The sequence below is a fragment of the Eublepharis macularius genome, chromosome 7 (genome assembly GCF_028583425.1).
Source record: "Eublepharis macularius isolate TG4126 chromosome 7, MPM_Emac_v1.0, whole genome shotgun sequence".
Lineage (NCBI taxonomy): Eukaryota > Metazoa > Chordata > Lepidosauria > Squamata > Eublepharidae > Eublepharis > Eublepharis macularius.
Window position 1 is genome coordinate 74227966 of NC_072796.1, and position 72089 is coordinate 74300054.

The window sequence follows — 72089 nt, forward strand, 5'->3', positions numbered from 1 at the left end:
GGAGGGTGCAGCGGGCGGGGACCTGCCTCGGGGTCTGCGTCTCTCCGAAGTGAGCATGACAGAGACCGGCTCGATAACCCGGCCGGGCACGCAGCGATTTGAATGCCCCGTCCCTTTGCCGCCGAGTGTCCTATCAGTCGGTCCGCAGTTAAGATAAGAAAGGGCAGCGGCAGGCGGGGGCGCAGCGGGAGCCTGGCCGCGGAAGGGCCCGGGCTCTCCGGGAGGAGTCCTGGGGACCTTTCCCCGCCCTCTCCTCGCCGCCACCCCGAAGCGCCCGGGCATCTCCCGAGCTTTGCCGCTGCCCCTGCCGGGTGAGGGAAGAGAAGGTTCAAAAGGAACCGGCACCCCCAACGGGACGGGTAGTTTTTAATCTTCCCTCAGGACGCAGCGCTCTGGGAAGGGGCACTTCGCGAAAGGTCTCGGCGGGAAGAGCTCTTTCGCCTGGCGCGGCTGGACCCCTGAGGAGATTCAGCGCGAAGGGGCCAACGATGACTGATAACCGGGCCCGGCAAAGGGGCAGCGCAGCGCGCGCCCCCGGCCCTCCTCTCCTCAGCCCCGCCGGGCCGCCTCCGCCCTCCCCTCCCGGGCCGGGCCTGGGCCTCCCTTCTCCTCTCCTCCTCCCAGGGTGGGCCTGGCGCTGGTCTGGCACCCCCGCCGCGCGCTCGCCTGTTTGTTTAGGGCGCCCTGAATCCAATCAGGGCTGGCTGGCTGCACTTTTCCGGCCCGGCGGCCGGAGGCGCCTCCTCTCTCCTTCTTATACATCGGCCGCCTGCCGAGCCGCCGCGCAGCAAGTCGCCCGGCCGGATCGCACCGCCCGCGGGACCCCGAGCCAGCCAGCAACCCATGAGCTGCGGAGAGGTGCGGGGGTGGGCAAGGGCTGCGCGGGGGGGGGGGGCTTCTCCGGGGCGCTCGGCGGGGCTCCGCTCGCTCGCTCGCTCGCTCTCTACCGCCGGCTCTTATCGCGCGCTTATCTCCCTCCCGAAGGGAGACGGGTCTGGTGCCTGCGGCGCTGGAATTCGGGCGCCGGGAAGCTGCGGCGACGCGGCGGGGGGGGGGGGGGAGGGAGAGTCTGTTCTCCCTTGATTTCCGTGGCCGAGTTCGCGGCCGGGCTGTGTAGGGGGGTCTGGGCCCCTTTGCCCGGCTCTCGGGCAGCTTCTTCCCAGGTGGTGGCGGGAAGGGCGGCTGCTGGCTGCGTGATCTGACCCGGGCAGCGGAAAGCACAATCTGCGCCAGTGGTGGAGCTTTCTGTTGACTGGATCGGTGCCATTTCCAAGGTGTGCCGTGGCGCTGTGGGGGCCTGGAACCGGCTGGCCGGAGAGGGGAGGGAAGCAGAGGGAGGAAACGTGGTGCGGACTGGCACCGGCTCTCTCTTCCTCCTCCTCCTCCCCCCCGGGCCCTCGAAATGGGGGCCATCCACAGCCCCGACCGGACTGGAGGCCAAGACTCCGATTGCACCCCCGAAAGATTAAAAAAAAAAACCCTCCCGAGAATGGACTGTGGCTCTGCCACACCTCCCCCCCCCCCCAATTGCGTTACTAATTGTTTTCATTCTGGAACGCAACCCGATGACTCATTGGCTGAAAGCGAGCGGAGCAGGCAGGAGGGAGGGGGCCTGCCGAGGCCAGAGCCCACGCCCCCCCCCGCCGCCGCTTTTGTCACTCTCTCCGAGGAGGCAGGACGCCGTGCTGGCTGCGCGGGGCAGGAGGATCTGCGGGGACCCCAGCCTGCGGGGCCCAGAGGTGGGCGAGGGGGTTGCCTTTGGCGCACGGGCGTATTTAGTCGGGCGCTGGCCGCGATCCCCCCTCCCGTTTTACGATTTCCAAAAGGGTTGGAACCTGCCAGCTGCTTCCCGGAGTGAGGGTTTTTTTAAAGAGTTTTTGATCTAACCGACGCGGGGGGTCCCCATTTTTCGTTCGGGATGCAGAGGCTTGGGGGAGGCCCGTGGCGACCCAGTGAGCCTGTGGCAGGGCTGGGATCCGGATCCCCCGGAGATCTCTGTCCGGTGGACTTTGCTTTCCCCGCCCGGATCCGGAGCGCAGCTGCCGCCATTGCTTCGGGGTGCTAGGACTGGGGTTAGCTTCCGAAGGACGAGGCTGCCCTCTGCCCGGGCGGGTTGCGCTTCCCAGCGGCTCTCTGCACGCGCTCAGAGGTCCCGTGGCCTTGGGTCTGGCTGGCCGCGGGCCCTAACTGGCCTTTCTCTTTGTGTCTTCCTCTCAGGAGCCGACGGTGCCGAGGCGGAGCTGAGCGCCGCAGAGCTGGATGGCCCTGGCCGAGGGCGGCTGGTGCCTGCTGAAGCGCTGCGGCCCCGACGCTCCCCCAGGCCGGGAGCTGCCTTCGCCCTCCTCGTCGTCCGGCTGCTCCCCGCCGCGGACGGCCAAGCCCGAGGGCCTGGCCGAGAGCGGCAGGGCCCTGCGCGGCCCCTTCGTCTCGCTGGCGGCCGCGCCGACCAGCCTGCCCAGCTGGGAGGACCTGCTGCTCTTCGCCGACCTGGACCAGGCAAACAAGCTGCTGTGGTCGAGCCGCGCCGCGGCCAAGCTGAGCCCGGAGCCCGGCCCGCCGCCGCCGCCCGAGGACATGTACCACCCTCACCAGAGCCTGCCCGGCGGCGCCTACGAGAGCCCCGCGCCCGGCGGCTTCGCGCCCGCCGCCGCCACCGGCTCGCCAGTCTACGTGCCCACCACGCGCGTGGGCTCCATGCTGCCCTACCTGCAGAGCCCTCCCGGCGCCGGCCAAGGCGGGCCGCCCCCCGCCTGGCCGCCGCCCGCCCCCGAGAGCCCCTCGTCCGCCTACGGCGGCGGCTGCGCCTCGGGCCGTTTCGCCTACCCGGGCGGGAGCCCGCCAGCCCCCGGCAGCGCTTCCCGAGACCCCGCCGCAGCTTACAGCCCCCGCGAGCAGTTCCGGCCCCTGAACGGATCCTACTACGGGCCCTACGTCGGAGCACAGCTCGGGCCCCCCAGCTGGCCCGCCGGCCCCTTCGACAACTCGGTGCTGCACTGCCTGCCCAGCCGGCCGCCCCTCGTGCGCCCCTCCAACGCAGGTAAGAGCCGGCCGGGATCCGATGGGGGGGGAGGGGGCGCTGCGGTGCCAGCGGGGCTGGGGGGCTCAGCGGGACGTCTTAGAGGCGCTCCTTGGCCTTGTTATTCTCATTGTACTGCCCACGAAGGCCGCCTTACACTGCTAGACCTTGCAGTGGGACAAGGTCAACGTAGCAGGCAGTTGAAGATAGGCAGAGAAAGTGATTCACTTAGAGGTGAGAATCTGCTTGGCCCGGCTGGAAACTTCTGCTATCGGTGGCTTTCAGTCGGGAAAAAGCTTTCCATGAGGCTTCCCACTCATAGATCCAGAGGAGTTAGCCCTGTTAGTCTGAAGTTGCAAAATAGTAAAGAGTTCAGTAGCACCTTTAAGACTAACCGACTTATTTGTAGTATAAGCTTTCGAGAACCACAGTTCTCTTCGTCAGATGCTCTTTGCCAGCTCTCATCTGATGAAGAGACCTGTGGTTCTCGAAAGCTTATGCTACAAATAGGATGGTTAGTCTCAAAGGTGCTACTGGACTCTTTACTATTTTGCTTCCCACTCCTCTCCCAATGAACTAGTTGGCAACCAGGCTGTGGCCTGCAATCACAAGAGGGGAGCTCTGACTCTCCCACCATCTCCTTTGTGCAGAGGGATTGCGCAACTTCCTCCTGCCCCCTCCCTCCCCATCCTCTGCTGGATAGTTAGATTGTTCTTGGTTGGGCCTCTGCCAGCCTTTTCCTAGGAAGAGAACAGGACTTCTGCTTTGCTGGGAAGCCACCGCATTCACACCGGCAACCCTACAGTTCTTGTTCAATGGACCCAATAATGTCTGCTGAAAAAGTATATTGATTTCATAAAAGAAATAGTTTCAGGTGGGCAGTCCTGTTGGTCTGTACTAGAAGGGCAAGATTTGGGTCCAGTAGCATCTTTAAAACCAACTAGATTTCCAGGGTGTGCGCTTTCAAGAATCAGAACTGATAGAGAAGGGAGCTCTAACTCTGGAAGGCTCATACGAGGGAAATCTAGTTGTCTTTAATGTGCTTCTGGATCCAAATGTTGCTCCTGAAAAAGACAGGCAGAGCAGTTCTGAAGAAGACAGAAGACCAGTAGATTTCAGCAGGACTTGCTGAAGTGTGCTTAAGATTGCAGCCTTAAGCATTTCGCTGAAACGACAAAGTGGTTCGATGTGGCTGGGTCGTGTCCCTGGTTCTCTGAAGAGTGCAGAGGTTCAAGTCCCTTTCAGTGACTGGTGATAGGAATGGAATACAAGTTTTATAGTCATTCTAGATGTATTCATTCGGAAGAAATAGGTAGGTAGGTAAACGATCCCTCTTGGCAGTATCAAAACGAGTAGCTTCGAAGCTGAAAGGCCAAGGGCTGCTTTTTGGCCACTCCCCTTTCCCCTTCATAGGACCTGTGGTAATAGAGAGATGCCCCTTTAGAATCCCCCCCCCTCCAATGTGGAGTGCAGAAGTGTCAGGCAGGGAAAGGGTTAAGTGGAGAGTTGCCAACAGCCTGGAGGAAGACATTTCCTATCCCTTTAAAAGAAGTTTGTAGAAGTCATTTACCTCCAGGCCCTGTAAATGTTCAGCTGCCCATTTGCACGCTTTCTGTTTAAAACACAGGACATTTTTCGCCAGGCCTATTGGCAACCCTATTTAGCCGTCTTTTCTTTCCCCCTCCGATCTTCCCTGCCCCTACCCCCGTGCAAACTCGTGCTTGGGGCCTGGGGTGAGAAATGGAGAAGGGCAGCGGAGCAAGGTATGCTTGGTGACATCAGTTTGGGCGCGCCGCTGTGACGGCGGCAGGAAAAGGTGTGGAACTTCTCACCCGGCAGTCCCGAGCTAGAGCTGAGATCTCGGGTGGCTCTGGAAATGTGGACTCCCTCTTTTAGGCTGCGGGGAGATAGTCTTTCAATCCCCCGCCCCCAACCCCATCAGCCCTTTATAGCATGGGTGCAGGTCGGGGTTTGGCTTCCGGCAGAAGAGGCCATTCTGGGCTTTCAAGGAGACATCCCACTAGCCCTGGAAAAATCTGTTCTATATAGCAGGCTTTTTCTTTAAAAACCTTGGAGGCTAATCGGGGAATGTATGTTTCTTCAGCGTTGGAAAGAGATCCAGGATGTTTCAGACAAACCTGGCTATGAGGCTAAGGTGAATGATTCTTGAGGTGTAACTTTAGAGTCTGTTTTCCACGTTTGATATTTACATCTGAAAACCAGACATCTGGAAGCACAGGTAACCTGTCTGAATAAGAGGCAGGATTTATTCAGAGAGATGCAAGAAGAATCAAAGATTTAGAATGCATACACTTGAGAATGAGTTCTATTGAACACAATGGGTCTTACTTCTGAGTAGACACGCACAGGATTGTGCAGAAAATCTCTCTTTCAATTTCTTTCATTTTGGAGAGAATTGGGTTTCTCCTTTCCCCAGGTCCTTGGCTGAAAACAATCAGATAAGATGCTAAGATTTAAGACTTTAAAAACTAATAAGACTTTAAAAATTGAATTAGTTTAAAATGCTTGGGGGGGGGGTTCACAGGACTCTGAATTTTTCAAACAATTCAGTTCTGCCAGTGGCCTTTTTAGGGAGGTTGACTGAAATTCTTTGCAGAACTTAATTAATTTTTGCTTTAAAAACAAGTTTCAGAAGCCTATCTAGTCCAGTGGGGTCATTTCGCACTACATAATATGAAGCCAAGGCCTTAAAATCTTTCTTTCCACTTGAACAATAAAAGCCACCTCTCCTTGCAGGGTTCTCCAGAGAAACGAAATTAGTACAACACCTCGATCTTGACGTAAATCAAGTAATTAGATCAAGTATTTCAATAGGATTTACTTTTAGCAGATACATTTAAGGCATGTAAGGAGATTCATTTCTCAAATAAAAGGAGAAAATTAGTAGGAAAATGCCTGCACATCACAGAAGTTAACTTTAATGCAAAGCAAAACTAGAAGATTATTGAATACCACGAACTAAAACTGTGCCTAAAAACGCTTTTTAGAATGCATTTATAGGACAATCCTAAACAGAACCACAACCTTCTATGCCCATTAAAGTCAAGGACCTAAATTTGTTTAGGATTGCAGTATTAGCACCGAAAAGCCATTGTAAAACACACTTGCTTGGAAGCAAGTCTCTTGCATGTCAGTTACAACGATCGCTAAGTCCTGCTTTTGGATTATATGGAAAATCTTCTTGTCCCTTTCTGCCGGATCTGTAAACCCCTTTTTCAGATACAGCTTGATTTTTTGTGTGTGTTTATTTAGGTGATGTATATTCTACCTTTCTCCCCAATGGGGACTCAAATTGACTTTCATTCTCCTCGCTTCCATTTTATTTCTCTTGCCCATTTATTTTTATTTTCCTCTTTACCCAGGATTTTTTTCTTTTATTTTCTTTGTACAAGGATGGATAGACACCTTTTTTGGTTGGTTGTTTTCAGTAGGCACACAAAATGTTTATATAACACAATCTATATAACACAATCTATAGCCAACAAGAAAAAGGCAAATTGCTAAATATCCAACAGTATTTTAAAAGTTTTTTTATTTGGCCGTTGTTCCAAAAATAAGAGTACATTTTTAAAAGATTAATATAATAATATATAACATAGTTATTGGCTGATGGCAATTTTGTTTGAAATAGGGGGAGCTGAGATAGGGATAGCTGTGACGGGAAAAGGACACTCTTGCTAGCGCAGACTCCCCGAAGCAAGAGGAGCCCAGAAGGCCGCCTGGGGAGGAGGAAGAGATTTCCGGGGCCATTTAAAGCCCCTCTCTTGGACAGAATGAAGAAATAGTTCGTGAAAACCAAGCTAGACTGAGAGCATTTCTTGTGAGACTCACTGTGGCAAAATGATCCCCACAGTGGACAAAGGATTCGGGCCTTTGGCTCGGGTCCCTCGGAACAAAAACTGCCAGCGCCACAGGCGGCTTGGCCTCTTCCGAACCACTGGGCAGTCCCAGGCCCATTTTTCTTTTTGCCCGGCACCCCGTTTTCAGGCTTATGCGTTTGGAAGCAAACGGCCCTTACGCGTAAAGGAACGTAGGGGATAGGGTCGCAACGCTGTAAGGGCTGTTGGCTCGGCAGTCTTTGGGGTCCAAGGTTGGGGGGCGGGAGAGAGAGAGAGACGGAAAGGTCAGAAGCGCCTCCGCCTCCCCCCCAGAAAACAGTGCGCATTTGCTCCGCAGAGGCCGCCGTTTGGAGAAGTCCTGAATTATCTCCCCCGGCTCGCCTCGCCCACCTCTTTCCAACATTGCCCCTTCCACAGCAGCAATAGCGCCCTCAGCAACGTTGCTCAAACGCTTGGCTTTCAGAAGGGGGGGTGGGAATCGAAATCAGCTGCAGGGATTGACGCTTAGAAGTGTTTTGTTCCGAGTATACTCCATTTCCCACGCCCGGCCTTATTGTCTTCACTATCAGAAAGAAAAGAAAGAAAGAAAGAAAGAAAGAAAGAAAGAAAGAAAGAAAGAAAGAAAGAAAGAAAGAAAGAAAGAAAGAAAGAAAGAAAGAAAGAAAGCTACAGTTTATGGTCTTAAGTATTTCTTTGATTATTAGGCACCTCAAACGCTACCTTTACAAAAGCCGAGGGTTTTTTTACCTTTACAAAAGCCGAGGGCTGCAATCCTGTGCCCATTTACTTGGAAGTAGGACTCATGAAACGTAATGGGCTTTGCTTTTGAGTAGACTTCCGTAGGCTGTTGGGTGGATAAGCTTAATGAATTGAACACATTCCTTGGAGTCCATTGATCGACTTTTAAAAGAACAAACATTACAGCTTCTCAGGCTCCTTTTTACAACTTTTTTTCAAGGTAAATTTCCAAAACAAATTATACCTTTGAGGGATCTGGAATTGGATTGTATTTACATTTCTTTCCACTAAATCAAGATGGAAAGAATATTATTTTTGCAATTTAGCCAAATCTCACTGGACGAATTAATTTAATAATATATAATTATTAACTTAAGACGTTTTCTTAAAAATAGAGAAATGGGGATAGCGCTGACTAGAAAGAAGCATTTTGTTGCGGTTATCATGAACAGCCCCTATCCCAACTTACAAAAAATGTGGGTCCCTGAACTCTCAAACCCTGATAAGAATCTTTCTTTCTTTCTTTCTTTCTTTCTTTCTTTCTTTCTTTCTTTCTTTCTTTCTTTCTTTCTTTCTTTCTTTCTTTCTTTCTTTCTTTCTTTCTTTCTTTCTTTCTTTCTTTCTTTCTTTCTTACCTTACCTTACCTTACCTTACCTTACCTTACCTTACCTTACCTTTCTCACACTCGAAAGAAATTTCTAGGTGCCACATTCAAGGTAGTCTGTTGCCTCATATGTGCCATCATAAATTTATCCCCCCTCTTTTCCTTCTACCATTTGATTTGGCAATGCAAATTCAGAGGGATTTATGGTAATACAATTCATTCAGGTTCAGTATGTATATGACTAGTGATTCCAGAGGTGACCTTTTTTCTGTATTAAAACTCCACAATGCTGTCACTCCAGTTTTAAGTATATAACTTGGAAGTAAATCTATTTAAACCAATGGGAATTTGATTGCAAAAATCAGGAGTTTAGGATCTGGGTGCGAGTTGTAGGGCCTTGCTATCAGGACACTGGACTGCATTATCAGTGTAATTGTTACAATAGTGAGGATGACATTTATGGCTGGTATCTCCAAACTTCATATGGTACTCATAGCTTTGCATGATAAAGTCCAGAGATACTTCAGCCATTTCTACAATAGACAGTTTGAAGAATTAGGCAGTTGCCAGCTGAGCTCTGGCTGTAGAGAAAAAGCCTTTTTTGTTGCTGGTTGTCTGTCTGCAGGTGCTGCAACTTTCAACTGTGACCGAATGGGGTGTAGGGTGGGGAGATAGCTGCTGTCTCTCAGTGGGAGATTCCATTCCCTGTGCAAGATGAAGTACTAATAGTGGCTACCCAAAAGACTTGCTATGAGGGTCCCCTGGGCTCTTAGAGAAAGTGCTGTATAACTGATGGATATGGGTGATAAAATAGCCCCCACGCTGCCCTACCCTTGGGGATGAAGGGACAACTTAATAAGCAGCCTCTAGAATGCACAGAAAGGAGTCCCAGGAGGCAGCCATAAATATGTTCATGAACAAAAGCTGCTCTGTGGAATTACATATAAGATCCTGATGTCTTGGGCATGTTGAATGTAAATTAATAATATTCAGGATAATGTTTAATATTTTATTGTACTTGTGCAAGTTTCTTCACAGTGTTGATGGACTTCTAAATGGGCAGTGCAACTACGTCTCTCCTGGGGGTGATGTCATCGCACCACCCCGAAGCATTCCCGTGCTTCGCAGCGAGCTGATTTGGGCCCCCAGTGGGTTGAATCAGTCCCATTTGGGGCTCCAGTCAGCCTACTGTGAAGCGTGCGGACCCTCCCAAGCCTGCTCGATGATGTCACTTCCCAGAAGTGATGTCATTGCGGAGGCACAGGAGAACGTGCATGTGAGGAGCACTCTTGACCAATGCGAAAGTGAGTGCTGGGTCCCCCCTCTCCCACTGGGAGGGTAGGGGGACCAGGAAACCCTTGTTCCAACCCTGGAACGGCCACAGGTGGAGGAACAGGTACGGCTAAATGTGGTGCCTTCCATATTTCAATATTTGAAATAAAGATTTTTAAATTTTGTTTTCTTGCTAAGAAATTAACATGGCTCCTTTTTGGAATCTGTCTTTAATAAATATATATACTTGAGATGGAGTGAAAAATGAAAATAAAATGGAACTCAGCTAGTTCTGATCCGCTTCTCATGTTGCATGTTACAGCTATTGGGCCACAAACTGAGATGCACTTCCTTGTAAAAAGACATAGCCAGCCAGTTGATTAGGAACAGAATTACTTTGCTGCACACCGGAAATTATTGTTGTTATTGCCTTTATTACTGAGATTCGAGGTGGATTACAACAGTGCGAGAGAAAATATATTATAATGGAAAGCCAGGACATCATTGAGCAAGTATAACAATGAACGAGTCAGGATATTCAGGGAAATAGATACAATAGGGAACTGCAGCAGAAAAATTTTAAACAAGCATAAAATTTACCACAGAGATGAAATCGATCTGAAACAAAGCATAACTAATTTCCATGGTATGTTTAGCAGTAGGTGCAGTAGGAAACTCACTAGTAGGTGCGTATCTACAACAGCAGACAGTACCCAATACCATAGTATCTCTCTGAGCTATTTCTTATGACATAGTCCTGTAATTTGGGTTGAAAACCCTCCTGAATAATTCAGTTTTGCATAATTTGCAGAAAGCCAGGAGAGAGCGGGGGCTTTCCTGACTACTTCAGGCACACCATTCCATAAGGTAGGGGCTACCACCAAGAAAACCAGTGGGTGGGCTTGGACATTAATATAGTCTCTGTGCTTCTCCACATCTGCTGGATCAAATTGAGCTTGCAGATCAATGTAGATCCTTACCACAGTTTTGTATTTGTTCTGTTCCTTTCTGGTGAAAATTCTAATTATATAGAGAGAGTTTTAAAAAAATAGCTTTACAGATAACCTAAGCATTTGGAATATAATTTTGTCTCTTCGTTAATTTCATAATTGTGTATATATATTCTTGCAAGAAAACTGATAATTGGATAGAAAAGAAACTGGAACTATTTGCCAAGGTACATTCTGAAAAAATAGATTGAAATAGCTTAATAGCTGTGACTGTCAGCTACATTTGTTTTTGGCTGTATTTCTCTGCTTTTGAAATCAGTGGTACTCGCTGCCTTATAAATTTCTTTTGATTTGGACAGTACTCCTTTTACTGCCTTTTTGTCGTCTATTAAGCAAACAGTTTGCAACAAAGCAAAATGTTGCATTTTCATTAATGTTCTGTTTTAGGGATGTTGGTATCAAGTACAATCAACAGGTGTGCATGAAACTGTAAACGCAGGCAGGCTACAAAATGGGTTGCTGATTAAAATCCACCGATCTGCATGAATGGCCTTGGTACTAAATCACAGAGGACAGATAGTTGTCTCCTGAAAACCAGAATTCTGTGTTACATTTTAGAGAGACGTGTATTAAGAGTTTTGTTTAAAGTTTTCCGAAGTTAATGAATGGATAAACTCTTTTTTCCTCCTAAGGAAAATATAAGAGAATTAATTCTGCTGTTTTCAGATAAAACGTTACGTTTGTTTGCTGCTGTTGCTGGGTTAGATCCCACCCCAATCATATCCCTCCACTGAGCTAAGTATTTATTTATTAAATTATTTATACCCTCCCTTTTCTTTTGGTTCAGAGCTGATGAAGCCTTCCTCCAAAGTAAGTGGCTCTTCCGTTGGAGGAAGAGCCAGTTAAGTTGAAGGAAGGAGGCGGCTTGGAGGATGACTGGATCCAGCCCATCTCTTTGGAAGCACTGGTTTGAATGGATAAGGTTGGGCCACTAAAACGGAAAGTCCGAAGAGTCCAGAAGGGGGGCCCGAGGGCGCCCGCTGGGACCCACCTTTACCGGAGCGTAGAAGGGGGGCGGCGGCGGCCTCCCTTGCAGAGTTGTCGTCTAGTCAGCCAGCGCAAGAGTACCAGCGCGGGCGCGCGCCGTTGCCATCCGTTGTGGGGAATGTTTCCAAAGTGCGGCTGGGCTGGGGTGGGGGGAGAGAGAGAGGGCAGCCTCTTGTCCCCCCGGAAATCCCTTTGCGGCCGCCTGGAGTCCTCTTGCGAACGCCTGGGCGCCCTGGAGCCCTTGCCCGTGGAGCCCTGGAGCCCTCGTCCCCTTTCGGGCGGCCGTTCTCTGCGGGCGCCTCCCGCTCCCCGCCCGCCCGCCCTCCCGAGCTCTTTGGGGAAGGGGAAGCGAGGCTGGAGGCGCGGGGGACGCCCGGTCGATCGGTCGTTAACCCAGCACTGCCGCGGCTCGCTTGGCATTTACGAGCTTCCTTTCGCTTTCTGCCGCGCCAAGTTCGTCGGGGCGGCGTAAGAGGCGGCGGTGATGGAGGCGATGGAGACGGGAGCTCGACCCGCTCGGCGGCTCGTGCGGGCCCAGCCCAAGCCCGGGGCCTCGCCAGACCGGCCCCGTGGGAGGTACGCCCAAGCAGGCGATCGCGGGATCGCAGCCCTCTCCTCGGCCCCGCCAGCAAGCATTTTGTCCAGCTTTTTTGGGGGGGGGAGGGGCGAATGGGTTGCCTCGAGGTCTTTTGCATTGACCTGCTCGAGAGCCATTGATTCCTGTTATGGTAACGGTGGTGAGAAGTGTGGGGCGGGGAAGAGTGCTCATGCACCGCGGGGCCTCTAAACGGAGTTACAGCCTTCAGTGGGCTGAGGAGGGCAGTGATAGTCTCTGACCAACTTTATAGACTTGGGCTGATCAGAACCCTGCGAGAAAGTTCGGCTATGAGTCCGAATGGGCACATCTCTCTCACTGGGCTTTATTATCAACCCGTTGAGTGCAGAATCAGGTTATGTTTCACATACAGTGCGGCGTGTCCCAGTGAATTCAAGCCATTGCTCTTGATCGCCCTCCTCCTGAGGAGTGGGGTGTTATTTGGTTTTGTTCAAAGCTGGGGAACTTCTCTGCACCTTTGGGCACCTTAAAGAGTGGTTTGGAAGTAAATCCTAAAATGCAAGACCCACCGCTTGCCCTTTGCTTGTAGCCAGAGCCTTTTGCAGTTCCAATTCAAAATACATTCATTGGGGAAAAAGGCTCCTTGATTTCAGCTGAAAAGAAAGTTGCAGTCCACTTAAGTACATGGATCCGGAAATATCTCACTGAGATCAATCTAGAAGGCAGAAACGACCCCAGATTTGCAACCCTAAACCCTAAACACCTTGTAAGAGTTACATCTCATAGGTTTCAGAGTAATCTCGAAATAGACACATTAGGCGCTCTGGAATATAAACCCCACTGGGTTCGAGGGGACAATTCCCAAGAACGTAGCCCGAGGCAGCATCTTATGCTCCTTTACTACTTTGACTCAGTAGGTTGTACTTCTTGAAGAAACGTGCAGGGCATCGGAATGCACGTGAATAGTTCCCTTAATTTCATTGCATTCATAAGTAGAGAAATGTTTGAGCGTTGCGGCTGGAGGGACCGAAATCTGCAAAACCCGAAGAAAAGTTTTTCTTCCCGTCGTTTTTTGCTCTTCCCTCGCTGTACTGGGAACTGTACTATAAATGATCCGCAACGGCGCGATCTTCCGCATCTGCTTGCCAAAGATCAGTTGGATTTCCAGCCGAGGTGTCCTTCATTGTGACCTTCACTTAGAGCAATCAAATAATTTTCGAAGCCGCGCAATTCATTACATCTCATGGGTTGCTTTGCTTAGTGTGCCACCCTTACTCAGAAGGCATCTTTGAAATCAGTGGAACTTATATCTTACTATCTGTTTTATCTGAGTGGTGCATCTAAATATGCGACCTTAAGATTGTGGTGTAGCCTGGAGGAAGAATCGCAGTTTTTAAAATTGGAGTTATTTTTTTACTAGCTGTTCAGTTCTTTGTATATCTTGAACAATCTCCTCTGCTGCATCATACAAAAACCGGTCTTATATAGCAGCCATAAACGTTAATGAAAAGAGTTGCTTGCACTAGTTCAGCAAAGATAATGGAAAGAGGCAGCCAGTTCTCCCTCCTGGGCTGATAAAGAGTAAATTGAAAATGATGGTGGGACATGGTAGAAAAAGGTGAGATGGAGCCGTGGGTGGGTGGGAGGGTTAGGGTACAATCATTTTTCATCTACAGCTGCTTAGAAAAGAATCACCCTCCTAGGAAATTGTTAAGTCTGACTCTGTTGCTACTCAGCATCTTGTGGTGAGAGTTTGAACTTGAAGATTTAAAAGCAAATTAGGTTCTGTTGAAATAATAATGATAATAATAATAATAATAATAATAATTTAAATATATGCATGTGTTAGCTAGGTCTTGTTTGAAGGGATTTATCAGGTAGTCAGTTCTTAAATTTAGTGTGTGCCTGTGTGTGAATTTTTGAACCAGAATATATGAAGGGAATATTAAAATAGTAAAAGATTTAAGCCTACAAGCAATTTGCTCTGATGGGAAATAGAATTCGATGAGATTCCAGGACATGCATTAGGAACCTCCCAGCCTTCAACAGAGTTAGTGGTGTTAGGAACTAATAGTCCGCCTGGCCACGTTACTAAGAAACAAAGCCCACTGAATCCAGTGGAACTTGCTTCCAGGAAGATAGAAGGGTCTGGATCTTACCTGGCACCTTCTATTGTTTTCAATAGAGTTTACTTCCAATTAAGTGAGGCTCAGTCTAGTGCCTTCAAGGTATCTAATTGGGCATAGCATGGCTCTTCAGCCTGTAATCTTTTGCACATTTACTTGGGAGTAAGTCCTACTGAAGTCAGTGTCTTTTACTTCCAAGTCAACATAGACAGGCTGAGGCTGTACTGCACTGACTGGGAATAAATCCTCATATAAAACAGCAGCTTTGATTTCCTAGCAGAAGTTTCAGATGTGATGAGGATCAAATGGATTTGCATCCCAGCTGGGTCAGAGTAGAGGTCCTTCTGTGTGGGACTGACCATGAGATTGGGGCCAGCCACTTTTCTTGGGGGAAGGGAAGGGGCAGCATCCAAAGAATTGTGTGTGTGTGTGTGTGTGTGTGTGTGTGTGTGTGTAAAGAGTCAGACAATTCAGAATGCCTCAAGGGCGTTCCCCAGATGTCCTGTGCTAACCCAGCCTTCTGCCCTCCTCCTTTGCAGACCTCCTGGATGATCTGTCCGAGAGCCGGGAATGTGTCAATTGTGGCTCCATCCAGACCCCCTTGTGGAGAAGAGACGGCACTGGCAACTATCTATGCAATGCCTGTGGGCTGTACACGAAGATGAATGGCCTCAGCAGGCCCCTTATCAAGCCCCAGAAGAGAGTGGTGAGTAGTTAGAAATCCACAGGACATCATCCTACCTCTGCCCTACTGCCATTATCAGAGAATCCATACATCCTTTCTGATCCTGTTTTAAAATGGTGTTGTTTAATACACGTTTTTATGATCTCATGGAGGATCAGTCAGGGGTACACTATATTGCATTGAAATGTGGGATTGGTTTTGGTTAAACACAGATAGGCTGAAAGTGCAGAGTGCTTTATTTTAGATGGATCAGTCAAATGTGTTTACTTCCAAGTGTGTGTGTGTTTAATGGCTTCATAGGAGTCTCATTGATTCTATGTCCTTCCTTCCCATTGATAGCAATGGGAGGAGAAGGTTTTTAATTTTGTTAGGTCATGGCCATTACTATATATGATTGCTAGGAAGATGAAAATGTTTATGAAAGGATATACTGTACCAAGTTTTATTTCTACTGGTTGATGTGAAGAGTCTGACAGTTAACTCCTAGAAAGAGGCACTGGCATTGAGTCATGGATAATAAGACATTTTACAAAATGTTGAGAACAGCCAGTTGATTTTTTTTGTAAGTAATTAAGCAGTCTCCAGTAATAATCTTAATATTGGGATTTGTATTTACACTACATTGGCTGTTGCCCTATAGGTACTTATGTAAACTGACTTAAGTCATGTGTGAAATAAAAGCAGTCAATTTAAAGGTGCTTATTTAACTACTTGTATTTTTCACAATATAGTGCTTGAGGCAGTTTATAACATGAGTTTAAAGAATAATTCCATAAAATATAATAAACAACTACTATGAAAAATCAGATAAGCAACAGCCACAAAGAAGCTGCAAGAGTTACAGCATAACCACAGAATGCCAGCAGTCATAAAATATCGCCCTAAAAGCAATAAAGCAACTGTAAAGACAAAAAAAAACTATAAGAAAATTGCAAACAAGAAAGAATAAAACATAAGCAGAAAGATTAAAATTGAATGAAAAGAGTCAGGAAATGCAGATAAAATTGTATGAAAGCAGTAAAGTGACAAATAACTCAATAAAAGGAATAATAACACATTCAGATGAAGGGAACAACTAACAAAGTCTTAGAAGAATACAAATCTCTGCCTGGCACCTAAAAGATCATAAATTTGATGCCAGACCTTCCTCCGTGGGTAGATAATTCCAAGGGAATTTAATCATCTAAATTCTGGATACTTCTCTTTAAAAATATTTGCCCCTTTTTCCAGAAGCCTGGTTTTGAACCCTATTCCTCCCTTTTCAGACTCTTAAAAAATTACAGTATGAATGTTATGTTTGCTGACAGCCAATGGAACAAGGTATTCAGACTGGTACCCAATTGGCCTACTGTTATGATTGAAAGAGAAGGGCTTCAATCCTGTGTGTGCTTTTGGAGGACCAAGCAATCATGCTAGGGTGTAATTAAGAATTCATTAAACCATATATAAATTACTGGAATCAGACAAATACACTAACCAATATATAACAAAAGGTTTTACAACGTATTTCACAGACTATAGCAATATATATGTGTGTTTTGTTATAAGTGGCATTTTTTTGGTTTGTAAATGTATTAAGTTTACAGTTTTTTAAAAAACTGATTGGATTAGGTGGCACCGTCACAAACCATGTACTCATTGGTCAGGATTCAAAGAGTGGTGAAACTGGTTCTGCAAGATGGGAAGCTTTAGACTTCTTAGCCAGTAGCTCCCAATGTGATATGGAAAAAGGCTTTTGAAACAGATGAGTGTTTCAAAAGAAAGAGAGTCAGTTGTTTAGTGAAAAAAATGGTGTTTAGAAATGTATTTTAAATGTTCCATGACAAGTTTCCAAAGAAACTCAGTAACACTTTGGATCCAGGCTAGTAAGTTTAGGATTGGGTTGAAACTACAGGGAATTGAATTCATAAGCACATCAATTTGGAAACAAATTGTATCTGTATTGTTCGTATCTGATGAAGTAAGCATTGACTCCTGCAAGTTTATACCCTGGAAAATGATGTAGGTTGGACTACTGGATTTGAATTTTGTTAATACAGCTGCTCACCTGAAACAATTTGGAAATGGGTGGGCCTAAGTGATTCCCATGTTGGCTCCTCATGTAAATATTTAGGGTGGGGATAAGCCTGTCTGTACTTTGGTATAGACAATGGTTGTCTGCTTCCAGCGAAAGGACATGACTGTAGTTATGTTGACAAACATTCTTTCCCAGATCTTAAGGCCTATGAGAAGCGCGAATTGCCTAGACTAGCCTGAGCTAAGCTATTAGAGCTTAGAAGGTAAGCAGGGTCAGCCATGGTAGTACTTGGATGGGAGACCACCAAGGAAGATCAGGGTCACTATGCAGAGGCAGGCAAAACAACCTCCCTCATCTCATGGTGAAAACACCATTATTATTATTTAAGGACTACAGACATGCTCTTTTAAATAAAAAGACAATTAAGACTCTCAGCCCTTTCAACTATGCCATGAGATTTTAGGCCTGGATTTTCAGGAATTCAAAGTATGTTAGTGTACAGAAAGTTTAGAAACTACCAATTCCCTAGAATGAAGCAATTTCTGAAAAACAGCTCCGACATTCCTGATCATTTCTATTCTGGAACAATTTTTATTTGTTTACCCAGGAAGCAAGTAAATCCCATATACTGCCTGTTATAACCCGTGATCCACGCCTTTCTCTTGTTATCTTCTTTTATACCACTTTACCAATTAGAAGTCCCTCAGGCCGGAGAGTTGTGAACTCCTTCCCCTTCCACATCCTCCTTTTATTTGGCTATACCAGGTCCACTGTCTAGCTTAGCTATGTGAGGCACAATTGATTTCTCTTATTTAGTATGTCTTCTTTTACGCAGACAGGATTCCCTAATCCTGTATCAGAGAGCAGAGCAGCTACAACTCCAGTCCCTTTTTTGCTGGATCGTACAGAGTGTATATGAGTTGAGGATATATGAGCTGAAGATATAACAAGTCACATATAACAAAACACGTATGCTCATTTCATTGGCAGTCGTGGTCTGTAATGCCTTCTCACTCTAATATGAAAGCTGACACAGTTACCAGAGCGGAGAGGTGTGTTATGCTTAATGGTTACAATGTTTGTTCTTTCAGCATTTCAGACTTTATTGTTTTTATTGTGGAACAGCATCAAATTTTACACAATAGTATCTCCCTGCCTATCCCTTCTCTCTCTAAAATTCCAGCTCCTCATTTTGTCTGTTGGTTGTTGACAATTAAACTCCTCAGGTTTACCCCCACCCCCAGCATTCCATTCAGGCTTTCAAATCCAACTGGTCCACACTGAACAGGGATAAAATAAGGTGGAATCTTCTCCTGTCTATCACATTCATTTGTCCATCCATTCTTTGTTGAGGGATTAAAGCAAAGAAAAAATTAAACGGTGATTTGTAAAAAGCCACGTACGCTGAAGTGATGTGCTTGCTCAATTATAATTTGTGTTCCCTAGAAGAACTTCCTAAAAAAAGTGTGTCCCATATTACTTTTCAGTAGTATAGAGAGAAATTCTACTACTATATTACATTTTAATTGTTTTATTGATGTTGGCTGTTTTATAATTAGTAACATGCTATTAGAGAAAGGCAGATTAAAAATAAAATAAAATTAATGTGAACCTGTGTAGAAATTCAGATGATCAGGAGGTGGGAGAAGGAAAGGGGGAAAGGATACTCTAGTCTTTTAACTCCTCCTTCCTTGACTGATTCTTTGACTGAAGGGAGAGACAAAGAACGGGCAAAATAATTTTTTTTAAAGTTCTTTGACCTCTTGCAGGATTCTACCCTTTTCAATCTAGAGGTGACATATGTGGGGGACTTTAGCTCACAGAAGGCCTACTTCGCTTTCAGCCTCATTGTCCCTCAACATAGCTGTCAAGGGGAGTGATTTGCAGTTCCTTGTGTTGGCTGTACAATCATCTAGCCAATCCTTGTTTACAATGAAGTGTGCTTCATGATCTACTCTCACTCTTCATACATATTTCCTGATGGCAGAGAGATGTACGCAAGGGAAACACATGGCCAGAACTACTTTTTGCAGAAAGATAAAAATTTTCCCCTAAAAGGGTCCAAGGCAGCTGACAAAGACTAAAAACGTAACATATTACTCTATAGTACCAACTTTATTATACGTTAAGATCACACTAATAGATTAGTGCTGCAATGTGGCTTTCTCTCCTCTTAGGTCTCCAGTATCTGTATAGTGGCCTTCTATTTTGCTGTTGCATACAGTTATAATACCTTGTGTACTTATCTCTTTATGAAACCTGTGACTTAGCTTTCCAGTTAAAACAGTTCTCAGTGAAACATGCATAGTAACCCTAAAACAAGTTTTTAAAATCCTAATTAAAAGAGCACACATACATAACAGAACACACAGAACACACAGAAGCAGCAGCATAAACTTAATCAGTCAATCAACTGATTTTCTCCACCTCAGTTAATGATTTGGTGTCAGAAGGCTGCTCATAAACGTTACATCCCAAACTGATAGAAATAGGTAAAAAACTGAGGGTACTTATAATATAGTTAATTTTTATTTTTAAAAATCATGCACTATTCTTCATTAATCTTATTTCATTTATGCAGTAATACATGCTTATTTATCTAGCCTGTGTCATTTTCTCTAGTCTGTACAAGGACAAGCACTCAAACAAATCTCTCAAGGTATACAATGCTACTTTTAAAACCACACTTTCCTCATCAGATCAGTGACACAGTCTCAATCCAAACAGCTTCCCAAAGTTAATCACTGTTGGGATTTTGCAACTGATTATCTACCTGATTTCATTAAGTAAGGTGTAATCTCATTAGGAGGAATAAAATTAACTAACTGCTCCCCCACCAGCTCTCTCCCTGCCCCACTCCTTCCTGCTTATCTTGTAGAGGTTGCAAGAAAATCTGATTTCCTATGGAAGCAAATGATTTTATGGTGCTCCATAAAAATATGTCTCTATATTCAAATAAGAAGATGAAGTATATTATTTCATCCGTAAGTCGTATAAGAAAGAGAACATGAACATGATATGTATAGTACTGAACTGTCCCTCTGTAGAAATAATTTGCCATTTTATTGATAATTTTCCAACATTAACTCCAAAATTTAAAAAAATGTTGCTTTTAACTATGTGTAGCTGAGAAGTATAATGGATGACATAGCTGCATCCTTATGGCATCTTGAATGTAAGCAGCAACAATAACAAAATTATCAGCAGAGATCTTGCTAAGCAATTTTAAAATGTTTCTCTGGGACTGAGTAGTCATTTGAGTCTGTTGTAGCAAAAATAAACAGGACCCTTGTGGTGCTTTATTGCTCGTGAAAACTTTCATGAACAAGAACTCCCTCATCCTCCACTTTATACACATTTTAAAATATGTATAATTCAGGGCCAGATCCTATCTATCCACTACTTTAAAAGGACTAGTTAAAATTGGTTGGAAGAGAACAGGAAAAAGGCTGGACACTAATGTATTTGCTTAATGTTCTTCCTACAGAAATATAGCAAAATGTAATTTTGCTCAATTGAACCAAAGTAAGTTGATTGAATCAAGGGGAATTTAGGTGTGAACTCTATCATATCCACTATTTTATATTTTTACAACTCGCATGTTATTGCTGGTTTGTTTGTGTTAATAATTCCCAATTTTATTTTACATATACGTAACCTGAACGTTAATTTGCCTCTAGCATTATCATTTCCGATATGAACAAATAATGGACAAATCTGTATAAAAATATTAAAACATTGGTCAGTTCGCTGCAGAGCCATTTGAATATTTGGCAGTCCTTATGAGTCCTATCCCTAAAATCAGAGGTGCTAGAAACATTTTTAAACAACATTATCCTTAGAATCCTGGAGTAGCCATTAAATATCTCTAGCACAGTGACTGGGCAACTGATTTCCTTCAGTGTAGAAGGATATGTACACACTTAAGTGCAAATGTACCTTGCAATTTCGAGTGGTAAAAGTAGAGATACAAAAAAAATTTTATTTGATTTTGAATAATACTGAAGATGTTCTTTTTTGTTGTTCATGTGCCAGTTGTTTCTGAAGAACCAGTGGTTAATAAATATTACTAGCAAGCAAAAGCAATAGTTGCAAAAGGAAGATGGAATCTTGGTTAATTCGTTCTTGCTTGTGGGTCATTATTTAAAATCTTGGATGGGAAGAGTACAACTATTTGGAACAGTTTTCTGTGCAAATTGGTTACATTTGTAAAACTAAGGTTGGTCACTGATTCTTTTTTAATGTTGCAATCCTTATGCAAAAGAACAGATTTATGATGTAGCTGGAATTCCTTGCCAGTGATTAATGTAAAAAAGATCATTTGCTACAGGAAATTTTACAACCCCTTCACCTTCATTTCACGTGTTTATGGAGACTGGCTTCACTTATGATCTATGGTCTGCCGTTGTAAAGTTCTTTGTTGTACGGTTATTTCTGATGTAAAGTTGCTTCATCTTGGCTCCAAACCCCACTGAAAAGTGTCATAAATGACTTGTTTATACTTGTGGTCTTTCTGCTATACACCAACTTACTGATACTCCTTCCACCCCAACTATACAAAGAAGAAAGCCCAGTTCTGCAAAGCAACTTGGAATGTTATTTCCCCCCCATAACTCTTGCAGAATGGGTGGAAGTTGATTAAAATTGCAGTCCGATGCACACTTATTTGGATGAAAATCCCTGTGAATCCAATGTGAGTTACTTCTTAGTAAATGTGCAGTGAATTGCATGTCACAATATTCAGATTTTCCCAAACCAACTGTGCAATCTTATGCAGAATTGCTAGAGTCTAAGCCCACTGAAAGCCATGAACACACTGGAGTAATTGCACTTTTTGGAAAAACTGGGCACCATTTCAGTTCTCCAATAAGGATCTTCTATAAAGAAAGCAATTAGCTTCCTTGTACTTAGAGAGAGCAGGTATGAAAGTAAGCAGTAGGCCAGTAGATACATTTCTGCAGCAATTATTCACTTGCTTTAATTTAATTTGGCCCTGTTGTCTTTTCCCACACTTGCCTCTAGCCTTCTTCAAGACGACTGGGTTTGTCTTGTGCAAACTGTCACACTACAACCACCACCCTCTGGCGCAGAAATGCAGAAGGAGAGCCTGTTTGCAATGCCTGTGGCCTCTACATGAAACTTCATGGGGTATGTGGCTATTGTAGTATTATCAGTAGCTATTTTAGTCTTTGCTTGATGTATGTTTAATAGGCACTTGGCCCTGCAGCCATTCCTCAGATGCAATGTGCATTAAGTTCCATAGGTGATTCATGTCACACTCTGCTAGAGAGTTTAGGGAGAAAGGGAGGGACATTCTTATGTTGCATGCAAGCCCACAGTTGTACTCAGCAGTTATCTGGGAGAATGTCACTGGAGAAATCTACAGCATTACAAGTTGTCAAGATCCAAGGAAATCACTCATACGTGTATTTAGCGCTCCAAGAAAATATTTAAAAATGACGGCTTATGTTGGTTTGCTGCTACTGCACGTAATTATATATTAGGCTGATGAGAAGTGTGAGTAAGGAAAGGACACTGGGACTGAAGACTACTACAACTACTTCCTTAACACTGCCAATCTCTGGGTGATCAGTTTCTCAGAGCAGATGACATTAATTACTTGTGTTGAATTGAAGAGACCTCTGAGTCAGCCTTTTGTACCAGCAATGTTGTCATACACAGTGCTAAACCACAATCCTATGTGGGTTGTGTGCACAAAGTGCACTGATTCAATATGCATGATATTACAGCTCCTTCTATCTAGATCCCAGAATCGTAGCCATGTTGTTGCAGCAAAAGGAAACAGGAGTTTTGAGGCACTTTTCAAGACTAAAAAATGCTATTCTAGCACAAGATTTTTTGGACTAGATTCCACTTCTTCAGATGCTGTAATAAAGTAGGCTATAGTTCTTGAACTATTGACTGAAGTTTTGTTAGTTTTTATGGTGCTACAAGAATCTAGTTATATCCCAAGAATCACAGTCACAAACCCTGACCTTAAATATAGTCCCTCAGATCCAGAGCCTTGTGTGAGCTTTTGTGAACATATGAGGGTTTGCACATGTGGGATTCTTCAATGGAAAGTATAGGTCTACATGTATATGGTAGGACAAAGTGTGTTTGTGGCACTGATGTCCAAAATAATCATATGATCTGATCTTACGGTTTCTCCTTTGTATAGTCAAATAGATATGAATCTTACTTAAGGGACTACTAAAGAAATGTGTGATTTAGTATAAATAATGACTATATAACACATTAAACATAATACTCTAAAGCTGTTTGTTTTAATACATTTTGTTTATAGCAAATGGCTATAATGAAGCTATATCTACCCTCAGAGGATTTTTTTTTTAATTGTGGCATTCTCTTTCAGGTGCCCCGACCCTTGGCTATGAAAAAGGAGGGAATTCAAACCAGGAAACGGAAACCAAAGAACATAAATAAGACAAAGTCATGCTCTGGTAAATATAATCAGAAGTTTTGCTAAGAGACAGAGATTTGTTCATACATAGAACATACAGTTCTAACTTGGTTTGCTCCTGTTACAGGTAATAATAGCAATAATACAGTTCCTATGACTCCAACTTCCACGTCTTCTACGAACTCAGATGACTGTAGCAAAAATGCTTCCCCTAGTACACAAACCACAGCCTCAGGGGTAAGTAATAAAATGGTATCTATACCTGTAAGCCAGTGGATTGCCGTGGTGTACATTATCTCTCTTTTTATCTTATCTAACAGAACAGTAATCTAAATAAACTTCTTAGTTTGTTAGCTGATACTGGAGAGGGAATTTCTGAGGAAACTACATATAAGTGCAAACACAATTTAAAACTCAAGCACTTTACAAACATCTTTATTAAGATGTATATGTAAGATTTATCTTTCATTTGTATAGTATTGTTTTATATTATAATTACTAAGTTGTGGACATTGGCCCAGACCCAGAATGGGGTGATGACATGTCCAAACAATTTTCCATAGATAGATGATCCCCTTCACATGTATTGTGGGGTGCAAAATCTTCTTTACCTTACAGCCAATGCAGACATACATCAGCAGGTAGTAGCTACCCTGTGGAACTCCTTCTTGCTGTTTGGAATGAATAGGAAATCTTTCACACCTTGCCAGTCATATATATGGTATGGTGATGAATGAGTTTAGAAGCATTTTTTGAAACAGACTTTTTTCTTTCAAGTTCACTCTAATGCTTAGGTGGTTGAGTGCATCTAATCACTAATGCATAGGTGATTACAGAGCAATCCTAAACTGAGTTATACCACTCTAAGATACAAGGGTTGTGTTGGGCTGTTCATACTGCATATATTTAATAGAGATCATTTTTAGTATGGGAATAAAACTACTTTAGAAATGTCAGTGGATAAAATAATATCTCATGACCTGGATAGCCTCACCTCATCACATCTGGGAAGCTAAGCTTGGAGAGCCAGTTTAGTGTAGTGGTTAAGAGTAGAGATGGGCACGATCCAAAAAAATTAACCATCAAGCTGATCGTGGATCGTCGCCGGCAACGATTCCGATTTAACGACCCGCACTGAGCATCTCCTGTTCCCAATCCGTGGATCGTGGAGGCAAAAGCGGAGGGGCGCCCCACTGTTCCCAGCGATACAGGAACGGTGGGTGATGCCAGCGGCATCTGTGTTTGTGTTTGGCCATCTGTGTTTGGCCATCAGAGCTGCATATCAGGGTTTGCAGGGATGAGATTGGAGTGCCCATGGCTACAGAACACCCCTTCCCCCTCCCTCCCCTGGGTGTCTTCTCCCAACTCATGACTGCTTTGCTGCTCCATGGTTGGAAGGAAGCCCTGCTGATCAAGGAAAGCTGGGCTTCCATTCGGGTTTCCAGGGTGGCAGAAGGAGGGCAAACAGAGCTCAGGAATTCCCCTGGCTCTGTTGCCAGGGGAATAGATTGCTGGCGCCTGAGTGTCTGGATCCCCGATCCGAGCCCGATTGCCCCAATCCAGGCCCCTCCTGATTGCTGGATCGTTGGCCATGGACGATAACGATCCGCCGGATCATGATCGCGTGATCGCCATTATCGTGGTTTTTTTTTTAAATCATAATGCGGATCATGCCCATCTCTAGTTAAGAGCATGGGACTCTAATCTGGAGAACCAGGTTTGATTCTCCACTTCTCCACTTGAAGCCAGCTTGGCTAGTCACAGCTCTCTGGAGCTCTCTCAGCCCCCCTCACCTCACAGAGTGTTTGTTGTGGGGATGATAATAACATATTTTGTAAACTGCTCTGGGTGGGCATTAAGTTGTCCTGAAAGGCAGTATATAAATCAAATGTTATCATTATTATAAGCAGGGTCAGCCCGGATTAGTACTTGGATGGGAGACCATAAGGGAAGTCCAGAGTCACTACGCACAGGCGACAAATCATCTCTGTTTGTCTTGTCTTGAAAACTGTATGGTTTTTTTTAAAACTTGACATCACTTTGCATACAATCCTTGAATTTAGACTCTCCTGTCTTTGTTTTATGATCCAACTCCTTCATTTGTTTGACTGCTCAAAGATGCAGTTTGGGAAAATATCCTTTTGAAAATGTTATTATGTATTGACATTTATTATAATGCTAATAAATTGGATTAGAATAGGCTAGCCTTTGTAGCCCTGTTTGTACTTGATGCCTTCTGAACCAAAATAACTATGCTGTCTCTCAAAAACTGAGATTAATGAGAGTACATATTGGCGGGGGACTTATAATGCCCCTGTGCAAAGCTTTATACCCATATATAATGACAATAATAACCCAACATAGTATGTTAAGCCTACTTGTGCCTCTACGAAGATATAGTCTTAAGTATTCCTACTCGGATGGATTTTGGCGTTTACTTTGCATGTGCTTCTTCTTCTGGCATACCATTGAAAACAGCAGGATTCACTTCTAAGTATGTAGGTTCAGAATTGAAAATGCAATGCTAAACACACACGTTCTGTTGAAATATGACTTAGTGCTATTTGGCATTTTATTTAACACTATGAGTGTTTGTTTGTGGAAAATGTGTGAAGGAAAGAGATGCTTATCTCTAAACATGCACCAGAGAGTCACAGACAATTATAGCTTCCTAGCATGTGTTTATCTTTCCCCAAGTATTTGGGAAGAAGTGTATATGTGAATTTTTTCTCTTCATACTTTAGAATGGTAACCATGTTAGTTGGTTGCAGCAAAACAAAAATGAGCTCTGTGGTGTCTTAAGATGTCTTTTAGACTTTATTTCTATGACACTTTTCTCTCCAAAGGGACCCAAAACAACTTACAGAAATTTCCAGAACAAACCAAATTAAACTATATAATTTAAATAAGCCAGATAACAGACAAAACAAACGCATCCTGTTCAGGTCCTCATTCATTAGGCTGGCTGTGAGCCTCCAGCCAAGAAGGCTTTGTCTCTTGCTCAAGGGCTTTGCACCTCCAGCTGCACTGTCCCCCGCCTCAGCCCAAAACAGGAAGGAGACAGAAACTCAATGAGATGTTATGCAGCTGGCAAGATTTTCTCACAAAATGTCTTCCCTTAACTATGAGAGGTGCTTCAAGACACCTTTTTGTTCATACTTCATGTACATCTACCAAGGCAAACACCAGTCGAAAACTGGCATATGCTATACTCTGCATAGAGCAAGAAATGTGAGGCAGTTCCTAGGGTGCTTGGTAATTTTTATATAACAGCAAACATCATATCTGAAGAGAAGTTCTAAAAAGATCTCTAATACTGCTGAGGTACACATAATATTTAGAAATACACTGAATGATGGGGTGATGATATGACTGAGGCTAGGCAAGATTGTGAGAAAGACAATGAAAACCACTGGTGAATAAGTGGGTGTGTACAAAATAAGCTTAAAAAGAAAAGTATTTTGGATCATGCCTTTAAAAAAGGTCCAGGAAAATAGCCAGAATGAAAAGCATTATGAAAACCTTGTCTTAATGATCACCCTTGACAATAATTAACGTTGCTGTCAAGTTTAGTACTAGTTGTTTGAGGTACTAAGGGCAGCTGGACATGTTAGGAAGTATGGAAACTGTGAAAGTAATAGAACACTAAATAATAAATGTATAATAAAATAATAAATTTAATATATCAATTGATTCAGTTTTCCCCAATATTTTAACATTAATTTTTGATATTAATTGTATAAATAATTAAACAGTTAAACAAAAATATAAGTTATAGGTTAAGTAGTACTATACCAATATTTAACTTCCCAATTATAACAACATACAAGGCAAAAGGAGAAGTTTCATCATGAATTTTATCATTCCAAAACATAATAAATAATGACTAACACACACATCATGGTCACATTATGAGAAGACATGATTCTCTGGAAAAGTCAATAATGCTAGGAAAAGTGGAAGGCAGTAGGAAAAGAGGAAGACCTAAAACGAGATGGCTTGACTCAATAAAAGAAGCCACATCCTCCTTTTTGCAGGATCTGAGCAAGTCTGTTAATGATAGGATGTTTTGGAGGTCTTCCCTTCACAGGATCACCATACGTTGGAGGCAATTTGATGGCACATAACACACACACAACACTCAACAAATTTATCTGACATATGCCATCTAGATATATTGATTTATTTGTTAAAATATTTTATTCTTAACTTTCTGACCAATCTCTAGTCAGTTTAGAATAAATGAGACGAAACACAACAGTTCAGTATAAAGCAAAAGCTCTCAGGGTCTTGATGCCACAGCCTGAACTGCTTAAGGAAATACAAAAGCTTCCGGAGACAGAACAATTTGTATCTGTCTCTTGTTTTCCCAGTCAGTGCATAAAATTTGAAAACAATAGATGTATGTGTAGACAACTCTTTAACTGTGTATGTTTAGAACCCAATGGGGCCAGGATTTCAAGCACATGCATTTAAAAATGTTTGGATGTGCAACTGTTATTTCCATACTTTACATATTTTCTGTGAAAAATATTGATGTAACATTGGTGTTTCCGTCAGCCGCTGTGTGGTTCTTCTAACTCACAATGTTTGTTAACATAAGTTATGTGAAAATGAGTTCATGCAGTCATACCATGCCCTAAACTGGGCTGTAGAAAGGAAATGGATGATGTTTCCCATTGAAATCCGTGTGGCCCATGAGTGAGCAAGTGGCTGCTTGCTTGCCTAGTTCCCATTAGTAAGCTGCTGCCTGCAGTGACAGCTTCCCATCACTTCATGGTAATTCTGAGTCTGACCTTGTTGCATCCTAGCATATTTTCCAGGGTTGTTCTGAAGACAGATATGAAAAACAGTGAATGCACAAAAATGTTCTTGAAATTATAATACTAAAAAGGTCCAACAATCATGTTAGGTGGAAATGTTGCTAACCTACCACCCATCCATTCCACATTTAGTGATTGCATGGTTTTTGTTTTGTGTTGATAAAATTCTTTGCACTCGGGAAAAGTGTAACTTGACCCAGATTAAAAAATATGTTAGGGACTGAACATGAAGAAATTTAAAATGCTGTTCCTTTCAGTACATGGAACTGTTGTTAATGAATTGGACAAAGCAGATTCTTTTACTGGTAGAGGGATGATTTATTATTATGCCTTTCTGGACAATAAGCCAAAGCATTCCTAGCAATGAGGAAACTGAAGGGAAATGTGATTCAACTGAATTCATATTGTCAACAATCTTATTCGGCCCAAACTCATTTTAATTTCTTTTAAAGGTAAAACATTCAGAGCTGATAATTAGGCCACTATCCAGCCTTTAGGTGCTCGGAAGATTGGGTACATTGGCACTACATGCATAAGGCATGGAGGCAGGAAACTGGTGCTCAAAGACAGGAAAAAGGGATACCTCAGCACAGTGCCACACTGCTAGTCCATCTCTCTTGCCATTCTCTTGCCATTCCACCAATGACACTTAATGGTATATTCTAAGTCTCTGTATTCAGATTGCAATGATAACCATATTAAGTTAAAATGTGCATGAACCCAACTTTTTGCTAGATTTTGTGCTTTCTTCCCCCTCCTCTCCTTCCCTTCTTGTGTGGGAAGTCTCTTCAATGAAAGTCTCTGCATTAAATCCACAGTGAGAACAAGAAAGAAGAAGGAAAAAAGGAAAGGCAGAAGATAAAAAGAAACCAAATATTAAAGTGCAAAGAACCCAAAACAATGAAAATAATACCTCTCCCAAACTAAATGTGCCCCCCTTACTGATCAGTCCCCAGAAGAATAGTAGAAATGATGAAATAATCAGACCTGTTTTTGAGAAGTACCATCTAGTTGTGATCTATCCAGCTGGTGCCCAGCATAATCCAAGAAAGATGTCTTTCTCTAGACAGGAGGAGCAGCAGCCGCAGCACCCATGTGAAACAAAATGGCCAACTAAATAGACAGTTGCCATTTAAAATTTCCCTCCCCTCCATGAAACACTGTGGAACTGGCCAAGGCCATTTGATTGGTTCCAGGGCTCAGGATGGCTGGGAGAAATGTTGTTTCCAAGGGAATAGGGAGAAACGTTTTTTTTTAAAAATTGAAGTAATATTCTTCAGCTGGAGCCAGTTTACTGTTCAAAGGCTACAATCCTGAAAACAGCGTAATAAGATCTAGATACCCAATGGACATTTTGACACATTTTTTAAAGCAACACACATCTCTAGAACTAGGTGCTTTTAATGTTTTTTTCTGTTTTGACATGTTAATACATGTTCTCTGCTTTTTCAAGCACTGAGAAATTCAAAGACAAGGAGTCTCTTGGGTTGGTTCCCTTTAAAGGAGAGACTACTGAAATATTATGACATTTCTGTAATATTCAGGGACAGGTTCAGGGGAGAACCATGTATTTTACTTCTTGTATGTCGTCCTCTTCAGCAATTGATTGCCCTACTCTTTAGACTTGAGAGCAGGAATCTTTGTTGAGTTCCTCAGGAATTTTGTGAGAATGTAGTCAGTATCACCTCAAAATAGTTTTTTTGTTTTATTCCAGTTGCCAAAGAAAGGGTTTACTCCAGGTGCAGCCATAGGGAGAGATTTCTGAGCATAGTGGCATAGGGTTGCCAGTCTGCTGCTGGGGGTGGGGGATCCTCTGCTCCCACCCTCCACCCCTTGCCCCTGCTTACCTGGCTGGTGGGGGGAACATGCCACCTGGGGTGTGCTCCTGGGTGGCATGGTGCACTCTAGTGCATGGTAGTAGCCCAATTTGGGCCTAAAGTGGGCCACTGTGGCATGCAGGAGTGTTCCTGTGCTCCACAGCAGCCCAATACAGGCCTGATTTGGCCCCCTGCGGAGAGCAGGAGCGCTCCCAGGGCAGCATGTTACCCGAGTGATGATGTCATTTCCTAGAAGTGACATCATCATGTGGGCCAGGAGCACAGACAGAGAAAGATGAAGGTAGGTGCCAGGTCTTCAACTTCCCGCCTGGCGGGGTTGGGGGACCTGGCAACCCTAGTGATGTAAGAAAGGCTGTATCGATGACAAAGCCAAGACACACAGCTGTGATGCACCTGCCCAGGATATGAGCAATGATTTGCTAGTTCTGTTCCATTTAAGACTTTTTGGATTTTATCCCCAAGACTCAACAAGAAAGTAGACATTGGAAGACCATTGGGCACCCCTGGGTCCCTTCAGTTGGAGGCTAATGCTAGTTACTAAGTGTGAATAACATACTTGGCTTTTTACTGCCCCAGCTAGGATTGCCTGCTCCCACCCTCCATCCCCTGCCCTCGCTTACCTGGCTGGCAGGGGAAAAGGCAGGTCAATTACCTCCAGGGAGTGCTCCTGGGCAGTGAGGGGTGCTCCTGCGTGCTGCGGTGGGCCAATTTCAGCCTGAAATGAGTCGATATTAGCCCTCTGTGGAGCACAGGAGCACTCCAGGGCTCATCACACCTCCCCAGTTGCTCTCCTGCAGTGGGCTGATTTTGGCCCTTATCAGGCCCGATTTAGCCTGAAAGAAGCCTAAATCACCTGCTGCAGAGCACAGGAGCACTCTAGGATTCGTTGCATTGCCCTGGGAGTGCTCCCACGCTCCACAGTGGGCTGAAATCAGCCTGCAGCTGAGCATGGGAGCACTTCCAGGGTGGCAGGTGGCCTGTGCGATGACATCCCTTCCTGGAAGTGACATCATTGTGTAGCCCTGGGAAAATGCCCGAGGACAACTTTATGGTGAATGCCAGGTCTCCCACCTCCCGCCTGGATAACATTCAGGCGGATTTACTACTACTCCGTTTCAAGTTACTGCTTTGAAATATACTTCTTTGAATAAGAAGAAGCCCCTTTTTTGAACTGCTGTAAGAAACTCATTGGCACTTTGGTAATGACTATACTGTCATATAGACTGGTGTACTGGGACATTTGGTCTTGTATTCATTTCCAGATTTACTGGTTATGTAACTGTTTATTTAAGAATGTGGATTCTGGTTGCCTTGTATTTTTGACAAATTGGTACTAGTAACAATATCTGTGTGTTAACTCTAGAAAGGACTGACTGTGGTATATGTAATTGGAATAATATTTTGTATATATATGATTGATTGCACCTTTGCACCTTTACATTTTAGTAAATTGTTATATTTTTGAAATTTAAGAGGAGAGCTTTTTTGTCTTGGGACCTTACGTTTTCTCCTTTGAGTGCCTCTATTTGCTCACCTGGGTAAGGGAACCTGGCAACCCTAGCCCCAGCTGAGAACAAGAATGCCAAAAGCAGTAAAAAGAGGGTGTACAGAGTATATTTTTCTCTGCACACATTGTAGGGCACCTTTTTTAAAGCTATTCTTTGTAGCTGGGCAGTGAAATTCTTGCTCTTGCTTGGCAACTTCAATGGGTATAAACTGTATCTACTCTGGACCAACAAAATAAATTAGTTGTAAAAACACTGCAATCCTTTATAAAGCCTTGGGATCCAGCAAGTATACACACGCTGCTGCTGTCTTGCTGTTTTTCCATTCCAGCTTCTTCTTATCACTTGTCACAAGGTCAGCTTCTGGAATTCACACTGATATTATGTTTTGAATCTCCACCAGAGGTTGTCATGTTGCCCAGACCAATGTCTGTCACACACAGCTGCACTCTCTGCAGTGCTTGGTGCCACTGATAAAAGCCACTCACATGTTTTCCTTGAACCTAAAATAGGGTTTGGTGCCAGACCTTCAAGCAGTACAATTATAAAATGAATCTTAGCAGCATGAGAACCTGTGCCATAAATAAATCATTGTGAAAATGCAGTGAAAGATTAGGCGAGCTTTGGCTTGTGTATGAAAGACCTGACATTGTATTAGTAGTTGTGTGGAATAAGGTTAGAATTCTTCCTAAAATCATTTCTGCTATATCTGTTCCTGAAGCAGAGATTGTGCCTACCCATCTAATACCCCGAGTATGTAACAGATCTCTCGATAGAGAGAATAGTAGGTATAATCTTTTTAGTAGGTATAATCTTTTCCTAGACCCTTTCCCTAACTTATGCAGGTTTTGTAATCTGGCCAAGTGATGGAATATCAATCTGCAATTTGACTTCCCTGCAGTCTTTCCAAGGATAATGTACAGACCAGCAGGGCTCTTTTCTATTGTCCTGTGTGACAATGAAAGCTGATCCCTATTTTGTATTTAGTCCATTATGGACAAAATGTTCCATGGAGTGACTTTGATCCACTCTCAGCCTAACTCACGAGGTTGTTGTGAGGATAATATAGAGGCAAGGAAAATGATGAAAGCTGTTTTAGGTCCCCATTGTGAAGAAAGACAGTATATAAATGAAGTAAATTAGGTAAGATAGGGGGCAGACAAAAATAAGTTGTTTAGTAGGAAAGAAGGACATAGGGAAAGGTGAGCATATGGAGGCTGCCAGGAGGAGGGGGGAAAGGAAACGTGTTCAGAAGGCAACACAAGGGAAAGTGAAGTAACCCCTGCAAATCTGAAGAAATAAGGCAGACAAAGGTTGGGGGGGTGGGGAGAAGGAAACAGGAAAAGGGGAGAGGCTGTGGGGACAGCCAAGGATGATAAAGAGGGGAGGAGGAAACGAGATGCCCCCTGCAAGTTCTTGTGGGTCCTCTGCTTATTATTCCTACCAGGCATGCTGCAATGAGCCCCTACTGAGATCCAGATTAAGAATGCGCAAGGGCTTATGCTAAGGCCCTAAAAAGACACAGGCCAGAGAGGTGGAACTTTATATTTTCAGAGGTATTAATGACAATAATATAATTTTAAAGGAATGTTTCTAATTTCAGTTCATGGCTGCTACATTGTTCAAAAGTCACAAACCTGCAGCAATATAACCAGAAGGGAAACTGGAGATGCTGGGCTGCACCCTTGTTGTAAAATTATCTTCTTACTTGAAAAATGGTAAAATGTTATTGGAAGTCCATGTGTTCCTCAGTGTTTCCCCAGCAGTCCCCAGGGAGATCCATCAAGTACTGCTACTTTGCTTCCCAACTTGTTTGGTAATTTTGAGATAAACTGAAGGATATTTCAGCTTTTGTCTATGAAAATTGCTTACTTGGCACAGATCCAGAGTGTGAAGCCAGAAAGCAATTTGCTTTTGTCTCAAATAAATGAATCAGAAAGGAGCATTCTTCGCCTAAAATATGATGGGTGTTTTCAGTGGTTAAACACGGGGGATGCCAGCATCTTTAATGTTCAAAGTATGTCCGGGTTTTTTTGGACAGTTTAAATTCAGCATTAGAAAGAACCAAAATGATGTCATCTATTAAGCTCTTATTACCAAAATGTTACCATTTTCAGTATTGGACGTTTGCAAAAACTACTCTGTATTTGATAGACTCAGGATGGATTTATGGAAAACATTTTCTTTTCTTTGGCATTTTAAAATGTCTCATTCTTATTGATTTCTAGCAACTCCTGTGGGAGCTTTTGGCATTTTGTGTTTCTATAGATAGAAGATGTTCATGGAACTTTAAGACAGGTGGGAGGGGGCATCACAGAAGCCCACTGCTGAGAAAGCATAAGAAACTTGGAACACTTGGGAGATTCCCATACTGTAGCACCTTTCCATGCCAGTTTTACTCTTCCCAAAACCGTGGTGGTTAATGTGGTTTTAAGCTTTGTTATTAGCTCCCCCCATTTTTGGATTAGGTCATCTTTCTTTGCTTTGGGAGCACAGGAAAAAGAGGCACCCAAGTAGCTTCCACAACACTGTAGTGTGAGATCCAAATCCAGGGCCAAACTAGATGTCACGGTGGCAGCCATTTTGTTATTCTTGTGTCTCCCTCCTCTGTCAATGTATAAGATGCTGTGGGATCTGAAGGGCCCCATCAATGACAGCAGCAGAACCCTTTCCCTCCCAGTCTAAATATCCATTTCCTGAAATGCTTTCTCTAAGCCCAGCTAATTTCCAATATCAGAAATGGGTTGGAGGGGAGTGCTGCTGCAAGCGGGGAAGGCAGGAGAGGAGGGAAGGCTAAGCTCCAGTTTTGATGTTAAAATTTGACCTCACTCACCCACTTAAGTGTGAATAGGGCAGGCACTAGCAGAACCCCCACAAAGACATCCAGGTCTTATCTTTTCAAACAACTTAATTTGATTTCTCTATTATTAGAATTACTGAGTTTAATAGGAAACACAGTTCCAAAACACCACTCTCATTCTCTCCTAATATGGATGAAATTGTCAGGGGTTGCATTATCACTAGAGATGGGCATGAACCGGGAAAGTGGTGGTTTGTGGTTCATCATGTTGCACGAACCACGAACCAACACAAAATTGCCCGGTTCACGAACCAGTTTGTTTGGTTCGTGGTTTGTCACTTCAGGAGGTTGTAGAACAGCCCCCTTGGCAGTCAGAGATGCCAAACTCATAGAGAGTCTTCAGCAGGCTCTCCTCCAGCCAAGTTTAGCGAAGATTGGATTTCGGATGTCTGAGTTATAGACCCTCAAAGTGGGTGCCCCCTGGAATGTTCCATTATATATAATGGGAGCCATGAGTGCCAATTAACTTGCATTGGCTCCATTGAAATACATTGCAGCACCAAAAAGTTGCAATGAAAACATAGGATGGAGTTAGAGAATCTTCCTCTGAGAATGGAATAACAGCCCCTAGAGTAGAATGACAATCCCTGGGACCAGCTAAACTGTTCTGTGACTGGAATGACAGCCCTCTTGAGTGCAATGGCAGCCCTTTGGAACAGAATCTGTGCTCTGGTACTGGAATGACAGGTTGCAGAGTAGAATGACAGCCCCTGGGAGTAGCAGAAGTGTGTTGGGACTGAAAGAGGACAGTGGGCGGAGGGGACCGGGGTGGAAGAGGAAGGAGGTGATGGGAAGCGGCAGCTCCCAGCACCTCAGCCCCCAAGAGCACAACCCTGTAGGATGCCTACTGGTCCTGGGTCATGTCCTGGGAGGTTGGCTGCGTGTGGGTGACAGGCTTCTGGAGTGGGGGGTGGCCTGCCTCACTCCTCTGATGACTGGGAGGTGGTCACCCACATGCCTCCTCATAGGGGACATGGATTCTGTGGGTGGCTGTCCCTTCCTTGCGGACCTGGGAGATGGTCACCTGCTCACCTCCTCATTCGGGATTCTGTTGCTGCAGTTGGGGAAACCAATGGGTGCAGCAATCAAATGAGCTTGCCTGTATGCGTGGATTTTTGATGAGGTGGAGGTTGCATAGGTGGATGCCTGTCCATGAGGTAGGTGTTGTGCTAAGAGTAGATCTTTGGCTATGAGGTAGATGATGAGGTAGATGTGTTGTGTCATGAAGTGGGTGTCACTGTTGCACTATGAAGTCAATTTTGTGCTATGAGGTGGATCTTGGGTCATGCAGGAACACAAGTCATGAAGAGGCAGATGTGGACAGGAAAGGGTGGAAGTGACGATTCCTGAGGGGATGCAAAGGCATGGGTGGGAGATATGTGTATGTGAGAAAGAAGCAGCCACAGCCAAAATCCCACGATCACTGGGAGGGAGCAGATTTTGGGTGTTAACGCCCAGAATCCATCTCCCTTACCGGTGGGTGAGTCTTGGTGTAACAGATATGGTGAGGGGGTGTATGGTTGGGATGTCAAGGCCCTGGATGGTCTGGTGGCAAAGAATTCCCCATGGGGGGGTTCAGATCCTCCTAGAACACACCCAGCTATGGACAACCAAGTCCCTCTGCTAAGATGCAGCCAGGGGGCAACAGGCACTGGAGGACTAGGGGATGGGAGGACCCTGGGAATGGAGATTAAAATTCCCCTTGCGTGGGGTGTGTGTGTGTCTTCGCACCTGGAAAGCACTAGGAGTGGTCCAGAGCCCTGACCCACCCAGACACTTGGTGACAGAGTCTGGCAGTGGCATAGAGACTGGGGTGGGGTTGGACCCCAGGGGTCCACAAAGAAGGAAGGGTGGTCTAGAGCCTGACATTAGGTGATAAAGTCTGTCAGTGTACCTCCACCCAGGCACCTTCCTAGCTGGGAGAAGTGCTCTAAATAAAGAGTCCTCAGCCAAGGATCCCACTAGGCTTGGCCCTTAAGCCTGGAAGTGATGCAGAGACCTGTGTGGGGTCAGAGCCCTGACTCAGAGTCCTAAAGCGCCAGAATCTCAAGCACAACATTCAAATACCTCCCTCTGTGCCTAAAAACCAAACAGCAGTTCCTCCCTCTCTAGCTGCCTGCTGGAGACTGAATCCACTCACCTGAGAACTGGGGGTCATATATCCTTCTGCTCTCATAGATCAGAATGGGAGCTCTCTGGTTGGCAGCCAAAGCTGCCTATAAAGCTTTGGAGAGCTGACATTGGTGTTCCAAGGGCTGCAGAAGTCCACCCCACCATTGCCTGGGGAAGAGATTGATTGGTGCCAGGCTGTCTGCAGTGATGACCCCTAAAACAAACCAAATGAACCGCCTAAAAATCATAGTGGTTTGTTGCTGTTTGTCAGAAATGAGCTCTGATGAACCGCTGGTTCACAAACCATGCACTGGTTCGGTTCATGATGAACTTCAGTTCTTATTTTGGTTCATGCCCATCCCTAATTATCACCTTTTCTGCCCAATTGCAGACAGAAAGAAAAGTATCCCCATTTTAAAAGCCATTAAAATTCTTCCTTGCAGAGTGGGCACTAGGAGGGATAAGTTAGCGTGTGTGAATGAGGTTTCAGTCTTCTCTATCTATGCTCAAGCAGCAGATAGGAAGTCTCTTCTCTGTCTTTCTCTCATATATATAAACCATACAGTGGTTTTTCCCCCTGCAGCACAGCACAGATTTAGAAATTCTGTAATGTGAGGGGCGAGGGATGTGGAAAGCAGTATTGTGAGAAGAGGGAGGATATGGCTTACCAGGCCTATGCGCTCATTTTTTTAGAGTATGATCTGGAAAGATTGTTCCAGAGGTACAGGGGAAATTGCAAGACAGAAGGGGGAGACCTAAGGTTGGTGGAAGCTTGATGATGTTGTGTGTAAACTTAAATTAAATCCATTACAATTTGGGGGTAAACATGTAGCAAAACTCCATTGGGAAGCAACCAAAGGTTTTTAGTATATAAATATATATTGCACTTAGAGAAATACTAAGTGCTGGAAACAAAAGTAACTGGCTTACATTCAAAAACAAGGAAGATGCATAAAGACTAAAAGTAAAAGCAAACTATTTAAAAAGCTAGTGGTTACTTTTTAATTGTTGTTATTCTTTATTTTTTTTTCATTAAAGCCTTAGGGGTTTTTAGCCTCAACTGCAATTATAATCCCAAGAAATAAAATTGATTCACACACTATATGTATATTTAGACAATGTGAATAGTTTTGACATTTTCCAGATACTTGTTTGAATGGAGAAATGTTATGTGTGAACTGGTGGAATATAAAACTGGATGCAATTCATGTGCTAGCATCAGCAAATTTTCAAGCTCTGCCGTGTGCTCACAAACAGAACTTCTGTTTCCAGGCCACAATGGTTTTACTCATGTGTAGATTTATTACTCAACTCCCCCTTCTCCCTTTATCTTTGCTGCAGGCAGTCTCTTCAGTGATGACCGGCCGAGGAGAGAGTGCCAGTCCGGAGACTAGCACACTCAAATATTCAGGCCAGGAAGGGCTGTATTCAGGAGTCAGCCTGACCTCCACTGCAGAAGTTACAGCCTCCGTGAGACAGGATTCCTGGTGTGCCTTGGCTCTAGCATGAATTGGCGGTGGAGATGGATACTTACACTGGGCTGCAACCTGTAGTTGGCTACACTTTGCATTGTGTATTTTTCTTGTATCAAGCAGACCAAGAAGCAATGAAAGCGTTGGCAGGGACATCCTTGTCAGTCGTCTCAGTGCCTTGATTCTAGAGGTGTTTACTCCCAAGGTCTGATTGCCCAGATCCTCAACTATGCAAGAAAATCAGGGGAGCCTAAACCACTTCTCTTAGCTCCATCAGAGGTGCCCTTCTGCATTGTTCATAAGTCCCAGAAGTAGATCTTCACCACAGTTACCAGTGCTGCCTTGTGTATTCGAGAATGATGTATTTGTTTCACTCCCACTCAACTGACATCCAAGATTTGATTGGTGTTGAGGTTTCTTGCAGACAAAGTAGGCAAAAGCTTTCATTGTCAGGGACAGTGCCACACAGAACAGACGATGAGTGCATGGCTCATTCCGACGTGCGCACCTTGAAATGTAACAGTTTGATATGATGATCTCCTCTCCCAAGTCAGTGTTCCAGCTATAGCCTTCTTCTCACAGCATGTCCACATTTCTGAATAGCTTGTAAAAAACAAAACAGATTTTCATCTCACCCAAGGAAATAAATCACATTTGGTACACCCTTCTCAAGTTAGAACTGGCTAACAAGAACTTTTGTTTAAAGCATTTGCAAGGCCACATTATTGCTTTTCACACGTCCTATGATGGAGGATGATGGAGTTTCCTTTATTGTGACTGAACTATACAGAGTCTGTTGGAAATTGTAAACAGGGTAGCATTCAGATTTTTTTCCCCTTCCATGTATACAATAATTTTTTTATAAAGTGCAATTTGTGTTGCAGCAATCAGTGTTAAATCGTAAGCATAAGATTTAACAACAGTTTTTATATGAATGAATGGAATGAATGTAAACATTTTAACTTAATGGTACGTAAATAATTTAAAAGAAAGCTTAACTAGGCACCCCATAGGGTATTTTTTATTGCAACAAAAATGTTCTACTTCTGTGTTACTGATTATTAAAACAAAAATTTCAAGAACAAATGTTTTCTCAGGAAAAATTGACCCTAAGTGACTATCCTGTCATAAACTTTTCTATATAACTACCAATCCATCCCTACTACTTTGCCACTGAATAAAGTATGTGCTAGAAAAATACCAACGGCAGCGAAACTTTACTACCTAATTGTTTCCTATGTAAATACTTCATCAAACATTTAGGTTTCTTTAAAATATGCAATTTGTATAATGTAGCTGACCCATAGCTAGGTCAGTTTACATTTTTTAAAAAATGGGATTTCATATGGAAAGTTGTTTTCATTGAAGGTTTAAAAATAAAAGGGTTATGTGTTTTCTGTATAATGTGATTTATCTTTGTTGTGTTAGAGAAATAGAAAAGAGTCCAGTAGCACCTTTAAGACTAACCAACTTTGCTGTAGCATAAGCTTTTGAGAACCACAGTTCTCTTCATCAGATGTTGTGTTAGAGAGAGCTATACCAAGATGCATCTACATGCAGGTTGGAAGAATGAGGTAAGGATCAAAAGAACATACAGGCTTCTAGTGTCCATGATACAAACAGTGTTAACCTGCTTTGTTCTCTAATCTCTTCCCATCATCAGTACCACTGACAAGATTTTTCAGACCATTGTGGACCAGTCTGCAGAGCGGATTTAAGCCACCTGCCTCTTTTTCACTAACTTCCTATATTTCTGTTTTTGTGATATTGTGTTGTATGAATAATACCGAAGCTTTAGGTCAAGAATAGACTAAGATATATAAAGGATAAGGGGAATTTTCTTGTTCCTCTGTTTTAGCATTCTTTCTCTGTTGCATATCTATGGTAAGTAATGCCTTCATTAATGACAAGAGCTTTTGTACTGCTCATAAAGCTTCAGTTATTATCCTGAAAATAACAGCTAGAAAATTTCTAATGCTTGTGATTATAGAAATGGACTAGAAAATGTGGCCTAATTAAAAGACTGAAGAATCAAAAGAGCAGTAAAGAAATCTACATCCCAACATCTAATACTACATTTGCTGGCTTCTGTGCGGATGACAGATGTCATTCCTTCTGGGGCCAGTTACAGACAAGGTACATAATTAGGGGATTCCCCAATAGATACTCCCCCAAACAGGCTTTGTCAATTCACCGAAAGAAAAAGGAAAAACCCCTAAAGATGGTACTGATATAGAGCTAAATATGCCACAGAAGGGATGAAATATTGTGAGCAGCTGAATTTCAGTTCCTAGGAAAAAAGACAAAGAGAAATTATGCCACTGTATGCTTTTTGAATCTTGGATATTTTGAGAGGTACAGTAGGATTTCCCCTCACTATTCCTGACCTGTCACACTGCTTCATAGTATATAGTCTGTCCCCACAATGGTAACAAAAACATGAAAATCAGTTTACCCACATCAAAGGCAGGTGTTTTTACTTATTCAATAGTTTTGCAGGATATTTAGAAAAATAAAGTCAGGGGACCCACAAAGACTTGAGAGGGGAAATCTCACTTTCACCCTTTCTGCTCCCTGAAAGCCCCTTCCCCCTGGTTGCTTCTTCTCTTTTTCTGCCTCCTCCTCTCTTTCCCACCATCAGCCAACCTACCTTATCTGCCCCCCACCTTCAGCTTTCCTTCCTCCCCCCTGGAAGTCCCTACCCAGGAAAAGGGTTGAGCAGTGCCAGCTGCTGGGCCAAGCCAAGTTGCATAGTGAAGAACCTGCAAGAACTTGCATAGGTCACCTCATTATCCCATGTATCACTTCTTCACACTGTTTTCTCTTTTTCACTTCTTGGCAGCCCCATATCTTCACCTTTCCCTACCTTCTTTTCTCCATCCCACTCACCCACCAACCTACCTCTTGTCTGCCCCGCATCTTCAGCTATATTTGTTATTTATTTAAATCATTTATATCCCACCTTTCTCCACAATGAGGACCCAAAGCCGTTTACATCATTCTTAACTCCTACAATTTATCCTCACAACAATCCTGTGAGGTAGATTAGGCTGAATTTGTGTGATTGGCCCAAGGTCACCCAGTAAGCTTCCAGGATGGATTCAGGATTCAAACCTGTATCTCTCAGGTCCTGGTGTGATAATTTTGATTGTGTCAAGAATATAGGCCATATAAAGCAATGAACTACTAAGCTACTTATGTCCACTTCCTCTGAAAAGACAGGCAGCAGTTCTTCCTCCAAGACAGGGAGGTAGCAAAGTCAGACACTCCTGGAAATGTGGTGCTCAGAAAGGTTATCTTCCTTGCCTCAATGTAGACCAGTCCTGTGTGGTCCCACCTAGGCACATTGCTAACAGTTGGATGGAGCCAGGCAAAATTTTCTAATGGCAAGATGGAAATTTACTGCTCCCCCCCTCTACTAATCTCCTCAAAATGCTGCTCCTGAAGGACAAGAGACCCTGAGGGATGACATGAGGGGGGTCTACAGGGGGAAAGGGAAATTTCCAGTTTAGTCGGCATTCAATCCGCTATGTATATAACATAGAAAACCTTCGTAAACTTTGCCTTTTTATAGGCACTAAGTAATTGTATAACTAGGGTAGGACTGGACCTGAATGCACAACAATTTTGCATAATCACCAAAATGACTTACCATGCTGTGGAGATGAAACAGTGAAAGTAAGTACCGCACAAGATCAGAGTTGTAGCTAGGAAGTAGCTGAAACCAGGAGTGAGTTCCTATCCTGGCTTAATTGAGAAGCAGAGTCTACTGTAAGTGGACACAGTGATGACAACTAGCACAGATGGCTGTGAAAGGAGATTCAAGAGGTTCATGAAGTATATTATAGCTATCAGCTATGGGGAGTAAAGGAAACCTCCACATTCAGAGGCAGGAAGTGTTTGATTTCTAGCACTTCTTCAGAGGCAGGGGTAGATTGGCTATTAAGGCACTGAGAAAAGTCCCAGTGGTGGATGGCCTAGAGGCACCACTCCAGCTCAAGGCTAGCCCTGCACAAGGTGGGTGGGAGCTATTGTTGCCATGAGCTGGAGCTTTGCCTAAAGTGGGTGGGCAGGTCCTGCCACTACCGCAAGACAGCAGATATCGTCCCTGTGCAAGACAGGCAGGAGCTGTAGCTGCAAGATGGGCAGAACCAGTGGCCCCCACCTTTCATGAGCCAGATGTGGTCACTGCCACAGGCCTGCAGCTCCTGCTCTGCTGTGTGAGGTGGCCAGGAGCCACTGTCAGTTTGCTCTTCCTTCCTCCTCCATCAGGGCAGGGCTGTATCTGGATTCTAGTCTTCCCCCTGCTAGGAGGCAACGTCAAGAGAAGCCTTGGTCTCTGCCTGTTTGTTGGTTCCCCAGGGCAGCAGGTTTCCACTGTATGATCCAGGCTGGATTAGATGGGACACTGAACTGATCCAGCAGGGATGTTGCTTGTTTGCTCTTCCTCTCCTCCTCTGATTCTCTTGCATCTTTGATGCCCCTTTGCCCTCTTGCTGATTTTAGAGGATGCTTTTCCATTGCTGCCCTTCCTCTTCCCATATCTGCCATCTTCCCTTCCTTTTAAACACAATATGTATTGTCAATGTGAGCATCTATACCTTCTTAAAAATAAAATTATGTCCAATAGTCTGTTTTGTTTTTGTTATGAACCAGACTTTTAGACAGAGTAGACATAATCAAGCAGAAGTTAGATTAACATAGGATAAGAGAGTAGGGCAACTATTCCATCCTACGAAAGGACAGAAACTGTGGCTACACTCAAGAGATCTTCACACACAGCAAAAGGTTGTTCACATGCACATGCGCAGGGATGGCGCAGTTGGTTGGTGCTGTCAGTTCTGACAATACAGCTGACCTCTTGGAGAGAAGAGTTGCCTGGAATAAGTACTTTACCTTTCAAATGGATGATCAGAAATGTCAGAAGTGATAGCACTAACTTATTTATCCAGTAATTCAGGAGCACCATTCATGCAGCGCCAAGTAATGTTTGCAAGATGCAGGTTCTTTTTTTCATGGATGCCCTTTCGGTGCATTTATCATAGCCAAAAGGATGACCTACAAAATAAAGTCTGTTATCACATGTGACAGGACAACTACTTCTTACAAATCTCTTGATTTGGGAGCAGCTTAATTTTATGCTGAAGTATTTTGTAGGGAACTATTTTTGAAGAATTGCATGTCTGCATGGTAGACTAAAGCTGTGTATTGGACAGACATGCCTAAATTGCATATCTATGATGACCAGAGCGGGGAAAACAATTGACATTCAGTTGTTCAACAGATTTATGTACATGTTGCATTTGTCATATACAGAATCTATTGAGGCAGGTGAAAAAATCCTGTATGGATTGAGAAATAATCCCAACAAAAGTAGTATATATATGAGCTGTTAACTTAAAAGAAGATGGTCAAATATTTGAGGGAGTTGCACATTCTTCCTCTCCTCCTAAACACACACTCAGTGTATCCCTCAGTATTTCCATGGTGGAGACTCTAGTGCTGGGTTGAGTCTCAGTGAGGTGGCTGACTGAAAGATTCATTACTTTCCTCAACAGTTGCACTTTTTGACCTGTACCAAAGGGCAAATATGTATACAAACAGGGAATAAAGAAGAAAGGGCTGATGTCATGGAATATTTGTTCTTTATGACTATTTTCTGCTGACCATATGGAAATAACTCTGTCACTGCAAGCAAAATTGTCATGTCACTTCCACCACAATGTTTTTCAAAGGCGTGTGTTCAGATATTCGGCAGCACAACATGATGTGTTCAGTATCCAACTGATAAAAATTATCCCTCAGGGATCCCCTTCCATAAAAACTATCTCTGGGGATCCCCCCCCATTCATCAGGAGCAGCATTGGGGCCTGCATCTGGAGGGAGAGGTGACGATGCCATCTTCCATGGTCAGAAATCTTCCACTAGATCTAACCTGAGGCAGTGTGGGAAGCCACACAGAAGAGCAAACCTTGCAGAAACTACACAGATCTGAGCCTGATCATTGTCAGAATAGGAGATCTCCTATTTATTTAAGCCTTGTTGGATGAGCCACAACAGATTGCTTGTTTTTCCACATTTCTGCAATCCCTACCCTATTGTATTGTTTATTGAATGTCCCAGCCATTGATCATATTGACTTACACTGTGTCATCTACCTTGAATCTCAGTGAGAAAGGTGGATGATAAAGTAAATGAGTTTTTTAAAATTAAAAATTCTATGAAAGAAGAGAAACAAGATAGAAATGTAATAAATAACACTAAACTGAGATTTCTAATAGCTTGTAGTCAGCCAGCCAAGGCAGCATCCATCTAGGAATTTGTTGTTAGTTATATGAAAAAACAAAGATGTATTAACATGATTCAGACAGATGGTCTACCTAGTGCACTGCAACCTATTCCAACTGGTAGCAGCTTTTTGTTAGACTTTAAGGTACTTTGTTTGTTTTTACTGCAAAAGACTAACTTGGCTCCTCATCTAGAATTATTATTAAGAAAATAGCAGCTTCTCTTTGTGGGATTACAGGTAATGACAATTTCTGATAAATATAATAATTAACACATGATAATAAAATAAGATGCAGAGAAAAGGAGGAAATGGAGCCCCAATTCCAAAACTCACAAGTGCGATAGTTCTTGTGGAACCTTCCTCCTCTGCACTTTCAATCATGATTTTTATGAGTGAGGAATGGGTGCCGCGTAGGCAAACAGCACATTGTTTGGGGAAATTCATGTCTCCGATCTCCTCTGTGTAGAAGCTTCTTGAACATGCAAATGTAGCCACATCTTTTCATATATCATTCCTTTTCTGAATCTGAGCACATGCATACATGGAATACATGGTTGGATGTCAAGAGTCTATAAAGTTTTTTGCTCCATTATTTGAACTGACAGAAGATGTGATGAATAAAAGTACCAAACTTAACTGCATTTTTGGGGGCGGGGGGAAGGAGCGGTAAACTTTCTGGTTAGAAAGAAATGAAGTATTTTTATGGTTAATTTTAATCTATATTTTGTCACGCAATTTTATTCTATCATGCAACAATGTGTGCATACCCACAATGTTCAGTTTAAAACCACTATCATTTTTGCAATCATCTAAAATAAAGGTTTAAAAATATGTGCAAAATACTACTCAGGTTCAGTTGCAAACTTGACCAAATGGGCATGTTGGCAAATTTCAATTTTTGAACAAATGGAGTTGGATCCAACCATGTTTTCCTCTGGTGAAAAAGGAAAGGGCCCCTTTTGACTACCCCAAAAGGCTGTACTATGGATTGTGGATTAGCAGGGCTTTTTTTCAGCTGGAACGCAGTGGAACGGAGTTCCAGAACCTCTTGAAAATTGTCACATGGCTGGTGGCCCCGCCCCCTGATCTCCAGACAGAGGAGAGTTGAGATTGCCCTCTGCACCGCTGGAGCGGCGCGGAGGGCAATCTAAACTCCCCTCTGTCTGGAGATCAGGGGGCGGGGCCACCAGCCATGTGACTTTTTCTCCAGGGCAGCCCACTGAGTTCCACCACCTCTTTTCCCAGAAAAAAGCCCTGTGGATTAGGTATGAACAAAAGCTATCAGGAATGGGAGTTATAGTAAGGATGGAAATTAGGTGAGACCGACCCAGTATTCACAAGCATCATTACATTTCAGTAGTGATCTGTGATAGGAAAGTAGGAATATACTGATGAAATTTGCAGCAAAGAGGCATTACTGTTCCAAAGGATGAGAAGTTACACAAAATGAACTGAATAATCTCAGAAACTGGAATAGTAGCAAAGTAATTAGATTTAAGAACACCAAGTGCACAGATTTGCATTTGCAAAACAGATCTAGCTACGGTTCATCAGCTGAAATCATTTAATTATACATAGCTAAGTAAAAATTACAATGGCCAGCTTTTGAGAAAACAGTGAAGACTGTTAGAAATATTGAAGGCTTTTATCTTGGAACTGCTGCTAAGGTCCGAGAACCTGGAGTTACATAATGTATGAATAAGGTCTTATCTCAGAAATGAGGGAAAATATCACATATTCAGGTCCCTGCTTTATAAGCATTTCTAAGCATTATAAGTAGCCATATCTTTTTCTTAAATTTAAAAAGAAAAATTAATATCAACCATTCAACAATAATTAAAATATTGTCATAATGATATACAATTTAGATATCTTATAACATCATTGACTAAGAGCCTAGCACTCAAAACCTACACATGCACTGAAAAACAAAGTAAGATTTGAATATTCAAATAGTTAATAAATGGTAACCATCTCTATGTGAAGAGGCTTGAATATCTGTTTTTGTAGATTCTTTGTACTTTAATGCATAAATTTTGTCTATTAACATAATATGCCATATCTGGTATAACCAAGGCCAAATCCACACTACCTTTGTTCTCGCGGCAGTTTTTCACGTCCGCAGCGCCATTCCTTAATCTGTTCACACGCGTCGTCTCCGAAGCCGTCATTAAATCGGCATGGCGTCGCCACAGCCCATTGCACTTTCATTGTGGGTTATCTTGTGACGAACAACCGCCCTCTGTTGATTTCCTAGCCTCTCTTGACCCGCCTCCAAATTAAGGAGCAATTCCCTGCCCTGCCTTTGTTCCCACCCCTTTTTTAAAAAATAAAAAGTACCGTGTCGATATGTCGACATCTCATCATATTACTTTCATTTCAATCTAGCGGACAGACCTCAAATATCAGAGAAACAGTTTAATATGTTTATTAAATTCAGTAATGTTTAGTAATCCTCGTGACACTGAAATCATGGCTCTTGAGACGGACGATACGGACTGTGCCGCCGAGCTAGGCATAGCTGTCAAGTTTCCAAAGACCAAATGAAGCTCTGCCCTGGGATGCTGCTGCAGGTCATCGTGACTGATCACCCATCCCATGCTGATTTCATCCGGCAAGCAGGCTGTGAAGTTCCTCGCGTTCATCTGTACAGTCTACCGTCGTTGATTCAAGATGATTACACGTTGATATAGAGTCAATTTATCCTTTTTTTTAAAAAAACAAACACACCGCAGGGCCGTTCGGGTTTTTCCCGCCCCTTTACCCGTCTTTTTGAAAGGGGATGTGATCAACGGATTGCGCAGGAGAAGTGCTATTCAAACGGTGATGTGGACAAACGAGCGAAGAACGCGCAATAACAGATGGAGCAATCATTGCACAAGAAAAGTGGGAGCTAAGGTATTGTGGAATCGGTCCAAGTATCTAATTTTTGCAGAAATTACTGTTTCCAGTACCTGCTTCTACAGTTAGCTGTGCTTTAAGCATCATGTCTGAGCTATATCCTAACAGATACAACGGCAGGTACAAACCCAAATCAACCCTTAATCCAAACCCAAATTAACCCACATTTCCTTATGGTTTTGGATCCAAAAGTCTTTAAAAAGATGGCACTTAAAACACTTGTACAAAAAAGACCCCACCTGATTTCTGCATTTCCTCCAACAACAATCGTAAGATTCTTCAAATATTTTAGGGCCAAACTCTATTATAGTATTTTTCACCACAGACACAGCAGCTGCAGGGAATATTGCTTTAGAACTGCGGTATGGGAGAGGAGGGCTCCTGCCTCCCCTCCATGCCTTTTCTCAAAGCTGAAACACACCCATGGGCATTTATTTGCATAACTTTGGGAGCTGCTCAGAATACTCCACAGCTCCAAAGTTATGCAAATAACTCCCAGCTGTGGCCAAAATTGGGACAGAACAGCTCCACTGATCTGTGAGCACTTCCACTTCTTGCCCTCTGGGGTGTCTGGGGTTCACCAGTGGCAGTCTGTGTCTGCCTGGCATGTGCCCAGGCATCCACGTAGTGCCCCTCCAACCCTCAGAGGGGCTTTTGATCTTTCTCTCTTATACCTGCCTTCGTGGGAATTGCCTTCAGGGAAGGCCAAGAGACTCCTCATCCCCCTGGGCAGGTTGGCCACTCTCAATCCTGCCTTGTGCCCAGTCTCCTGCTACCTAGCACCTGGTTACTGCAGGGACTGTTTACTGCAATTGTGCGCCAACAATCCTTCCTGTGGCACCTGTGTTCAATAGCATGGTTGAGCAGTGGGAGTCTATGAGGTACAGAGAACAGCTACAAGCATTTATGACTTTTTCAAAAAACATTTATTAAAGAAAAGAGAAAAAAAAGTTCACACACTTTTAAGCATAGCTCCAAAGCAAATGAGGAATTAAAAAAGAAATGGGTAAAAATGCAATTCCTCGATCCCTTCCTTTGCACACTAACTAAGAATCTCTCTACACGAGACATCTAGTATAGAAAGACACTATGTTCACCGGGAAGTGTAGTTTTAAGAGACAGAGCTGGCAGAGATCACTCCTTTGACAGTTTGTTTTTTTTTATAAGAAATTTTATTTAAAAAGAAAAGATGTAAAAAAAATAGAAAGTTCATAGTAATAGATTATACAAACACTACATTGGAAATTGAGTTGAGACTTATACAATCTTATATAAACAGTATATTTGGAATTAGTTTGAGACTTATACAAGCACTGTACTAAGTTACCTTAGTAACTGTTACCTTAATTAATGTTAATTTCTTCCTAACTAGTCAAAGAAATCCTTCAATTTTCCCCAAAATTGAGCTATCGATTTATTATGCAGATAAGTAGTTAATTTAGCCATTGATGCATACTTATAAATATTATCCCTCCACTGTGACACATCAGGGTAGGTACTTGTTTTCCATTTTGCTGCATATAATACTCTTGCTGCTGTCACCATATAACAGAAAAGAGCTCCCTGCTTTGATGGTTCATTAATTTCATCTTCATCTCCCCTCAAGGCTCTGTCAATTGCACTTCTCCAGTATAAAATTGTGTGGGATCGCAACCAGAGGACAGCAAGGAATGGAAATGGTCTGGAGCAGCTTTCCAGAGCTGGGCTTGGACCTGGAGAGGTTATAATGGGCAGAAGTTTCCTTTCTGGCATTTTACAGCCCCTTTGCACAGCTCCAGTGTATAGCGAAGCTTTTGCCCTGCCACCGGCCCTTTTTAAACTACCCTTCCTAGCTAACATTGCATGTCCCGACACATGTTCTTCATGTGTCTTGTGTAGAGAGACTTTTAGATGTTCTGTTTTGGCAGGTTCTCTATCTTAGAAAGTTCTGGCTTATTGGAAAATGTCATACTTCTCTTGGGCCAGTTCTCCAGACTCCACATGATCAATATGCTGGGAGGGGGAGGTAGGAGCCCCCTTCACCACTGTCCTGTCAAATCAGCTCCTGCAGACTTCAAAAGCAATGCTCTCGGCAGCTGCTGTGTGGTGAAAGGGGGCTGGATCCAGGGAACTCAGACCCAGCTCATTAAAAAATGTATCATGTAGTTTTGCCCTTAGATTATCTGCGAGGTGTTAATTAATTTACCATCTGTAAATTATTTTCAGTTTTTTTCTAATTTCGACAGTCCCTGACAACTGAAAATCATCCTTGAATATTCTATTCCACATTTTTTGTCATTTCTTCCTTAAACCCTTTACTTGGTTTTTTCCCCCCTATTTTATTGCCTCCTTTTTCTGTAGCAGAACATAGATTTTATGCAACAGGCTTTGTTGAGCAGCAGGTTCATACATATATTTCTTTAAACATGTTAATAGCCTGAAAATATCTTCAATTTGACTCTTATTCTGAAAAAAATCCATTTGCAAGTATTATAAGCACTTTATAACTCCTAATCCTACCAACTGACTGACCTTATCTCAGGTTTTAATTCACCCATGATCACAAAACTCTATAAATTTCCTAATTCCTTCTCTCAGCAAAGCAGCCATTTCTTAATGTTGCTCTGAGATTACCTCCATAATATGTGGCATAGTATAAGGACTCTGAAACAACAATACTGCCTTTCCCACTTGCCCTCCACCTCCAAATGCAAACAAAACATAAATTCTGTGGGGAAGCAGCAGGACAAAGGTCTCTGGAGCTGCGTTTATTGCACAATGTTGGCCCAGTAAAAGTGTACTTTGCTCAGGACAGACCAAACTGAAAGAAAGACCCACATGCTACACTTAAAGGCCTTTCTTTTATTAGGATGAGTGATTTATAAGCCTGATTTGATACGGAATATGGGCTTTGTGATGGGATGCAATAGTGCAGCGCAGAAACCTTAGCAAGGAAGAGGTGGGAGAGTACAACTGTAACTAGCTGTAGGGAAAAGCTCTAAAGTTAAGGCGTGCCGCATTCTCTGTTAAAACCACAAACATTCTATTCCTTTTGAGAGCATTTGTCCTATCACTTTGAAGTAATTACACAGTGGTAGAAGTTCTGTAATAAGAACATTTGGGAAATTTCTTGGATGAAGAATACAAGCTGTACAACAGAAAAATTAAATTAAAAGATTGCTGATCTGCACCAGTTTAAATATTAGAAGTGAAAAATGGATTTGGTGTTTCCCAGTTTTCTAGTGAATGGGGAGACATATTTTTATTCTGCATTTGCAAAAGAGTCAGAAATATTTGGATCAAAATCAAAAAGAGTCCAGTAGCACCTTTAAGACTAACCAATTTTATTTTAGCATAAGCGTTTGAGAATCAAGTTCTCTTCGTCAGATGCCTGATACAGAGACTGGGAATATTTGGGGGGCCTTAAACTGAACAAGATAAACTTGAGAAAAGAGCACTGTTTCCTAAAATTATTACTCCTTTGTTGATTTTTTAAAATGTGTTACTTATATGTATAGACAATTTAATTTGTATCATGAATGACATTTTATTCTTCTACATTTTGTAGCAATGTAGCAAAGGCCAGACTTCTTTCTTCTCACACAGTGCCAGACAAAAAGGTTTTACTTTGCCAAACTCTCACAGACTCCAGTATATCCATTATGATGCACATCTCATCTTTTCATAGATCCATGTCCTGATGACCTGAGATAAGATGATGATGGTATGTGACTTTCATCAATAGAAATATGAATCCAGTGAGAAATATGTTTGGTCCTGAGGATGCTTTCTGTTGCATGGTTTTACAAGCATCCAGTATGCTGAATCAGTATCCTAAATATCCACATTCCACCTGGGGACTTGCCTGTCCCCATTCTTGCTAGTTCAGATCAATTAGCAGGATCAGTGAGAATAACGCGACAACCACCATCTCATCAAATGGCAAGAGCAGTTAATGTTTCCTTCTTGCACTGTTGAATACATCCTTCTCCCTCAGTTCTGGTTTGACGTTACCACTACTGTTGGGTATGACATCTGGAAACACTTTGAAACCACACAACTATCATACAGTCCCTTCTGATTTATCAGTTTATGCTGATGAGCTGAGATTTTAATGTTAGTTATGCCATAAAAGATTAGTTCAGGGGCTCTTGAGACTATCTTTGGAAAAGTTGCATAAATGCACTAGAGTGTGCCTTTTCCATATATTGTGTGCTGCTCATATATACACACTTAATTAGGGGGTTGATTCTTTCAACACTATTTTAGCCTGGAAACTGTTATTTTAAGCTTTTTAAAATCATCAGTGTTTTTATGCTGGGCTGATACATTTAATGTTTTGTTTTTATTATTTTTATTTTGTAACTTACCTTGGGCAGGTTTCTGGAATGGTGGCATAAAAATGTTCTAAATAAATAAAATAATAAATTTATGCTCCATGAGTACAAAAGTTACACCAGTCTAGATCTAGTTCTTATAGTTCTGTAAAACTTCATGAGACTATATACCTATGATTCAATCTTATCATAGCTTAGTCCAGTAATTTCCTGTACAATAGGCTGTTTACAAGTAATGTTATAGTAATTTATCAATTCCACATGCCAATCTTAGATACAGTGGATTGATGAATTATGAGACGGTGGGATGTAGAATAGAATGGGAAATCACAGGGCCTCCAGGGAAATTGAAGATATGGCCATACAGCAGCTTCTGAAAAACGAGGTAGGCTGTAACTCTCACCGATTTTATAGGAGCAGTATTCTACTGCTGGTAGGCTACCTTTCTACTTTTTTGAATATCTCAAGGAAATGTACAACAGAGCCATGCCCAAATCACACCCTCGACTCATTGATAGGATTGCGCAGTGAGAGTTAAATGCCATGGTAAACCTAGCAGGAGTGCCGTATCAGTTGAAAACATGCAGCAACCAGATACTGATGATAGGTTTAAATTCACAAATGAAGCAGTAGTCCCAGTAGCTCCTGTCCGTTTCTCACTGCTCATTCATTACTCACCTCTTCCACCTCGAGTCCTGCTTATTACAACAAATGGTCAAGGCAGCTTTGGTCATCTGAACAGGGCCTTCTTCAGGTACCTCCCTGCACATGGGCAAAATCAACAACTGCCGTACTAGTGCATTCAAAGGAAAACCCAAACAGTCTAAGTGATTTGATACTAAAATTGTCCACTCCATTAATTGCAAAGAGGAGACAAAACATACATGCTTAGTGGTATCCAGTTCCTAACCATATAACATTACTAGCAATCTACCAGGGGGTCTTTCACACATTCTCAGCCTAACCTACCTCACAGGGTTTTTGTGAGGATAACATCAAAAAGAGGAGAAAAGGTAAGCAGCTTTGAGACCACAGAACCCATCCTCCAAATCAGCCGTTTTCTCCAGGGAAATTGATCCCTGTCATTTGGAGATCAGATGTAATTCTGGGAGATCTCAAGGCCCCACCCTTCATCCAGAATCTCCAATCCTCTTCCCTCTTAGCTGCTTAAAAAGCAACCTGATCTGTTGGTGAGAGGAGAGTTGGCTCCCTCCCTCCTCCCAACCTCTGGTTGGCTAACCCAGGAGTCTGGCGGAACTGGGCCTTCCCCATGACTGGCTCATCCTTGCCTTCTGTGGGCTTGCCCTCCATAAGAAGGTACCATTGCCCTCCTCCTTCCCGCTGGCTTCCTGCTGGCCCTCCGGAGGAATTGCATCACCACCGCCTCAGCTGTTGCTATCATCCTCCTTGCCAGGCCAGGTTTCTTGGGATGCAGCTGTGTCCCCTGATATGTATGTCATTTCTGGCATGACCTGGAAGCAATGTGTCATGCCAGGACCTGGCGCAACCCAAAATTTCCAAGTCATGCTGGAAATGACATCATTGCTGGGGTGTGTTGTGTGTGTGCATGCATGTGCTTTGTGTACATGCACAAGTGAGTACTTATCACTCCTGTGCCCTTGCATCCCCCCCATTTTTTACTTGGGGGGACCTGGCAACCCTGGTGCCAAGCAAGCCTTGAGGTCCATGGAATTCGACAGGAGATGTGCCACTACAGAAATAGTCCTGTCTGTGACTACCATGCCCTTACTTGGGTAGCCCAGGCAAGCCTGATCTTGTCAGACCTTGGAAGCTTAGCAGGTTTGGTCTTAGTTAGTAATTGGATGAGAGACCTCCCAGGAAGACCAAGGATTGCTATGCAGAGGCAGGCAACAGGCACTTAGCCACCACTTTTGAGACCAGGTGGATAGTTTTCAATGTTCTACATTACAGTTATCTGATGATGTGATCGGAGTATGTTCACGCTTTTTTACATAGGATTTCCAGGCAGTGTTCCATCCAAGCACTGACCAGTCTCAGACTTGCTAATCTTCAGCAAGAGTGTTATATCACGTGTCCTTATCAATACTCCAGGGCCCTGTATGTAATTCACACCTTTGTCCTGCCATACACAGCCATATGTATGAGTACACAGTTGCACAAAGCAACTGGCCAAATAAAAGGTCTATAGAGCTCTCTCAGTGTCTTTGGAGATGCTTTGTTTAGGCAATTATCTTATGATCTTCCCCAAGGATGTTAACAATTCAAAGCGATTAGCACTTCCTCTCTTTCCCTGACTGTGTATGTATATATTGTAATACTCTTTGAGATCTCTTCCTTCCTTTATCCTTCATCTATCCTTAACCTGATAGGTTATTTCAACAAACTCTCATAAACAGTAGTGACTCCTACCCATAAGAGGAAGGAAGTTACTAATGCAGAGGTTGGCCATCAACCTTTCTCTAGCCTAACTCATCCATAGAACCAGGCTTCTTCCTTCAGTTTTCTTGTCAGATGCAGTAACCGTGCGTGTTAAAAATGTTCCTGATTAGAATTTTTTAGCTTTTATCTATCTATCTATCTATCTATCTATCTATCTATCTATCTATCTATCTATCTATCTATCTATCTATCTATCTATCTATCTATCTATCTATCTATCTATCTATCTATCTATCTATCTATCTATCTATCTATCTATCTATCTATCTATTTACAGGCTGCCTTTCTCGCTGAGACTCAAGGAAGATTATTTAATGTAAGTCCATATAATCACTAGGATGAGCAGACATTTAATAAATAATGTAATAGGACTAGGATTGAGAAATCTGAACCAGGAATAAGTATTAAACATGACATCTTAAACAATGAAATAAGTGGTATTACATCAGTAGAAATGTAGTGAAAGCTAAATAAAAATACACAGTAACAGATAATACATATTAGTAATGTAGTCCACAGTCCTGTCTTCTTGAATCATTCTGTTAAAATGCAGCCCTGGTCCTTTATAAAAATGGCCTCCCAAACAGTTGTATTTGGTGATCTTCAACAGCTTTTGTTTCTTTGTTTAGAGATGATACATGAATGTTGCCATGACTAAAAGGCATGATAGTTATTCCTCTAAAAGATGAAAAATAAAGAAACATTTTAAAATGTTTATGTGGGGGAAAAGTTGTGTTATTTATCATTAATGATGTTATGAGTCCTAGGGACAATGATGTAATAACAATCCACTCATCTCCAGTCATCTCCCTGGCCCGGCTGCAGCTCCCATTTCACACATGCTTAATGGATCCTCTCCAGATTCCAACAAAAGCCCACGATACTCAGTGGCGAGTATACTTGTAATTCCTCTACTAGTTCTCTCAAGAAACGATACTTGCTGGTCTCAGCCATCCATGGTTTTACCACACCCCTCTCCGCTTGCCTTGTTGGAGCGGTGGCTCCCCTTGCTCACCAACATACCCCTCCACCTCGAGGGAACGTTGAAAATACATTGTCCCTCCACAGTGTTGGATTCTCTCCTCTGCAGTTATGGATCTGCGAGGGGACCACTCACGGAGTTCCACTATTGGTAGGTAGACCTGGCCTTGGGGATCGCTCCCATTTCAAGGTACATCGGGAGGGTCCCTTTAGCTCCAAGTCCCCTCATCTCAGCTATGTTAGCATCTATTAGATAGTCCAGTCTTGGTTGAGTCACAGGCACCAACTCTCTAGAAAGTCCTCCAGGAATTGCACCCGGTCTCAGATGCAGGTCTGAGTTATTGGTAGGGTCCCTTGGCTCCATAATCTCTGGGTTTGACTCTGATGACTTGAAGCTGGTAGCCATTCTCCAAAGGTTACAGGTACCGAGGAATTTATAAGATTCCTGTCAAAATGTCAGGCTATGGATGACAGGCTATGGCAGACAGATCCCTGTACCATTGCAACAAGAAATCCAGGCTCTTGGTTAAATGGCTTTATTCAGAAATCAAATCATTTCCATAGATATGTCCATAGGGTTACTAAGAAGCAAGGTAGGCATCTAAGCAGTAAGAGCAAGATTGACAGGAATAGTAACATATGGGAAAATCTTTCCTCTTGCTCCTTCCCCCTCCCAACAGTAAATAGGTCTTTTGGCATGACTTTGCCCTGAGAACGTCTCGCATAGCTGTACTATCAAGTTGAGTCACTGAGAAAGCAAGACATAGCAATGCACAGGAGCGAGTAGTATACAAGGTCATGAGCACTGGAAGTTTCTACAGTCCATTAGATAAGCACCTGCAGTAAGCCTGTGAAAGAAACAGTTACGGCATTGGCAATATGATATCAAGTTACAGCATGAAGCATTTGTTCAGAACAACAGGTTTGCATTAGCCTTAGCATTAGCTAATGACAACAGCATTAGCATTGGCATGGATGGGGCTCAGAAATGACAACAAGAAGTTAAAAACACAGTTAAAATAAATTTTAAAAGCTGTCTTAAAGGAAACAATCTTCAACTGCCTCCTGAAGCAAGAGAGTGAAGGGGCCCATGTTCCAAAGTTGTGGGACTGCCACCAGAAGACCCTCTCCCATGTACCCACCAGCCAATCCTCTTTAGTTGATGGGGCAGTCAGAAGAGCCTCTCCCTGTGATCTTAACTCAGGGGAAGGAACATATACGGCAGCTGACGGTCCTTCAGATACCTTGTTCCCAAGCCATGTAGAGCTTTAAAGGATGGAACCAGCACCTTGAATTGGGCTCAGGAATGGATTGCTAGTCAGTATAATTGCTGTAATGTCAGGGGCCATATGTATAGCTGGCCCCAAACAGCAGTCTAGCCACAGCGTTCTGTGCTAGCTACAGCTTCCAAAACATCTTCAGGGATAACTCCAAGTAAAGTCAAGACATAACTAAGGCATGGATCACTGTGGCTAGATCTGACTGAACCAGGAAGAGATGCAGCTGACACACCAGCGGAAGCTGGTTAAATGCACTCCGAGTCACCACAGCCACTCTGCTTTCTAAACTTACTGCTGTATCAAGCACTACTCCTAAGAGCCAAACTACAAGTGACGTCTTACACAGGTTGGACACTAGTCGGCTTCCCTCAAGTTTTGATGGGAAATGTAGGCACCCTGGTTTTACAGCTTGGCTCTCCATTACAGCTGCAAGACCAGGATGCCTACATTTCCCATCAAAACTTGAGGGAAGCCGACTAGTGTCCAACCTGTGTAAGACGTCACTTGTAGTTTGGCTCTAAGCTGTGAACCTGATTTTTTGGGGGGAGTGTAACCCCATCCAAGGGGATCTCTCAGCCTTCCTACTAACCCAGAGAACCTCTTTCTTGCCAGGATTAAGTTTATTAATCCTTGTTAGGATGAATTTATTGCTGCACGAGTGCTGGTAGAAAAACAGTTCTGTACTATAGAAATGCAGTCTTAAATGTACCACCTAGATCTCTGGCAGCAAATGAATGATAAATGTACTGCATTTTAATCCTCCCCTGGTGGATAATAGCTGCACTTTTTAATACTAAAATGCAGAATAACGTTTAGAAGCTGTCTCAGTTTCTCTTGAAAAAACACACCCACTCTACAACCAGAATGCTGACAAATGTAATGAAGTTTACTAAGAAGCCACAACTGTAAACAGCCAGCTTTAAAGAAATGCCACATTTCTATTACCACCTCATTTAACTGCCAGACACTGTATTTATTCTTTCTCATAAAGTATCAACATATGGGGTTATCTTCACTTAAAGAAATGCCACATAAGGAGGAACTTGGACTGATCAGAAAGAAAAGTAGATACAAATTCTAATTCTTTAAGTGATTTTCTATTCTTTCCACCAGCAAACACAGTGATCAAAACATTAATCTTTGGCTGAATCCACACTTACCGGCATAGCGCTAAACAGTAGGAATGATAGCGTCTTCCTGGTGCTTTTTATGATGTCATAAAACACACCAGGAAGACGCTATCATTCCGACTGTTTAGCGCTATGCTGGTAAGTGTGGATTCAGCCATAGTAAAGAATACAGTTAAAAAAATGTGCAACGTTATTTCTGGAAAAAAAGAGTTTTGAAACTAAGGGAAACTTGTAATGTTTTATTAGGGGCTTCAAAAAAATTAAAATATTGCTGAGTTTTCATTTTATGGTGTACATGGTTTTCCTTAATAAACTCCCACCTATGCCTTGAATTATTATTGCTCAATTAAAATTTTCTGTCAGACAAAGTTTTAAAAACTAAGTATTTTTCATTTTTTTATTTTAAAGTTCCTTGGCATGATAACCATCTTGATTCAAAATAGTGCCGTTTGTCTCTTATTGATACCATTGGAATATTGCTTCAGTGACATCATATCTCAGACATTTTATTGTCATAGCCATTGTTAACAAATATCCTCAGTGTAGATGTAAATGCAGCTAGTCTCAAGATCTTGACTTTTAAAAAGTAAAGGTCAACAATGTCTTCCAAAAATGGATAAGCCATTGTCCACAAGATTACAAGCTGAGCCGTATTGTGTACCTTGTTAAAGATAATTTATGGCATCATGTTTGCAATAAAATATTCAGTTTTGACCTCTGGTATTTGTGCAAGCAATCATCAAGATCCACTTTCACTATAGCAGTACCAGTAATGCAACTGTAGCTAAGTTAGTATCTGATGAATGGCAAGTAGAACACAATCCTGCTCGTCTACCAGACTTGCGCCAATAGCCCTCTTCATGTCTTACTTCTATCATAAATCCCAGGGATAGCACTGGACAGGCATATAGAATCCAGGACTCAACAGGATCTCAGGAATAGGTTCACTGGCTGTCCTGCCCCCAGTACTTTCCATTTGAAGTACAAAACCAACAGAACTTGAATAGCCCCAATGTGAATGGTAAAGGAAGGAGCAGGGTACAACAGCTTCAATCAATGTTGTGATATCTCCTCTGGACTCTTAGTGCCCAGTCTTAGGAAACATCAAGTCAGTACCCCCTACCCTTTAGAAATGTTAACAATAGCCTATAAAGCAAAACAGATAAAGATTTTCCAAGAAATTGTAATTAACAACTCAAGGTATAATTCAGTTAAATGGAAATACTTGCGTCAGCTTAGATCAAGGATAGATTGATGTCAGTCTGGGAAGTGCTATTTTTTTTAAGAACTAGAATCCCTGTGTTTCCCCCAGTAAGAATCATGGTCATACCTAATCTGTGTTAAGTGATCCTAAATTTATTTAAGAATATAAGAACCTTGCTAGATCAAAGCAAGATCCACCTAGTCTAACATTCCCTGCAAGTATCCCAACAAACAGTGGGCACAAGATGGTCCACTAGAAAATGGTCACTAGTGGACTGCAATACAATTTCTGTTCACACTGAGGGCCAAGCTACACATGACGAATGACGCTTGAATGGCAAGTGGATTGAGTGGAGGGCAAGTGAACAGGGAGAAATACACTTGCCATTCAAGTGTCATTCGTCACGTGTAGCTTGGCCCTCAGTCAAATTCTAATTCGCCAGATTGATCAGGCTGCCTGGTACGGATTACATCTACAGATATAAAATGTATTAAAATACATAGTTTAATGCTTTTTTTGTTATTTTTTAAACTTAACATACAAATATGTTGGCATTACTGTAAACACATTATTTTTAAAAATCACATTTTTTGGTTCTGTTGAATTTTGAAATCTGTGTTTCTGATCTCTCAGATCTGCATCACCTTAAAGGGTCACTTTAGCTGTTACTGAAAAAAAAGAATGGTGCATTTATTGGATTTGATTAAGTAAAAGTAGCAAAAAATATTAATTCCTAACACTTGGTAAGCCGTTCCAGAACAAACGAAGAGACGCATCCTAAAGACATTACAGAACTGTTAATGGAAACAGGAAGTAAATACATGCTGCTAAGCAATTTTAACGCTCAGGAAAATATCAGTGTTGCTGTTTTCTGTATTCTATAGCCCACGGTGTATAGTATAAAGACATGCTTGCAATATAAATCTGGCATTTACCATTTCTATTGATTGTAGTCCGATTCTCTTTGCTGATTTGCACACTGTTTGGTAATTTGAGGGAAAGTAGGCCAGACATTTCGCCCTTCTTCTGCCTAATTTGTACATCCAGGTCAAAAAATTGTAAGCAATGATAATTCCCCAGGAGTTAAGCCAATTCACCTTGTGAGACATATGTCTGGTACAGATGGTGTTTTGCCTAGTGCAGTTAATGAAGGTTAGGAGTGGACTCAGTCAGGAGACATTTTGGAACCAAATGGAGCATAATGCATGCACAGCATAAACTGATGATTCCTAAATGATTTGTTTAAAAATCCCATCCTCTCAAGGAACATTTTAAATGACTGCTATATAGCAGAATATTTTGTTTCCAGTGAGGTAGTGTTACCCAATAAAAAATAACAGTGCAATCCTATGCGATTACTCCAGTTTAGCAGTGCTGGAAAGTGCTGTTAAGTCATAGCTGACCATGCTGGAGATTTCAAGGCAAAAGTCTAAGCTCCTTGAAATTAGTGATCTTAGACTAGAGTAACTCTGAGTAAGATTGCACCATAAAACAACCCTAAATTAGGATGATTTTCTGTAAGCTGTCAGTCAGTCTGTGATGGTGTTAATAGTTCATGTCAACACCAAGAAGAATTGCTAAATACCATTTCAAGGCCTTGAATATTATAATGATCAGTGCTTGTAAAATATCAAAAGGTGCTCATACTTATTTCAGAATATCACAGCTTCCTCAAACATAATTAGTGCCCTCCAACTGGAACCAACTGCAAATATCTGTAATGCCATTTTGGCTTTGTTTATTTATTTAAAACATTTATTTCCTCTTGCAACCTACTGGGTTCATAAAATTGCTTGCACAGAATCCAAACAATATTAAAAGAAAGACATTTTAAAAAACAAATGTTTATTTATTTGGTAGATTTATATCTCATTCTTCCTCCAGAAGCTCAGGTTGCCATACCTCCCCTATCCCCATTTTATCAGCACAACAATTCTGTCAAGTAAGTAAAACGATTACACAAACAGCTTACTAAACAATACCTAGTCCATAAAAGAAGGATTTCATCACTATCAGCTTCCACTCATAATCACACAATAATTAATTAGCATTGAAAGCTTTTTGAAATAGCACTTTATCATTGGCATGTAAGGGCTGAGATGCAAAAGCAAGACTTTAGCAGAGTTTCACAGTCTCCCTGCCACTACCAAAAAGACCCTGCACTGTGTGACTAGCCACCATAACTTTCACACTGGGAGTGCATGGAGCCTCTGTCTGTAGATAAGGCAATGTGTATGTGCATGTCCATGTATGTTTCCTGGGGATGTCTTTTTCCCATACAAATATAATAATGACAGAAATAGGGAGAAAATAAAAAAAAAAGTTTTCCCTCCTTCTGGTCTAAACAAGCATGGCAGACTCCTGCTGCTCCAGTGCGTTCACATGAGTCCGCGCAGCACCATCAAGACCGCAAGTGTGCATTTATGCCATAAACAAATGTTTTCTGTGTACTCCAAGAAATATAATTACATCCCCATCCTGTCTATGCATCTGAAATAACTACTAATGAATTCCATAGTGGTTCCATTAGTGCTGTAATGTGATATTGCCTAAGGACAAGAACATATGGCAAACTAATCTTCAATTTCTGTTACTTATACATATAAAACTTCTTTTTGATAACAGCCCAAATGATAAAATGTTACATAAACACGTAATGTGTGATTCAAACAATCAAGTGTTTTTAGGCCTATTGATTTCAATGGGACAATTTAATGCTTGCTTAACTGTCCCATTGAAATCAACTTGAACCACATTGTGCTCCTGCTTTAGCAGCTGGCCAGAGCGCCATCTGCTGGCAGCTGCTTATTGATCTTGTCTCTGACACTGGTTTAACATCCTTCCCAGAAATGTTGATGTAAGGGCATATTTATTTTATTTTATTTATTTTTATTTTATTTACGTCATTTATAGTGCACCTTTCTCACTTAGACTCAAGGCAGATTACACAGTATGAGATTAGTACAATCCGTATCAAGTACATTTCAATACAGTATCAAGGACATTTCGTAAACAATACCATAGAGTAAATAGATACAAGTTTAAAAGACATAGCATTAGCAAGAATTCAATACAGAGTAGAAAAAATACTGAAGCAGAACGTAAGCAATTCTAGGACTAACATTAGACAACATGGAGCACTGGTGGTACATAGGAATACCTATTTAAAGCAGCAGATAATGTATGTAAGGCAATATAGTGATGAAGTCTATGGTCTCTAACTCATTAGCAAAGCATCTGAGACCCCTTCCCTACAATACATCCCTCCCATTTGAGTAAAAAGCCTTTTTGAATAGTTCAGTTTTGCATCGTTTACGAAAAGCCAGGAGAGTGGGGGCTTTTCTGTCTTCCTCAGGCAGGTCATTCCACAGGATAGGGGCCACCACAGAGAAAGCCCGTGTATGGGCTGCTGCTGACTTCATCTGTGTGCAAGCTGGCACCTGCAGGAGACCCTGTTCAGATGACCGAAGCTGCCATGGAGGAACATAGGGAGGGAGGCGGTCTCATAGGTATGCCAGACCAAAGCCATGAAGAACTTTGTATGTAATAACTAATACCTTGAACTGAGCACAGTAACTGATGGGTAGCCAACAGTTTATGGAACTCTGTTGGACCATCCATCAATTTACCTCATCTCAGGCAATTTTCTCCTGGAGAAAGGTAATGATCAGGCTAGAAATATTTGAGATAGCATTATTTAACAGGTATTGTTCAGATTACAGGAGGAAAAGGAGGTTTATTTGGAGAAAAGGACTGGTAATAGGCTGTCAGTAAAAAAGAACACTCTGCCATGTTTTGATTATGAGTAGAACCAGGGCTTTTTTTCTGGGAAAAGAGGTGGTAGAACTCAGTGGTGGAACTCTGGACTGCACAATGATGTCACTTTGGGTCAGCTGGAACAAGGGGGGGGGGGTTTAAAAGTTTAAATTGCCCTCAGTGAAAATGGTCACATGGCCGGTGGCCCCGCCCCCTGATCTCCAGACAGGAGGGAGTTTAGATTGCCCTCCGCGCCATCCAGTGGTGCAGAGGGCAATCTAAACTCCCCTCTGTCTGGAGATCAGGGGGCGGTTCCACTGGCCATGTAACCAATTTCAAGAGGTGCCGGAACTCCGTTCCACTGCGTGCCAGCTGAAAAAAAGCTCTGATTCAACTGATTCGAATCCCACTACTACCATGAGCTCAGTAGGTGGCCTTGGGTAAGCCACCCCTTTCAGCCTCAGCTCCTCAGCTGCATTGTAGGGATAATAATAACACTAACTTGTTCACTGCTCTGTCTAGAAGAGCAGTATATAAGCGCAGTTGTTGTCGTTATAAAATGTATGTACACATACACACAAAGTGATCCTGATATTTGTAAAAACAATTTAGTAACATTATAGTAATTCAGATATTTAAATCACAATTGCATGTGACATTTTATTTAAAACAGTTTATGTTTTTAAAGTTACTCATTTCTGGACACATTTATTAGATCTTTACCTGATTTCTTTCATTCTAATATACTTGGGTTGATTTTGACTTTATTAAATAGCCGTACAATTTATTTTTCCATTTCACTATTGATGGACTAAACATTAATCTCCAGTGTTTTGAATTATTTACCTTGACAGCCATTATCATTGTTAATTCACAATAATTCACTGGAATATTGTTTTTATTAACTAGCAGAAACAGAAGTGGATCCAAGCAAAGCTTAAAACTAGTTGTTCTCCTAGTGCCTTTATTTATCTTATTACAAAATGTCTTTGCTACTGAACACACTTATTAGCTGCACACTTTCCTCTGACATCTCCAGCACAGAGTACTGTGTGTTCCTATAATTTTGTGCAACTTTTTTCTTTTTCTTTTCTTTTATTAAAACAAAAAGGGAATACATAAAAGAAGGGGAGAAAAAGGGGACAAGCAGGACAAATATATAACTGTGTGCTACAAGGATTATTAAAATACGAAGTACAAAAATCATAACCTTTATAAATATTAAAATAGTGATTAGACCTGTTTAGTATATATTATTCCAATTGAACCACACATGCAGAATTCAAACTTATTTCTACTCACTGTATTAGTAATAATAATTTTAAAAAGACAATTATTAACAATAACAATGCTTATTACTAGAGGTGGGCATGGACTGGGAAAACCCCACAGCCACTGGCCCATGGTCCGTTGATTTTCATGGCCCATGGACCACAAACTTTCCACAGACCAGCTGCATTCACAGACCAGTTCATCGGTCCGTGGTCCATCACTTCTGCCAACCGACCGGCCCAAATAGACCAAAATTCGTGAAAAAGATGAGTCCCACGAACAGTGTGTTCATGAACCGTGAACCAAGCTGGACTGTATAAAATTTTGGTCCGCTTTCTGGGCCATGCCTACCTCTACTTACTACTTAATGTAGCTGGTTGTCATACCCTTTAAGAGTATTCAGATAAGTAAGTAACTTTTTTCAAGTATTGAATCATCTCCCCAAAGATTTAAAACAATTCTCTCCTAAATCAATGCATAATGATGTGCTATTTCTATATAAAATTTCCAAGATAGTTTTGCCAAAATAGTTACCATTGATTTTTAAGAAATATACTTCTGAACAAATGTGTTTAGGAATGCAGTTTTAGGTGGATAGCCATTTTGGTCTGCAGTAGAACAGCAGGATTTGAGTCCAGTGGCACCTTAGAGACCAACAAGATTTTCAGAGTGTAAGCTTTCAGACACCAGAAGAAGAGAGCTCTGACTCTCGAAAGTCTTCTTAGTCTCTAAGGCGCCACTGGACTCAAATCCTGCTGTCTAGGAATGCAGGATTCAGAAGAATCTAATTTGGCTGTGTGATGCTTCACAGTTTTTTGTGGAATTCTTATTATCTAAATTTATCATCTAAATAAGTAAGGAGTTCACATTACTGAGTTTGAAGTTTATTTCACTGATGAATTTGAAACAGGAGCCTACTACTATTAGTAGACCTGCCCTTCCTACGGTTTAGTTTATGGACTACTGGGGTACCATTTAGGTCTAAGGAGTGATCCTTCCCCCTATCTCAAACTACATGGGAGAAGCACTTTGATTGCTTGTCACACAAGCCCTGTTCCCAAGTCATAGTAAATGTATGTACAATCCATGTACAGTATACAGTTGATTTTTCTTTACATTGAGTAATTCTCATGTTATATTCAACACATGTACAACTGAACATATAACCACACATTTATCCAGTTACTTGGCACAACATTCTAATAGTGAGATGCCCTCACTATCTCATGGACTTCTTCAATAGCTGTGGGCTGAATGAGAGCAGAGTGAGACTTTGACTTTCTTTTAAATTCATGGCCTTTGTCCATTTGTTTTCTTCATTCATAGTTCAGGTGCTGATGGCAATTGGGCTGTCAGCTGTGCTCACAGGAGAAACTATAAGCTGTACCCACTGGAGGTGCTGACAGCAGTTGGATTATCAATTGAGTTATGAGCATAACCTTCAAGCAGTATTCAGACCCACCCGAAAAATACAACAGATGCTACGATCAGCAAAAGACAGCAGAGACCCCCTCACCTCTGCAGGAGTATACCGTATACCCTGCAGCTGTGGACAAGTTTACATCGGGACCACAAAGCGTAGCATCCAGACAAGAATAAAAGAACATGAAAGACACTGCAGACTTGGACAGCCTGAAAAATCAGCAGTGGCTGAACATAGCCTAACTCAAACAGGGCACAGTATCTTATTCCAGGACACCAAAATACTGGACAACACTTCCAACTACTTTGTCAGACTGCACAGGGAAGCCATTGAAATTCACAAGCATAAGCAAAACTTCAACAGGAAAGAAGAAACCTTAAGAATGAACAGAGCATGGGCTCCAGTTCTGAAAAACACCAGGCCAACAAAACACTCCACACCCGACAATAGCCCTGCAGAGAAGATTAGCACATCAAGCACCAATCCATATGCAAAAGAACCTCCTCAGGTTACAGTGAAGCCTCCCGCCATTAGCATTCCACACCCGGGGAAACTCTTACAGAATGACTCAGCTCAACCCCACCCCTCCTGAGTAGATACAAATGACCTACATCTTTTCCACACTGTGACACTGAGAGATCTCTGTCTTTTGGTGCTACACCTCTGAAGATGCCAGCCACAGCTGCTGGCGAAACGTCAGGAACTACAATGCCAAGACCACGGCAATACAGCCCGGAAAACCCCCAACAACCATCGTTCTCCGGCCGTGAAAGCCTTCGACAATACATTAAATCTCCAATTCGTCCAGGTGCCTGCACTGATGTCATAGCAAAGCCTGACAATAGGCTTCTCAGACCAGGAACTCTTCAGTCACACTCCTTGTGCAGGGGGAGGGGGGACAGAGGAAGCATACAAGCACAGCAATATACCCAATTTGTACGCATCACTAGCAGCTCCCTTCATTGTATCTGACGAAGCTCTCTTCATTGTATCTGATGAAGGAAGCTTAACTCTCAAAAGCTGATACCCTAGAAATGTTGTTGGTCTTTCAGGTTCCACAGGACTTGAATCTTGCTCTGACAGGGTTCATCCTCATGATGCCTTAACACAACCCAACAGTATAAGGTAGTTCCAGACATTAATACATGCTCACTATTACAAATGGGTATCTTAAACTGAGTACAATCCTAAGCACATTTACTCAGAAGACAGTCCCACTATATTGAGTGGGACTTTCTACCTAGTAAGCATGCTTAGGATCACAGTGCTGTTGTTCAGAAATTGAGGGAAGTGAAGATGCATGGTTTCAAGCAACTTAGCCTGGAAAGCAACAAATCTACAAAAAGCAAAACTGACTGCATGGCTCCCTGAGTCATTGTGTGTCAAATATATTTATGTTCTAAGTTTCCAAGGATGTGTTTAAATCAAGCCACTGAAACTTAATACAAATATAAACTATGTGCACTATTGATTAATGTGTATTGTGAGCATTCACACGGTAATGATTAATTCCCCCAAAGTTCTGTCCCAGAATGCATTCAGCAGAGTGCAAAGCTGGGGATAGAGTCTCTTGAAGCAGAGGGGATATCTCCAAAAGTTCAGAATATCATAAATTTTGGTAACATTTGAAATGAATGGACGTAGTGTAAGGTATTTGCATAGCTTATGCTTAAACAATGAAATTGCATACGAATGTATGAGTTTTATATTTATAGATAATTGTCAATATGGCAAGTAAAATGAATGGTATGCCTTTGTTTTGACCTCTCTTTGGGGCTAGGAAGCTTAAGGCAATCTTTTCCAGATCATTTCCAATAAGAAAGAAGAGCATAGGAGTAATATGATATTTTAAAAGAAATATATTTATTCACATCTTTACAATATGAGAAGGGATATAGAAAGAGTATTGGGGAACATAACTAGCAATACCTTTAGGCAGAATTACTACAGGTCTCCAGCATCCAGAAAATTCAGTGGCACACAGCTGCTTTCTGTTTCTAGCAGCCACAACAGCCAGGTCCAGAAACAATCCAGTTTAAGTCTTGGACCCACCTGAGAGTTTCCACGGCTGAAAAGATTTCCACTCATGGAGTATGACTTTATCACTTGCTCCCGAATGTCCTGCCAAAGTTGCTCCTGTAGCGAGGAGGGAGACAAGAAAGATGCATTTCACTGGTGGATATCCTTCCAACCATGGAAATACACTGATGGATCCAGCCCTCAAAGACCTACGCTCACACTTACAGAATCTGCATGTGATTTCTATTGCCCACTCTACATGACTGGCCTGTCAAACAGATATGGAGAAAGTCCTTGCCATAGCAAAATGGCCAGTGAATTAATGTGCATTGTACCTACTTGTAGATAACCTCTTCAGGAACTTTGGAAAATAGTAAAGAGTCCAGTAGTACTTTTAAGACTAACCAACTTTATTGTAGCATAAGCTTTCAAGAACCACAGCTCTCTTCATCATTCATCTGACAAAGAGAGCTGTGGTTCTTGAAAGTTTATGCTACAATAAAGTTGGTTAGTCTTAAAGGTGCTACTGGACTCTACCGTTTTGCAACTACAGACTGACACGGTTAACTCCTCTGGATCAGGCACTTTGGATTCCCTGAGGAAGAGTTGCTTTCATGTTATTTGCGCTACTAACTGGTTTTGTGCTATTTATGACCGTCCCTTACCCAATATCTGCAATCACTTTCTACTATTTCATCTCAGAATTCCCATTAAGTATAACATCTAGCAAATTCATTGTGCTGAACATAAAATCCATAATTGTGGTCTATGGTGTGAAACACACACATAACAGTAGAAAGATTTGCTGTACTGTTTCAGAAGCAGGCACTTACAGCTACAGGAAAATGTTACTTCTTCCAACATCCCTGTACATGTTCCAACAAACACTGTCAAAGGATTACCACATTAATAAAAGTAAAGATAAAAGGGATAAGGAGCACAGAGGAAACTGAATGAAACTCTGCAGATGTGGGACAGCCAAAACTCCGAACATACATTATGTCAACAAATAAGAAGCATCAGAAGTAACAGAAAGTGGAAGAGATAGAGGGTAGGGGTGTGCAGGAAGAAAAGAAAAGAAAAAGAATTGACTTAATTCAGAGCCAGTATTCAGGAATGCCATAAATATTCAGTTTTCCTGATATCAGGATCAGATTCTCAATTTGGGTTTGGATTTATCTGAGAATAGTGAATATATTCAAACATTATTTTCTATGGGGAAAACTATCCATGGAGCTGGGTGGGGCATTTTCAATCAAATTTCACCAAATTTTCAGGTCTTGCCTGGCCACTAAACAACTTCCTTTGTCCCAAGTTTCAGGAGGATTGGACCAAGGGGCCCATTTCTATGGGCCCCCAAACAAGGTGCCCCAGCCACATTCCATTGGTTCCTATGGGGGAAAATTTCCAAGGCTATCCATGCAAAAGAACCTTAAATGAAGGGGCAACCCTGGGCCAAAAGTCACTTTCCAATGCAAGTTCTAATGCACACTGAACCAACAAAGCCCAACAAAACCAAACTAAAGCAAAGGCACCAATATCACACCAGAGAATCCCACCAAAACTAATGTCAAATCCAAGAATCCCAGCAGAACCAGTGTCAACCTAGAGAATCTCAGCAGAACCAATGTCAACCTAGAGAATCTCAGCAGAACTAAACTGAAGCAAGGAAGGACACTGTTGCAAGCCCAACAGAACCAGTGTCACTCAAAGAACCCAGGCAGGCAGAAAACAAGGCCAATGCAAGCACAATGGAACCAACCCCAAATTACAGAATCTCAACAGAACCAATGTCAAAAAAACAAACTGAAAGACACTATTGCAAGTGCAACAGAACCAACAACCAATAGCAAACAATTACCAGTCAACTCTGGGAAACCGACAAAGGGGGGAACGTCACTCATTCACTCACTCTTTCTCCCTGCTGCCTCACTCCACCCTCCCCCAGGGTAAAAAAGCCCAAGAAAGCCTTTGAAAGTTGTGAGTGTGTGTGGGGGGAGAGAGCTTGGAAGAGCAGCCAGCCAGTTTTAAAAAGGCTGTAGCAGCATTTGCCAGCTAAACATGAATATGTTTGGTTTAGCAGGTATTGAGTTAATCAGTATCCCAATTTTATTTGAGAGTCTCTAATTTTATTCAGTATACCTGGATAATACTAAATTGGCAATTATTTGGTATGTATTCAGTATACCAAATACTAAATTGCATACCCATAATAGAGAAGTCTAGCAATAGCTTTATACATTAAGGAAATGGGAAAAGGAAGCATGAGTCAATGAGCTTCCATTATAATATGCAGTAGGGACATGAACACTCTTTCCCCTGAGACAGATGGAGAACATCTCCATTGAAGAGATCAATACGTTTCTCCTTTTCAGAATAAATAGAGTAGTCCACTGCTTTTGTGCAGTGCTGGTTCTTATTATAAGGTCCTAAAAGGCTTGGAGCCAGGGTACTTGAAGCACCACCCCCTTCCATATTGTCCACATATTGGTGGAACCTCATTCCAAATCTCTAGATGATCTCTTCCAATTAGCCTCTCCAGAAGGATAACATCTTTAATGCTATTGAAAGTTGCTCGGGACACTCTCCCAGTGAAGATAGTCAGGGTCACCAAGGACATTTCTATTCCAAAGCCAGGCTTGAATATGGATTGAAACAGGTCTAGCTAATCAGTCTTTTCCAAGACTGCTTGAAGCTGTACAGCCACCACCTGCTTGAGCACCTTGTCCAAGAATCGTGGTAGTTTTTATAGATTCTTCAGGTTCAGGAGTAGTTCAAGGTGATCTTTCCACAGAGGGTCCCATTCTGGATCCACCTTAACAACTCAGCCTGGCTCAATACTATCAGTGATGTAGGATAAAGGATCAAACCAAGACATAGTGAGCTGCAAAGTTCTAAGCAACTTGTCCACTACATCAGGCCTCACAAATTGAGAGTCATCTATGCAAATCAGGACCAAGTAGCTTCCTTCACAGACCAAGCAGCTAATCTCTGCTCATATAAAAAATTCTATGTTGCTATCATCATCTTAGGTGCTTCTTTTTAAATCTTCAAATTCCTCCAAATTCATTATTTCGCAATCATATAAATGGCTTCAAACGATTGCAGATTATATCTATATACAATCCAGTACATATAAAGGCTTGTGTACGTGAAGTGCAAATGCTGGATTATATAAAGAGCAACAGTAGATAAGCTTGGTGTTGGAAATACAATATCTTTAGTACAAAAAAGAAAGAATACACAGAATACCTGCAGAGGGCAGCAGGGCCAACAGTTAGATAGATAGCAGGATGGGATCCTTCTTTCCTCCTCTCTTCTGTCCTTCTTGCATGTCTCTAGATTGATATTCTTAGGCTACTTCCTGTTTTCTTCCAGGAAGTCCCTCTCTCCCTGTTTAGTGAGGCAGTTAGTATCTTTTCTGTTTCTCTGGTTTCTATCAAAGTTGTAGTTCCTGGATAAACTCTCTTCATTCACTCCTTAATCAGACTCAAGATCATTCCTTAGATATACCAGAGCCTACATGGTAGCAGAGAATGGATTGTAGATTGAACTTTGATTAAAGGAATAAGGCTCACCAGAGGCTCCCTCATGAGCTGTGTGTGAGAGAGAACAAAGGGACAAAATGGCTGCTTATAGCATTCAGCAAGTTGCAATGATAGAAGGGCTGGACGAAAGAATCTATGTAATCTGGGAAGCCTGCATGCAGACCCATCTCATGGAACAAGGAGTTGGGGATACAATTACAGAACCAAGACTGGCAAATGAGGAACCTGAAAAGCAAAGCAAAGGGGATGAACACAGCGACAAAGCCAAGGGGATCCTGTTTAAAGGTTTGGAGGACTGGGATATTTTACGGGTGATTCATATTGATAAAGCTAAAAATATCTGGGAAGAAGTTCAAAAACTTTATCTAGATACTTTGCTTAAGCGTAGAATATTTTTACAAAGGAAGTTGTTCAGTATTAGAATGGGAGAGCATCAGAGCTTGTGTGAGCACCTGGATGATTTTCTGGCTTTAATCTGGCAGCTTCACTCAGCTGGAAAAGATCTCCTTGATGAAGATCTGATAGTACTGTTGCTGATCAGCCTGCGACCAGAGTACGGAAGTTTCATAAACCAAGTAAAAGCTAAGAAAGATTTGACTAAGATACAAGAGACAAATTACATGAGGAGGAGCATGTGAAGGGAGTCGCAATCTTAGCTGGGAAGCTGAGTTTTAAAAGAGATTGGAAGGCTTTGTCAATTTCCCGTCTACAGAGCCAGGGAGATCACTACTTCGAAAGGAACTGCCCTCTCTCCAAACAAAGGGATTCCTCCCAGAAAAGAAAGGGAGGAGCAGGGAGGAATTTCCAACGTGACAAACCAAAACCTGTAAGGAAATGCTTTATGCTAGCAGAAAGAGAACCCAGAGAGCAATTTTGGTATGTTGACTCTACATGTACAGCTCACATGTCAGGGAATAAAGCTTTTTTTTTTTAAATACTGAAGGAAGAAAAAAGAGAGGTGTTGCGTGTAGCGGATGGTAGATCTGTATAAATAGCAGGCATAGGGTCTGGAACATTAAGATGCAAACTTCCAATTGAACAGACCTGGGAAATCTTGCTAACAAAGTGCTTCTGTGTGCCAGCTTTGGAAACTAGCCTGCTTTCTGTAAATGTGCTTGCAGGGAAAAACATGAAAGTATCTTTTGGGAAACAATGTCTCATTATGGAGGACAAAGAAATAATAGTTGTAGCTAAGAAGCAGAATGGTCTGATTGCCCTGGAAACGTGCCAGCAAGTAGCTGACTTTGCAAATGCAAAGGAGACCTGTAAACATAAGAATTGCTCATTAATCTGGCACCGGTGTTTTGGGCACCAAGATGTAAATGCAATCAGTCAACTTCAAAACAATAATCTGATGAAAGTTATGCAATTTACAAGGCTGTAGATGATACCGAATCCTTAACTCAAAGACTGAAACAATAAAAATCTGCCACATTGTCTATGTTAATGAAAGGAAGATAGCAGACAATAGTGAAAGTTCACCAACAGGAGAAAATGAAGAACAGCAACAAAGAGCAGTACAACTACCCATCATGGACGGCACATATGACACAGCAGCGGAACCTGCAAAGCCAGAAGGGGCTGAAGAGTCAAAAATCAGGCGATCAGAGAGAGTAAACCACTGAAAAGACTTTCCTATCTGG

At 42.4% G+C, this 72089-nt stretch overlaps 1 protein-coding gene across 4 annotated transcripts; it reads left to right on the plus strand.

Annotated features, from left to right (window-relative positions):
* Window positions 1–239: 239 nt before the first annotated feature.
* Window positions 240–39231, plus strand: GATA6 (GATA binding protein 6). Of its 4 annotated transcripts, none has more exons than XM_054985789.1 (7): window positions 240–311; window positions 2218–3037; window positions 14710–14876; window positions 21895–22020; window positions 23249–23336; window positions 23424–23533; window positions 37776–39231. In XM_054985789.1, the coding sequence occupies exons 2-7, from the start codon at window positions 2260–2262 to the stop codon at window positions 37941–37943; spliced, it is 1437 nt and encodes a 478-aa protein (XP_054841764.1). In that variant the 5' UTR covers window positions 240–311; window positions 2218–2259; the 3' UTR covers window positions 37944–39231. The 4 variants fall into 4 exon arrangements, with proteins under 4 accessions (XP_054841764.1, XP_054841761.1, XP_054841762.1 ...); XM_054985786.1 differs by lacking the exon at window positions 240–311 and adding an exon at window positions 686–858; XM_054985787.1 differs by lacking the exon at window positions 240–311 and adding an exon at window positions 1666–1739.
* The last annotated feature ends 32858 nt before the right edge of the window (window positions 39232–72089 follow it).

Excerpts from the sequence above, each read along its gene's own strand:
- GATA6 (XM_054985789.1), top strand. The coding sequence starts at position 2,260 with ATGGCCCTGGCCGAGGGCGGCTGGTGCCTGCTGAAGCGCTGCGGCCCC. Across the intron at positions 14,877-21,894 it reads TCAAGCCCCAGAAGAGAGTG|CCTTCTTCAAGACGACTGGG; the intron begins GTGAGTAGTTAG and ends ACTTGCCTCTAG. Across the intron at positions 23,337-23,423 it reads TAAGACAAAGTCATGCTCTG|GTAATAATAGCAATAATACA; the intron begins GTAAATATAATC and ends CTCCTGTTACAG.